Consider the following 61588-nt stretch of genomic DNA (forward strand, 5'->3'; position numbering starts at 1 on the left):
GTAAAACACTAGAAAATTCCAATAGGAAATAATCATGAAAAATTGAATTTGATAGTTCAATGTTCAATAAAACTAATAATAAAAATTACTTGGGGAAGAACTCTTTTTGACAAAAACTACTCAGATCATTGAAAAGTTATTTGTCAGATACTAGGATCAAACTTACATAGCATATTGAGGCAGAAAAAGCATTAGCTCTGGAATGTGAGAGATTTGATTTCAAATCAAGGCTCAGATATTTATTCAATTACCCTGGGCAAATTGTGTAATCTGTACATCAGTTTCCTTATGTATATGTTTCCATGTGCCAGGCATATGCTGAGATCTACTTAAATATCAGTTATTTTTATTAATCTTATTATTATGCTATATTCCATAATACATGCAAAATGAATTAATGATATAAATATAAAAAGGAATACCATCATATAAAATTTAAAGAGAATAAGATCACACATTTTCCATGGGATTATATGCTAATCAAACAATATATTTTTTCAAACACTAGATTACTATAGTCATTGACTATTTTGTCCTATGCACCTAATCTATTCCACTGATCTATTGAAATTTTTGACCTTTTGTTCTTCTAGATAAACTTTGTTATTATTTTTTTCTAGCTCTGTAAAACAATTTCTTAGTAGTTTGACTGATATGGCAATAAATAAGTATACCATCACATCATCTACAAAGAGTGATAATTTGGTTTCCTCATTTCCCACTCGAATTCTTTTAATCTCCTTTTCTTTTCTTATTGCCAAAGCTAACATTTCTATTACAGCATTAAATAGCAATGGTGATAGTGGGCAACCTTGTCCCACCCCTGATATTATTGGGAATTATTCTAGTTTATCCCCATTACATCTGATACTTGCTGATAGTTTTAAATAGATGCTACTCATCATTTTAAGGAAAACTCCATTTATTTCAGTACTCGCTAGTGTTTTTAATAAGAATAGGTGTTGGATTTTGTCAAATGCCTTTTATGCTTAATAAAACATTAATCTTCAAATACAGAACTCAAGAGAAGCATAAAAGGGCAAAAAGGAAAGAAAATGATAATTTTTTTTTAAGTTAAAAATCTTATACCCCAATTTGGGAAGATGATATGTTTAACTCTTGAGATCTGTATCTCTGGTAAGGATATACTTAGAGGGTGCAGATATAATTTGATTTTATTTGATGATTTAAAAGTCATTAAAGATATTGTTCTGTCATGTAACTTGATGTCAGAGAATTTCACAATTAATTAATTTTGAATAATGCAGTTACAATCAATTTCCTCTTGGTGACAGGATGTTGTTAAGGTATTATGTGATATGTTTATGTAAGTATATTATAATTTGTTAAGAAAGTTCTTATTCAAATTATCTTAGACTGCTCACCAAACTCATAATTGAGTATGGAAACAATACTCAAAGAAGGCTTCTTTCTTTTATTCTCAGATTATGTTCCTTGGATGGAAGAAATGATCAAATTAAATGAAACCTCTGGTAGCCAAGTGATTAAATATTTAAGGTATCACACACCATCTTTATTTGCAAGGTCTCTCTTTATGGTATTTTTCCTCAACTACATGACCACACTTGGACCTTATCATTCAACCAGTGTTGATTCCCACACACACATAACCATGCATTTCTTTCTTTAGTAACTGACATTATATCAATCTTGACTATTTCATAGTCTTCAATCCAAAAATGCTATCCAAGTTCAACATTGGAGAAAAATACAATTTCCTATGAGAAATGTACAGTGAAGGTAGTTTTGTGTGTGTGTGTGTGTGTGTGTGTGTGTGTGTGTGTGTATGCATGCATATGTGCAAGAATAAATCAGTTCACAAACATTTAGAAAATCTGGAGTTAAGCCCTATGCTACGCATTGGGCAGATACAAATTATTTTTTTAAATAGTTCTTGCCATCAAAATGCATACATTTCACAATGGTAAATGAGTCTCATTATTTGCAACAATTGCTATTCAACTTTCAAATGTCTCTAATTTATAAAAAGTCTATCCTTACCATAACTCATTTCCCTTCACTAATTTCCATCCATTGCTTCTGATCTCCTCTGTAATAAGGATTATTCTATTCTCTCTGAACCATCATTTCAATACATGAAGAAAGCTCTATCCCCTCTTCTACGTTCATATGCAATTCTTCCATTATGCTAAAATGGATAAAATATTCGATTTTACAAAGTGTCCCAAAAATGTTACTGAATTTTAAAGTTTTTAAAGCTTAAAATAAACTAAGACTTTTGGACACCTCAAATCCTGCACTTACATTCTTAGTAATTCTTAGTGGAATACATATTAGCCTTCCTCATTGATACCTAATATACTTGACTTGTTTCTGTTATTCAGTATTTTTTCAGTAATGTATGATTCTTTGCGACTCCATCTGGGCTTTTCTTGGCAAAGATATTGTAGTGATTTATCATTTCCTTTATCAGTTTATTTTCCGAGGAGGAAACTGTGGCAAAGACTGTCTTTGCCCATGGTCACACAGCTTATAAGAGTATGAGAACAGATTTGATTTTAGGAAGACAAGTCTTCCTGATGAAAGATGCAGCACATTATACACTGAACCAACTAGCTAAACCAGCAAAAATAAGTCTAGAGGTCAGTTAAATTCATTGGAATGTGAAATTCAATTAAAAGTAAGTGTTTTTCCCCCCCAGAGTAATGCCTTGTTGTTTGCGAAAATAGACTCAAAAATCTGAAATAAATTTAGAAGCAATTTATGTCATCATTTTGTAATAGAGAGTCAATAAAAAAGTGTGGTTCCCTTCCAGGCTCTGGAAGATTTGTATTATATAAGATTTAGACAAATTTGGCTTCCTATTGTTAGAAATGGACATTTACTTGATTTCCACAGTTATGAAAATTAAATTGGAGAAATGAAACAAATTAGAAAACTGAAACCCGCATGGACGTCAAAAAGTAATCAAGGTTATCTTCTACCAAAAGAATATAATCTCCTTGGAGACAGGAACAGACTTTTGTAATAAAGGGTGGTGGCCTGAGATTTGAAAATATTTTTTTGCTCTTTGCCTTTAATCTGCCTCTGTTATACTCCCTTTCTAGAATGTAAGGGGCAGGGACTGGCTATGTAATGGAAATTCATGTCCTGTAACTTCTGTAAGATCCAATTAATGGGAATCAGAGAAGGGACTTGTGCTCTAGGATAAAAAATAAAATGCTTTTAGAGTTTTAAAGTATGTCTATTCACCTAGGCACTCATTCTTGCAAGACTGTAAAATAAATATTTCCTGAATTATCAATGAGTCAGTGGAGTTTTGGGTAAGATATCTTGTTTCTTATCCTATGAACCACACTTTTGCTATAATGCAAGGGAATCTAAAAACATAAACTAGGGGGAGACCCATCAAAACAAGATATTTTTTAGTAGACTCAGGACAAGGGAGACCCCAAATATCTTGTAGCCAATATCAGAATTTCTAGAGTTACTAAGATCAGGTAACATTTTTGGTATGAACAATCTGTCATATTTTAAAGCTAAATTAAACATTGTACTTTTTTTCTGAACAATGTAATAAATTATCCTTTTCTACAACACTAAAAGTCCAAATTATTCCTAGTCTTTACTTAAGTTTATTTTTGTTTGTTCTGTTTTGTTTTTAATCAATTCAAATATAAGCTTTTGAATTCTCTCCATACTGACCTTCACCAGCTAGTTGGTTAAAAGTGATTTGTCCAATAATTCCTGTTTGCCTATTGCATTGGGCTTGAATCCTACATGATACATGAAATTCTGAAAGCCACAAGAAATTTTGTCCAGGTTTTAAGCATGTCCTAACTATGGATTTCCAATCATTCGGGGTTAAGATTTCATAAGACAAATTATCTGGTAACAGCTTAACATAAGAGAATGTAGCCTCATAAAGAATGCAACCCTTTTTCAAATCTTTAATTTTTTTCCAAATTAAAAGGAATGTATTTTCTCTCTTTTTGACCTGAAGAGTCAAGTTTTTCAATCATAGGATATGCTTTTATAAAATCAGATATATCTTCTCCTTCCTTTTTTGCCTTAATTAATGCTTTTTCTAATCTTGTCATATTCTGCTTCACAGGAGATTCAGAATGTGTTTTTGCCTCTCTCTCTCTCCCCCCTTTCTTCCTTCACTCATGAAGGGTTAATTGAATGGGGAGGGTCATGAGATGTGCAGTGATGTAATTTCTCCTGTTGTGAAGTATCACACTCAGAATTGTACTTAACTTATTCTTATCTGATTCTTCCTGCTTTTCACCTAGTTTAGTTGGCACCTCTCCTTCCTGCACTGTCATCTTTTTCTTCATTCTAACACTTAAATAATTTCTTATGGCCAGCTGTATTACATTGTATATATAAAGTATATTTTTGGAAATTGAGTTTGGATGAGAATTGTAGTATTCACTTAGTTGCTCTCCCACTAATTTCCACTTATTTGGATGCAATTCTTTTTTTCTGTAGAGAAGCAAGGAGATGTGTACTTAACAGTTTTTAAAAGATCAATGACATTCTCCCAGGTTATAATTAAACCTTGATTTTTTTATAAGTCTGACAATGGTCTCTGAAATTTTCCTTGAACAGAAATAGGAGGATGTTTTCTAAATATCTGTCCCATCTTAGCTGAAATTCTACTTTAACTCTTTTAACAAAATTTCTTTGTTGTACTCTGGATTCAGGATCTGAGATTTTCCCACTGAGATCAGGATTCTGTCAGTCCCATGTTTAGACGCCAAAATGTGGTGTTTTTCTTCTTTAAAATATAAGATGGTTCTCTCTTAGAGCAGGTTTCTTGGGGAAGTTTTCTGGAGGCAACCTTAATTTCGGTTAAAAGTAATAATTACTCCAAACGCAGCCAGGTGATAAAAGTTCAGATCTTTTATTGCTTCCTCCAAAATAGCCCGGTTAGTTTTTCTTACAGGCTTATCTTTCTGCTTGGTTCCAAGAGCACTTGCAATTGTCCTTGGCCTCTGCTTTCTTCAGCCTCCAGCCAGCACAAAGGTAGAAAATGGAATGAATGCTCCCTGGGACTGGGCAGCTTTCTGGAGATCCTTTCAGACCAGCCTTGGTCTCAATGGGGGAAGTGCAGGAGGCCAGCCACCATTCCAAATATCTCCAGCCAGCACCAAGGTAAAAGTTGGAATGAATCTGACTCCACTTCTGAGAGTGAGCTTGTGGGCTTCCTCCCAGAGTGCTCTGTGTCTGTCCCAGAGTGCTCTGTAGCCCTAAAAGCTTCTTTCTTATATGAGTTCTATAAAGGTGTAAACAAGCATTGTTTCTCAGTTGCACTTAGTACCTTGTTTCTTCTGGACCATAACATCTCCTTGTAATATCAGATCAATCATACTGAACCATGCTAAATTAGATAATTATTGTCTCTATCAACTCTAATGACTTAACAGTTTTTAAGGATTCCAACAGGAAAGGGACCTGTATGTACAAAAATGTTTGTGGCAGCCCTCTTTGTAGTGGCTAGAAACTGGAAATTGAATGGATGCCCATCAATTGGAGAATGGCTGAATAAATTGTGGTATATGAATGTTATGGAATATTATTGTTCTGTAAGAAATGACCTACAGGAGGATTTCAGAAAGGCCTGGAGAGATTTACATGAACTGATGCTGAGCAGGATCAGGAAATCATTATATACTTCAACAACAATACTATATGATGATCAATTATGATGAACATGGCGCTCTTTAACAATGAGATGAACCAACTCAATTCCATTTGTTCAATAATGAACCAGCTATACTCAGAGAAAGAACTCTAGGAAATGAGTGTGAACCATTACATAGTATTTCCAGTCCCTCTGTTTTTGTCTGCTTGCATTTTTTATTTCCTTTTCAGGTTAATTGTACATTATTTTAAAGTCCTATTCTTCTTGTGCAGCAAAATAATTGTATGGATATGTATACATATATTATATTTAACATATAATTTTATTGGTCTACCTGACATCTAGAGGAGGGGATGGGGGGGAAGGAGGGGAAAAGTTGGAACAGAAGTTTTTGCAAGAGTCGATGCTGAAAAATTACCCCTGCATATATCTTGTAAATAAAAAGCTATAATTTAAAAAAAAGGAATTTGTGTGGAACAGAAACAGGAAAGCAGAACAAGGAACACATTGTACACAGTAAGAGAAAGAATGTGTGATTACTATCTGTGATTAACTATAAAAGACTTGTTTTTTTTTTTTTTTTTTTTCAATGGTTCAGTGATCCAAAGTAATCCCAAATTGACTTTGGACAGAAAACACCATCTGCATCCAGAAAAAGATCTAAAGAGACTGAATGTAAATCAACAAATGCTATATTCACTTCTTTGTTTCCATTATTTAAATCTTTTCCATGTTTTTTTTTTTTTTCCCTTTTGCTTGGATATTTCTCTCCAAACATGGTTCATGAAGTAATGTGTATTAAAATAAATAAATTCATTAGAAAAAAAGAATTTTGCATGAATAATTGTTAACATTAAAATAGAATTCATGAACATCACCTCACTGAAGCTTCAAAGCAACCTCTGAGATGAGTAGAATATATATATATATGTGCATATATATTTAACTCTCTGTCTATATATATATATAATGTGTGTGTGTGTGTGTGTGTGTGAAAGATCAGAAAACTGAGGCCCAAACTGTTTAACTACTTTTCTGAAATTATCTATCCCATAAGTGTTGGATACAAAATTGGAACCAAGTATTGTTGATTACTTTATCCCTTACTCTAGACAACTCAACTCAGGAAAATCCAATTTTTTATTAACATCATCATAATCATTGTTATTTATCAGCATCAATAATGATCCTCATTATCTTCATCATCATTCTCATCATCAAATATACCTTTTTTTAAAATATTATTCCTATATGCATCTTCTGGAAAGAGCACTGTAGTATATAAACAAAATTTCAAACTCAGTGTGATACCACTTTTAAGTCATTTTTGGAAGTCATAACAAAAAATGTTCGGGAAGTGAATATACTTCCGCTGGGCAGTGTTGAATCTAAAATCATACAAAGAGACAACAAAGATCTTAATTTATGGGGAGTCTACATTAAGTCAACAAAAGATCAATAAACATGAATTAAGTGCCTACTAAATGCCAGGCACTCTATTAAATAGTGAAGATACATAAAAAAAATTGCAAGAAGGGATCTCTGTCCTAAAGGACCTTTCTGCTGAAGGTAGCATGAAAGCAAATATATACAAAGCTAGCTGCATCTAGAATAAAAAGGAAATAATTATTAAAGGGAAACGACTGGAATGAGGGGACAATGTTGGTGAGGCTTATTGGTGCAAGGTCACAATTGAGTTGAGACTTTAAAGTAGTCAAGAGGTTGAGTAACCAAACCAGATGAGGAAGAATGGATTAGGCATGAGGGAGTTGCCAAAAACAGTATCCAGAGATGAGAGATTAAGCATCATTTTGTGGATCATTAATCAATCCAGTGTAATTGGATCGAAACATATAGATCAGAGAGTGTTGTTGAAACAGATAAGAAAATTGCAGGGAAATAGTTTATAAAGAACTTCAGAGTTACTAGATTCAAAATATTCTGACAAAAAGGACTATCCAATAAAGAAGTAGAGATTGGGCCTCCAAAATCAATTTGAATGAATGAAAACATATTTTTAAATATTTACTCTATAGAATTTCCTAAGTTAATCAACTGGAACACAAACATAAAGTGAACATCAATCTATTCACTAAAAGAACTTACATATTAAAACGTGGAGATAATACATGAAGAATGTTATACACACACACACACACACACACACACACACACACACACACACACACACACATATATATATATGTCAAATAAAAAGAGATTGCTGAACTTAAAGAACAGAAGCATAGAATAATGAATCTCTTCCAATGTCATTTTCATATCTCTTTCTTTTGTTGAACCATATTTTTAAGAAGTATTGGTAGTAGATACATTTTACCTTTAGGTCAGTAGTTTTGACTAAAAAACATACAGGAGTTAATTCCAAGTTATATCACCATGTAGCTGTTTCTTAGGATTATGGCAAGGGTTGGTTTTAAACCATGAATGTTTCTTAAGTATGATTGCTATTACAAGAGACTTTCTCTTTTCCTAAATATTAGTGGAAAGTAGTTATCTGTGGATCTCCACAATGAATAATCTGTTCAAAGATGACTTAATGTAGTAGGCTTGAAGTTGAGTTGGTTGGTATATGACATAAGAAAATCAGTCTACACACACACACACACACACACACACACGGGCTAACTTAAATGATCTTCATAACCAATAGCCAGCCTCGATTTGTCACTGTAGTATAGGGTTGAATGTTTTCTGACCTTCTGACTCAGCCCTGATATGGAAGTTGAGACCTCAGACATGAAACTTCTAATTGACTTACTCATATGGCTTTAATCAATGCCCAAAGCCTTGGGCTTTTATTATGCCCAAGATGTATGTATCTATATGAGTTATCTACTCTATATTCATGATTTGAGGATCTTACACATTTTTTCTAACAAATTCAAAACTAGTAGTTGTCAAGTTCTGAGAGGTCATTCCATATTAAAATGCCTCCATCATGTTAAATACCAGAATAGGAGGTGCCTATGGATTGACAATAGTGTTCTGAATTGTCATATAAAATCTGAATAGTGAAATAGTGGAAAAAATATATTCTTCTGTCTATCTCTTTGAAAAATAACCATGACTAAACATTCAAAGACTGCCAAGAAGTATAATAATATTGGGCCCTCTTTGTAGAAGATACCCAAGTTCTTCAGAGTGGATATAAACATGTTCTTAAAATTCCATAAATAGTCAATTAGTTTAAGAATTCCGGTTATGGATTAAAAACAGGAATAAAATTACATGAGCAAATGAGAGTTTGAAAATCATGTTCATAGAGTAGGACATGTAAGATGATGATGGACACAGGTTATCATTTAAAATATTGAATTTGTACCATAGAAGAGGAGCAACTATCCTGATTAGAAGAGATGTAGCAGAAAAGATACTGGGAGGTATGTCCTTCATTGCAATGAGTTTACTCAAGATCATTATAATGATATGCCACTGTTTAATATTTGGGAGAAAAATATGAATGGTGTAGTATGAAATCTGTAATTCACCTGCAATTCTAGGCAAAAGAAGGCCAGAGTCATAGAAAATTCCATTAAGAACCTGAGAGGTCAATATCTGTTATGGGATGAGGTACACAAAAGAGATCATAATGAGTCATTTCTGTTAAAGTTTAAGTATACCAAGATGGAATCATATGCATAAGTCACACATAGGTCTCTGAAAAAAACCCGTGTTAGACACAAAAAATATCATAACTGTATATTAATAGAAGAATTGACAATTTAAAATCCAAATTCGTTGAGAAATGTATACTTGAACAATTAACTTCATAGTACTTTTGACATAACAAAATGGTGAAAAGTTTATACACAGTGATCCATTAAATCTGAATCAATTATAAATCCAATAAAAGTTTAGATAGCAGAAAAGATTCCTAGCCAGAGCCCACTTTGTTTGCTAAGATGGATACCAGTGATATCTTGGAGTCAAGTTGGCTTCAGAGGAAAATGACATCTTTCAAGAACCAAGGCTTCATGGATTAGACACTATTAAAATCTAGGACTCACTCCATTATGTGACTGTATTAACTCCTTCACTGATTGTATCTGTATATGAGTTTAGGGGAAGAAGTTAAAAATAATCAAGAATGCAAATTAGAAGAAGAGGAAGAAGTCCATGATTGATCATTACATATTCTAGAGAGTCAAAATCATAACAATGCTTATTGCAGAATATAAAATTAAAAATTTGACATAGGAAAGCATCATAAAGAATTTAATTTGATACTTCCGTGTACAATAAAGCTAATAATATAAATTATTTGGTGAAAATCATTCTTTAACATAAACTGCTGGAAGCATTGCAAAGTTGTTGGTAGAAATTAGAGATAAATAAATATATTCTCTCAAAGCAATTAAGTAACACAATAGATAAAGCACCAATCCTGAAATAAGGGAGATCTGAGTTCAAATCAAGCTTCAGAAATTTACTGTTATTCTGGGTAAGTCATTTAACATTTGCTTCAGTTTCTTTATGTGTAAAATTAGGATAGCTATGAGAATTCAGTGATAAACGTGTAGACCACTTTAGAAGAGTATCAAGAACATTGCGAGCTATATACAAATGTTATCAATAAAATAATCATATTTATGCTATATTGCATAATATCTACAAATTAAACTAATGACCTAAATATTAAAGGAGCACTATGAAACAAAATAGAAAAAAAATCAGGTTTTTACAATAGAATGTTTAACAACAAAGCAATCAATAAGCATTTACAAAGGAACAATTCTGTGATCTATAATGTGATAATCATTGGGCAGATAAAAACAATAACAAATAAATAATTAATGAAATACATACCTACCCCTCCATTTCTTGATTTTAAATATTCAAAAGTCTAAGGCCAGCCTTATATGAATGATGCAACACTCATTGCATATTGTTTTTCATTCCCACTCATAGGTGCCAAATAACTATTGTACACTAAGATTGCTTTTCTTTCCCCCAAGGAAGGTTCTTGCATAGTGATTCAAGGAGAATGGTTATACTAGACTTATTCATGGAGATGATAAAAATATTACTAGACATTATTTATTGAATCAAAAAGATTGTGTCACTTTCATGGGCACAATGCAAATACTTTCCTGACTCACCAAAAGAAATAAGATCATCCCCAAATGTAGTGGATACCCTCTAGAGTTGTGAGTTCAGTTCTTTTAACAGTATTGTGTTCCACGTTTCCAAGCCATATAATAGTATGTATAAAGAATCTTTTTTGAAAAAAAAGTTCAGAGGTATTAGGAAAGGAAAGAAACAAGTATTCATTAAATGTCTATAGCATATTAGTCTCTTCAGTAACCATATCATGCTTAGTTGATCTTCACATAATGTTAAAAGAAAATATTATTATGTCTATTTTAAAGTTAAGGAAATTGAGCCAATAAGAGATTAAGTAATTTTCCTAGGGTCACATCGATAGTATGTGTCTGAAATCATATTTCAGGATACTTTCCTACCTTCTAACTCAGTGAGAGATGTGTTCTCCCACTTAAATGCCTGATAAAAATTACATTTGTTTCTCAGAAAAATCCTGGCAGATAAGCACTATTATAAAGTCCTATTTGAAAAGAAAGGAAAAACAGCAGATAAAGGGTAGTATTTACACTAGGTCACTTAGTACCTTTTTGAGGATAGATTTGAAAATAGTTCTTGCGGACTGTATGATTAGTGTTCTAGACAAAGCATGACTTAACTCCTAAAACAACACTATAATATTCGAAGTGCAGCTAGATAATGCAATAAATTGAATACCAGGCCTGGAATCAGGAAGCCATCTCAATTCTGGCCTCAGAAACTTAGCTGGGTGACACTAAGTCACATAATCTTTTTTACTTTAGTATATTATTTGTAAAATGAGTTATAAAAAAAATAGCAAACTATTGCAATAGTTCTACCAAGAAAACCCAAAATGCCTTCACAAAGAGTAGATTATGACAGAAACCACTGAACAAATTATTGTAAAGGAAATATAGCTTATTTAAAAGCTCATACTAATTTATGAACCAAATACTGAGGCTAATGTACCATTTTTCTCAGATAGCCTTCAAAAAAGGTAGGCTCTTCATCTTGTCCATGCAACTTCAGGTTTTCTTCTGGGAACTAAATTCTCCTGCTCCCCTCCAGAAATTACATCCCCCCATTTTTCTGATGTTAAACTGGATAAAATAATGATTTGATGTTAAACTGGATAAAATAGACTATTCTGATTGGCTACAGACTCCTCTCAGAATTGTTTTTAATATCCTTAAGCTTGACTAAGCACAATATCAGCCACAATCACGAGTCTGACAATTATTGGTATTTAATAGATTTTTTTTTGGTATTAGTTAAAAACATACCTTTTGTTATATATTACAAAGATAAGATCTCAGCAATTTCTTTGAGATGATAATTATGAAATTCATTAAAGTTCTCTAGTGCTATAGGGATATAGCCTCAAAGGAACAGAAAAACACATAAATTCTCCCTCAAGCAGCTGGCAATAGTGAAAACATGAGCAAGTCAGAGAAGATTCTTTCTTCCAGGTGAGCAGGTAACATGCTTGTTGGTTTGTGATCTTACTGCAGCAAGTATCTAAATAGTTATGGGTGCAAGTATTTCAGTTCCAAATTGCTTTTAGTATGCCCACTATGTGGGTTAATCAAGAAATTTAAGGTGTATGTTGCAAATTCACTCAAATTAGAACTCCATGAAATGATTCTAGGAAAGCTACCAGAAAAGAAGGCATAATTCTGGACAATAAAGTACTTTTGTGCAATTAGAGAAATCAGATAAATTTTGTCAAATAGCATTAATCCAAAATAATACATAAGGTCAAATGTCCTTGAAAACTATATTGTGCAACTAGAAAGCAATTGCATAATAGCTTTAATAAGGAAAAAAAAAAGTTCAAGGATTCTCATGAGGCAGGCATTAAAACATTTCTTTTTTTTTTTCTTTTTTATCAAGGTAATAGTCATATTCCAGGAATCAAAATATTCTGTCTCAGTTAATGTGAAAGAGATGATGTCATAGAGAGTTTGGTTGTCTTCCTAGAGATCATATTCTTCATGTTTATAAGAGAGAGAAAAAGAAAGGGATATTGACCTATAATCGCAATGGTTTGGACCACTAAGGAGATTCCATTTCTGAAAATTGGACATCTGTTTTTTGGCAATATAATTGTATACAGTAGCCTAGATGTCTAGTACAGGGTCACACATAAATACATAGATAGATAGATAGATATACAAATACACATTGACATAAAACAATTAGTTTGGCTTTAAAGCCAAGTAAATCCCTATTGTAGCACAGTGCTTCCATTAAGGGTTCTCATATATATTTAGCTTCCTATAACATCTCATTACATTTCTTCTGTATACCAATGAATAAAATAAAGTTATTGATAATATTTGTCCTGTCATTAAAGATATCCTGACATTAAAGAACTTCAAAATTAACTCTAATTTACATAATAAAACTGGAAGCACTTTCTTCAAATTGAAAAGTTGTTGATAAGATATTATATGATATGAAAATATAAATGCATTGCAATTTGATGGGAAAGCTCTTCTTCCTATTATCTAAGATCTCTCTACCCATAACTTCCTAATTGATTATGCAAACATTGCTCAAAGAAGGCTTTCTCCCTTTCTTCTCAGATTATGTTTCTTGGATGGAAGAAATGATCAAGTTGAATGAAACTACATGGAGCCAGGTGACTGAATTCATTCTCATGGGCATCACAAGTCGTTCTGAACTACAGGGCCCCCTATTTGTTGTGTTTTTCTTCAACTACATGGCCACAGCTCTGGGGAATCTTGGTCTAATCATGTTAACCAGCATTGATTCCCATCTCCAAACTCCCATGTACTTTTTTCTCAGGCATCTAGCACTTGTTGATGTAGGTTATTCTACAGCTGTTGGTCCAAAAATGCTGATCAGTTTCATACTTGGGGAAAATACCATTTCCTTCATTGGATGTGCAGTGCAACTATTTTTCTTTGGAATATTTATTGCCTGTGAACTTTTTATCTTGTCAGCCATGGCCTATGACCGCTATGTTGCTATCTGTAAGCCCCTCCTCTATATGGTCATCATGTCAGAAAAGGTTTGTTGGATCTTGGTAGTTATTCCATACCTCTGCAGCACCATAGTATCACTATTGGTCACAATAAAACTTTTTAAATCATCCTTCTGTAAATCTAATATATTAAGACATTTCTATTGTGACAGTCTTGTTTTACTGTCCATTATATGTTCAGATACAAGTGAAATTGAATTAATCATCATGATCTTTGCTGCATTTAGTTTGGTTTCATCCCTCGTTATTATCCTTATCTCTTACATCTTCATTATTGTGGCTATTCTTAGCATGAAATCTTCTGAGGGCAGATACAAAACATTTTCTACCTGTGGTTCTCACCTCACAGGGGTGGTTGTATTCTATGGGACACTTGTTTTCATGTACCTGCAACCCCATTCTAGCCACTCTTTTGATATAGACAAGATGGCTTCTGTGTTTTATACCCTGGTCATTCCCATGCTCAATCCACTGATCTACAGTTTGAGGAACAAAGAGGTGAAGGGTGCATTGAAAAGAGTTTTGCAAAAAATGATGTAATCATTCTTTTTAATATCTAAATTAGAGTTTGATTCCACTGAATTATTAGAAGCCAGTAAATTTCTGCTTGATTTCTTAATTAATTTCTTCCCAATTCTCCTAAATCTTTTCTTAAAATAAAAATGTCTCTTCCAATATACAATCAGAATGATTTTTTTCTTGTTAGTTTGCTTTCAGTTGTAACTTCAGATACTTTTTAGTTTTGTGCATCTTTGGCTTGATTGGACCTAAAAAATACTAAAAATAAATTCTATATTTTACTTAACCCTAAATTAAAAAATTAATAAAATTAAGGAAAATGTAATTTTAAAGCATTTACTTCACTTAAGTCACTGAGATAATACAGCACAAATAGAAGTAGAAATCAATCAAAGCACTAAAGGACCTGACACCTTAACAAATAGAAAAAATGCATAGTGTTTCTGCTGTAAGTCAAATGAAAAGAGCTCCTTAAGAGACATCAACATAGGATAATACAATTTCAATATCATTTTGTCTCCTTCTTATGTTGAACCATATTTTCAAGAAAATTTATAGTTGATTCCTTTCATTTTTGTGCCAGTATTTGTGACTAGAAAACATACGAAAGATAATGCATGTTATGTTCCTTTGTATAAAGAAAAAAATCATTTTTAATTTTTGGAATAAAGCAAGCATTTCCACAACTTAATAAAATAAAATAAAAAGATGATTGTGTATGAAACTGCAAATCTACTATGAATAACTTACTATTCCTTTCAAATATACAACAGAATTATAATGTAATCCCCCCCCCATTTTTCTGCCCTCTACATACCCTAGAGATGACTATCACTAAACACAAATAAATACAAAAAATTGTACTCAAAATTGGAGGGGAATTGAATGAACAACAATACAAAAAATAGGGATATGTGTGTATTGTATGTATGTGTATGTATGTGTCTTGAGGACTACACTAAGTGTGGGAACCCAGAAAGCCTGTAAAAAGCTCAGAGATGACATAGCATTTAGGGTGGGTCAGTTCTCCAGCCCTACCACAGCTATGAATCATACCACATTAGAGAATTTAAAGGAGTGATTTATTATTATTATCTTTATCTGATAGCCCCAAGTAAAAACAGACATAATCCAAAAAAAAATTAGAAATATCTGTCTGAAAGTCATAAAACAAAATTAATGATGCAGATGTTGCTTAAGAAAAAAATGTATACTTTTCTTTAAAAAATAATAATCTTGCTGTACTTAGAAAATATATATTCTAGTAAAGATGAAATAATTCAGAGCTAAAGATAGAGGTAAAAGAATGCAATTGCTTCTCAGTCTCCTTGTATCATTATCATCCTCTCACATAATACGATCTATTCTACTACTCAGAATTAAACTCCAGGAGTCACTAGCAAATGGCTTCCATGACATGTGTGTATATAATGTGTGTATATATTTGATGTGACTTTAATCTCAAGAATACTATTTGAAGGAAGAAAATAATGTGAGTGTAATCTCAGGGATACTGTATTTATTGTCTTAAGTGTATACTCTTTAACTCCAAGATGTCTGTTTAGGAATACTGTATTAATTTATAATCATACTAACTTCAAAATATTGTGATAGTCTATAATAATAATGATGCCCTGCAAGGAAGATGCCTAAACCTAATCCCCTAAATAATAGCTTCAGGAATCAGGCTTGAAGTAGAGCTGAATGTCTCTGTGCTAAATTAGAATATGAAGTAAAAATAGGAAGAACATATGAATAAATGAAAGCTTGAAAAATCATTGTTCATATAGCAAGTCATGTTCTATATTGATGAAGGGCCCAAGTTATTATTTAAAATGTTGAAACTGAAGCATAAGAGAGGATCAATTATCCTGACTATAGATGTTGTAACAGCTTCAATACTATGTAGCATGCCCTTATTGAAGAGGTAGTTCAAAATTATTATCATGATATGCCACAAAGAGAAAAATGGAAAATATGAATAATGCAGTAACAAATATGAAATTCACCTGAGGTCCTGAGCATAAGTACTATCAGAAAGAAGCCAAGAGATATAGAAAATTTTTTTCAAACTCTAAGAGGCCAATAAAATAAAGAGGTACCTCACACAGATGGCAATGAGTCCTTTCTGCCCAGTGTCTAACCATACCAAGATGGAATCATGTGCATAATTCACACACAAGTCTATGAGGAAAACAAAATTTTAAACAAAAAGAAATCAAGGATAAGATTATAGTTGTATGTGTGAAGCAAAGAACTCATAATCTAAAATCAAAGTTCAATGAGAAATGCATACTTGAACAAATTAATACCTTCAGAATATCCTTGTGATAATAAAGACAAACCTTTATATACAACAATTAACTGAATCTTAATCAAATATAAAATGTAATAGAGGTTTATGTAGTAAAGAAGATTTCTAGTCGAAGGTCCTTATTTGCTTGCCAAGGGAATATAAGTGAGATCCTGAAGTTAGGTTTGTTTTAAAGAAATATGACATATTAGAGTAATTAAACCCAAGTAGATTAAACACAGGTACAATTGTTAGAATGGATAAAATTCATCAGTGACTATATTTGTATGTAGGATTAGGTATAGAACTGGAATATAAGCAATGTGAATTGGGAAGAAAAGGGAAAGTAGCATGTGACTGGTTCCTAATTGTTTCAGTGAGTCAAAGGCATCATATTGCTGATTCAATAATATAAAGTAGATCACTAAAAAATTCAACATAGGAAAGAATCTTGAAGAATTGAATTTGATAGTTCCTATTCAAACAAATTAATAATAACAATTATTTGATGAAGAGCTGTTGGGATTCTTACTAAGTCAGTTATCTAATATAGCATGGTACTTAACAATTCTCTAGTTCACTAATGTACTTAGTAATTATTAGAGTTCTACAAGATTAACACCTTTAAGAAAGCATATATAAGCTATGAGTCTCAACCCGGATTCAGTTTGGGACATTCAGAAGTCAGAAAGGGGAAGTCCACTCTTGGAGGAGGGGACAGATTCATTCCATTTATCACCTTTGTGCTGGCTAGAGACATTCGAAGGGGGCTAGAGGCTGAAGCTGGTGGAGGCAAAAGACTAGCAAAACCAAGGAGAGAGATAGGCCTCTAAGAAAGCTAACTGGGCCCAAGGAAGGAGATAATACTGGAAAGAGAAAATAAAAGATTTGGATTTTAATCTCTGTATGTATTTGGGGTGATTATACTGAACTGGAACTAAGGCTGCTCCCAGAAACCCCCAAGAAACCTGCTCCCAGAGAACCTTATAATTTAGAGAAGAGAATATTACAAATTGGTGCTCGAATTTTTGGACAAAAAACTTCTGAGAATCCTGCAAAGTTGTTTAATAGAAATTAGTGGTAAATAAATATATCATATTGGGGAAGTCAGCGATACAGTATATAGAGTATTGGTCTTGGAAACAAAAGGATCTGAGTTCAAATCAAACCTTATATATTGGTCTCTTACTTTGGGTAAGTCATTTATCTTCTGTTTCAGTTTCCTTACGTGAAAAATTGTGATAATTGCAGTGTTGTGTCCCAGCACTGTTGTGAAGATCAGTACAGAAGTTATTTTATACCAGGGCTTAAACTTTGTCACCTTGTGATACCATTTAGCCAAAGAAATTTTCACATAATCCTGGGTCTATAGATATATAAAATAGGTACACAAATCAAACATTTACTGATAATAAATCATGGTTTCATGATCTCCACATTCAGTTACATGATGCTGGATGGGATCATGACCTACAGTTTAATAAGCTTTGTTGTAGACCACTGTGTGCTAGGCACACAGTGAACTCTATTTGACTCTTGGTCATTATAATAATAATGATGATGTCATAATCTGTAATAAGTGTAAAATATATTTATGACCTAAATATAAGACACCAACAAATAAGAGAAGAGAACAAGATACGATTTTTATTGTTATTGTCACTGTTTTTGCCATAGGTATGCTCACCAACTAAGCCATCATTAAGTATTTATGAAGGAAGGACTCTGATCTACACTGTTGATGGACAGTAGGCATAGGAAGGCAGGAATGCACAAATGAATGAATGCACAAATGAATGAATGAAGTCCATATATGCCTGAGCCAGAACTTTATTCTATATTTTATGATTCAAAGGCCAGCTTTAGTCTATCATTAATCTATGATGCAGAACTCATTGCACGTAGGAGACAAATAACAGGCAAAAAAAGAGAAGGCTTTTTCTCCAAAGATAATACAAATTCCTTATTAAACAGCAATGGAAACACTGGATATATCCAATAAGTCGGTGTGGATGATGATGATATTACTACTTTAATGTTATATAAATTTTTAAAAATTGCATTAGTCATTAATACATGTCTTTCATGTGTAATATTTTGCAGACTCACTGAAAAAGAAATAGAACATGAGTTCAGTTCTAGGTTTTAGGAATATGCCATAAGACCTGTAGAAGAGGGAGTTTTTGTAAAATGACCTTTTTGGAAAAAACTTGGGAGTCATCAAAAAAAATTAGTTATTCATCAAATGCCAATTTTATATCAATCTCTGTTGTAACCAAGTTACATATAATATTTCTTTGATCTTCATAATAACCTTACCATGAAGTGTTATGGTCTCCACTTTAAAATTTATGAACTTGATCCAGACAGATTAAGTGATTTGCCCAGGATTTGAGGTCACATTTGACCCCAGGTTTTCTGATTCCAAACCCAAGGATAGATTTACTCTACCAATTAGGTTCCTGATATCAATCCCATTTAATTTACATAAAGATTCAGGCACATAGGTACTATTTTCATTTGTATTTTAAAAGAAAGAAAAAGAGGCAGAAAAACAATTTCTTTTTTTTTTTTAAATAGAAGCACAGATATGGATTTCATTTGATTTTCCAGAATAGTGCTTATGGAAAGAAACTAGCCTGTCTGTTTTACTCATAACAAGACAACAGCATCCATCAGATTTATTACAATTATCAATCTATTACCACACAAAAGAATTAAACAATGACCAACCAAATGACACATGAGAAACATCTTGAGAACATAAGAAATGAACTTAATTACAGAAATACTATAAGAGGCAATGAACAAAATACCTATAAACATGTTGTATAAAGTTATTTTGTCATATATATTTGGATTTGGTTTGATAATTATCATTTGGGTCTAATGTAGAAGAAGTAGTTGTTACAATTTTCAAGTTTCTCAAAATGGAAGTCATTATTTTATTTTTTAAAATTATTCCCATTTGTACACATGGACACATTGTACACATAGATAACTGTGATGTGATAAGTCTGGAACTTGGAATTCTCTTGTTGGCATCTGAACAGCCTAGATAGAATCAATTCTTCTCCTCAGTGGTGGTATGGATGTTAAGTGCTGTGGCTTCCTTTCTTTGAGGAAGTTTTAGAGTCTTTCTACAACCATAGCTGCTAAAGGCAATTTCTTCAGTGCTTTCTTTTTTTTTTTTTCCTCTCCAGCATGCCTTCTTTTCTATGTTCTAGTCCTTATTAACCCAATAGGCAGAATATGGCACATGGTTTGTTCACAGAAAACAATCTGAAAATATCCAAAAGTATACAGGACATTGGATCAAAGATGAGGCCATAGACCATCCTTCAAAAGCAATGTTACTAATTTGCTTAAGATTCAGCTCCAAGGGGTAGGTAGGTGCTATACTAGACAAAATATTGGCCCTAGAGTCAGGAGGATCCAGTTCAAATCCAACTTAAAACATTTCCTCTCTTGGAGACCCAGGGCAAATCTCTTAACCTAGATTGCTTAAAAACAAGGAAAAACAACTGAAAGGTCCAGGGGATGGGGGTGGGGAACATTTTGATTTAGCAAATATAAAGGCCTAGTTTCTTGCAATGGATCACACAACTACTCCAGGTAGGTGGATTTAAAAAATTATGATGAGCTGCTAAGTGCCCTCTCTATCACACTACTTACCTCTTCATCCTTTCCCTGGGTGCAAATCTTGCCTAAGACATTTTGTGGCTTTGCAGAAGTCACTTAAAGTTATTTTGTTCAATTTATCTTCTATGTAATGACCAGGAGAAGGAAATGGCAAATGATGCCAGTTTCTCTGCAAAGAAAACCCCGAATGGAATCACAAAGAGTACATGAAGACAGGAAAAAAAACTGAACAAAATATTTTCAAGGCAATCTAGCTTGTTCATATCACTCTGATTATTTCTGGGAACAACTGAGGATAATGTATCATCTTACTCAAACAGGTTTCCAAAAGACAGATTCTTCATTTTGCACATTTAATTTCAAGCCATCTTCTAGGCACTGGATTATTTTAATTGTCCAGGCCTTTGTTTTGTGAATGGAAAAAAAAATAATAATAAATTGTTTTATTGGCTACAGACCTCTCCCAGAGAACTCTGCAATGTCCTCAAGCTTGATTCAGCCAGCATAATATCATCCTTAGTAAGAAACCTAACAATAGTTGAAATATAATAAATATTTTGTGGAATTTTTACATAAACTTATGCATATTGCTTATTGTAGACACCCAAACCTCACAATTCAACTGGGATTATAATTATGAAATTCATAAACATTCTCTGGTACTTCTGGGACATGGCCTCATTGGGACAGAGAAATGCATAAATTCTCCCTCAAGCAACTGGCAGTAGTGAAAACATGAGCAAGTCACAGAAGATTTTACCTTCCAGGTGAGCAGGTAATATTATTCTTTGTTTATGATTTAAGTACAGTAAGTATCAAAACATCTGATGCATGCAAGTAATTCAGTTCCAAAATTCTATCAGTATGTCCACTGTGAAGGTTAATGAGGAAATTTAGCAACATGTATTCACTCAAACTTCTTGAAATGATTTTAGAAAAACTAACAGATGGTAACACCTAGTTCTAAACAATTTTCAAAAATGGTTTCCCCCCTCCCACCAGAGATATTAAATAGCTTTTGCCAAACAATGTGAATCACTAATAATATATGAGATCCTAAGAGTCCTTAAAAACTAGGCTGTGCAACTAGATAGCATGTGAAGCGCAAAAGTTTGAAAAATTCACTGATGTGAATTCTCTGAAGGAGGACATTAAAACACCCAAATCAAAAACTAGGTACTGCAGGCAGCAAAATCTTCTATCTTGACAAAAGAGAGATGATGCAATAGTTTGGATATACATGTTGTCTTCCTAAGTACTGCACCTTTAACCTCAATGCTTAAGATCACACTTATGAAGGAAATTTCATTTTTCAAAATTGGTCATCATTTTTTTTCATATAACATATAATTACAGAGAATAATCTAGATTAACAGAAGGTTACAAGACTGGCACAAGTTCACATGTAAATGTACTGGATATAGTTCTTAATGCCTTTTTGTCTTCAAAGCTTCTCAATCCCTGCTGTACTACAGTGCTATCCTTAGAGATTCTTATATATTGTACTGTCGTCTTTATGTTCCTTCTATAGGCTAATTAGTTAAAATATTTTCAAAGTGATTATTAATATTATTATCTCTTATTTTCACTTTGAAGAACTTTACAATAAACTCATAATTTTATGATAATCTACAATCTCTTTTCTCTTGGGGAGAAAATGTTGATGGATTCTGACATAAGGATATAAATGAATTGTAATTTAATTGGAAAGTTCTTGTTTATCTTATCTAAGATATTTCTGTTCACTGACTGCCTGATTATACAAGGTCTGTATTCATAGAAGGCTTCTTCCTTTTGTTTTCAGATTATGTTTTTTAGGCAGAAGAAATGATCCAGTTGAATGACACCACTGGGAGCCAGGTGACTGAATTCATTCTTATGGGCATCACAAACAGTCCTGAGCTTCAGGGCCCTCTTTTTGTTATATTTTTCCTCAATTATATGACCACAGTTGTGGGGAACCTGGGATTGATCATCTTAACCAGTGTTGATTCCCACCTACAAACCCCAATGTATTTTTTTCTTAGGCATCTAGCATTTGTTGATATTGGTTATTCCACAGCTGTTGGTCCCAAAACACTGATGAGTTTCATTGTTGAGAAAAACACTATTTCCTTCCATGGTTGTGCAGCACAGCTACTTTTCTTTGGAACGTTTGTTGCCAGTGAACTTTTCATCCTATCGGCCATGGCCTATGACCGCTATGTGGCTATCTGTAAGCCCCTCCTCTACATGGTTATCATGTCAAACAGGGTGTGTTGGATCTTGGTTGCAATATCTTACATCTATAGCATTACTGTATGCCTATTGGCCACAATTAAAATTTTTCATTTGTCCTTCTGTAAATCAAATATATTAAGACATTTCTTCTGTGACTCTCTTCCTTTATTATCCATTATATGTTCAAACACAAATGAGATTGAATTAATCATTTTGATCCTTTCTGCAATAAATTTGGTTTCTTCCCTCTTGATTATCCTTACCTCCTACATGTTCATCATTGTAGCCATTCTGAGGATAAACTCTTCAGAAGGCAGACATAAAGCCTTCTCCACCTGTGGGTCTCATCTCACAGGAGTTGCTATTTTCTATGGCACACTTCTATTCATGTACCTGCAGCCCCATTCTAGCCATTCCTTTGATACAGATAAGATGGCCTCTGTGTTTTACACCCTGGTCATTCCAATGCTGAATCCACTGATCTATAGTTTTAGGAACAAAGAAGTAAAAGATGCATTGAAAAGAGTTTTTAAGAAGTGATATAAACATTCTCTTTAACATTCAATCAGATACTTCTGATTCCATTTTGTTATCAAAAGCAATTAGAAATTCTCCTCAATTTCTTTTTCTTCTCTATTTTTAAAATAATTTTTTTTCTCCTAATATGCAATTAGAGAATTATTTTGTTTATTTTTGTCAACTTCCAATAAATTATAGTTTTGTGGATCTATCTTCTAGGGAGGTAGGTAGCTAAAAGAAGACAGGAAATACTACCTCTATATAATTCTATATTTCACTTACCCCCAAACTAAGCATCACACTTTTGGCTAAAGTTTTCTTGACATAATCAATACATTGAAAAGCATTTAGAAAATTCTGGTGCCAGGTGTTGGGCATTGTGCAGATAGAAATAAAGTACTTTTCGTCATCAAGGCATGTAAATTTTACTAATTTTAAATTTTACCTGTTACAGTAGCTGAACTTTCAAATTTCTCTAATTGTTAAGAAGTTTATTCTAACTATTATTACAATTTCTTTTCACCAACTGGTATCCATTGTCTCTGATCTTTTCCTTCATAAGCAACCAAAACAAGTCTATTCCTACATCTGTGTGACAATTATTCCAATACAAACTTATATCACTTCTGTTACCTTCAGACCCATTTCTTCCATTCTTGTCCAGGAATAGAAAGAAAAATGTGTTATGGAGAGTGTCCCAAATTTTTCAGTGAATTTTTAATTTTGTAAAACTTAAAATGAATTAGGACTTTTGGGACACTCCACTCTGAGAAGATCTGGAATCAATTCCAGGTCTGTTACCTGTGTCCTGTGACATTCTGGTCAGTAAATTCATTTTCTCTGGTTATCTCATACTTAAATTTCAGTCTATTTCATTTAAAAAAATCTATGATGTTAAGAGGCTATTCTTTATGGTAACAAAATAGTGTCTTCTAACCAGTCCTCAGAAAGTACATGTTTCTGTATCTTCATAATTCAGGTTTACTCCCTCTGTTCTCATTGTGGCTTGTCAATGTTTATTCTGAGCATTATGATGAAAATTTAGTGAAATGTTCCATCTATGATCTAGACAATGCAGAATATAACCAGACTCTTACATCCTGTACTTGGATTCCATGACTCTCTTAATGAAGTTTACATTAGCTTCCTTAGTTTGAATATATTAAATTCATATAAAAATTTTGTTATTGTTATTCATGTTATTTTTTTCTGCGTTATATTCACTCTCCATAGTTTATTCTAAAGATAAGGAAATTGAGGCAAACAGGTTTAAGTGACTTGCTCAGAGTCATATAACTCTTAAGTGTCTGAGACCAGATTTGAATTCTGGAAGATATCTTTCTAACTCCAAGTCTGGGAATCTTATTATTTAAAGTGTTGGATCTGGAAAATGGGAGAGGTCGGATGATATAGCAACCAAGATATTGTGCTAGCAAGTCTTTCTTGATGTGGGTTGACTCAAGATCATTAAGATGATGTGTCATGTGAGAGAAATGGAAAAATGTGAATGGTATAGTAATTAAATATGAGATTCATCTGAGATCCTAGGCAGAAGAAGGCCAAGACACAGAAAATTTTCTTCAGAACTTGAAAGGCCACTATCCGTCACGGGGATAAGATACATCACAGAGATGATAATGAATAATCTTTTCTCAAAATCTAACTGTATCAAAAGGATTATATATATAGTCTATGGCAAAACATAAAAAGGACCTAAAAATTCTGGTCTTAATAGAGTCACGTGAAATCATCATTCTGGAGAAGGAAAGGTACTGTGGAATCAATAATATGGAAGGAATACTGTGATTGGATGTGCAATGTATTACAAAATAACTGCTAAAAATCATCTCTTTCCAAATATTGTGCTTTTTCTCCAAGAAAAATGCAGTGCTCGCAACTTAGAACTTGTGATTTCTCTTGGTCTTATTGAAATGGGATCATTTTATTACTATAATATTTGGAAACAAGAATTTTACATAATTATTCAGAAAATGCTCCAGACATACCTTTATTTTCACTGAAAAAAAGTAGCTGATAATTCTTTAATATAATCTATTCCCCTGTGTTCTTTAGATCTATAAATAAAAATAGTTTCAGAGACTACTACCTTGGGAAAGTACTTGGGTAAGGTTTTGTTTTGTTTTGCTTGAATTCCTAAATGTTTCCTCTTGATAATAGTTCAGGCTGATGAAAACAACGTTGAATGCTTTCAGTATACACATTTTTGAGGTCTATGAAATTCAAGGGAGAAAATGTGAATCATAATTGAAATGAATACATTGAGTTCATAAACATTTCATTTAAGTTTTACCAAAGCCATAGGATACTTTTTAAAATTCATATCTTATTACAGATATACACTAAAAGATTAAATAACTTACTGAGGTCATTTGGGATATAATTGTTGGAAGCAAGTTTTGAATGATGTCTTTTTTATTAGTAGTACAGTACTCTACACTTTATAGTTTACACTAGGCTATCTCTAAATTCAAAATCATCCTATTGTCAATATAATCACTGTCATTAACATCAATATCATCATCATTAATTTCACAATTATTAAAGGATTAATAACTAGATCTTGTGTATTTTATGAGGATAGATACAAAGAAATATCAGGCTAAGAGAATTATCACATTTAAGGTGTTATGGTAGTCCTTATGAAAATGCATAAGACAGGAATATCCTGCTGGAAAATTGGCAAATAGAAATCAAGTAAGGCAAATAGAAACAGAGTTTTCATGAATTTGGAAGACTGCATTAAGACAACTAGAGAATCATTTCAGAATTATGACATAAAAAGTATTTTGCCAAATGGGAAAACTAGTAACAAGAATAAATATTGAGACTCAAAAATCCATTTGAATGAAGAGTGAAAAAAATAGTGAATGAATGAAAGAAAAACTAATCATATTCTCTGTACCAAATATTGTGCTAAAACCTGGGAACACAAATAGTAAGTAAACAAAACACAAGTAGAATGTTTCAGTTATTGGAAACGCTTTATTTTAGTTAGGATAAAGCTGCAAAATGTATACTAATAGAATCATTTAATGTAATTTCCATATATAAAATCATAGCTTTTCTAATGTTGAACAATAGTGTTAATAACATTGGGAATGGATAGACGTATTTCTGGATCAGGCTGTATGTGCAGAATTTGCAGAAAAATTGACCAGAGTATATTTCAACATGACTGACTTCTTAGAATGATGTATATACGCTCTAGATTAGAAATATGCCTATTTGTCTGAGATTACTAACACTCATATAATATTTGGGATCAACTGTTCATCAGTAGAAGATAGTTATTTGTGAGTGCTGGTGGTGTTGAGAATTGCTGACTTATTTTTAAGAATGATTGCTGCTCTCAATAATATCTTCAGGGATCAGGCTTGAAGGAGGTTGGATGTCTGTATACAGATAAGAAACTAAAGTTCAAAATATTTCAAAGGACTCCATAACTCATATCATCTTCTTGAATTATTTTTATTATTTTTTGTATTAGTTATTTCAACCTTTTTCCTAAGCCTTTATTTTTTTATTATAATTTTTTATTTACACACATATGCATAGGTAAATTTTCAGCATTGACAGTTGCAAATCCTTTTGTTCCTCCTTCACCTCACCCCTTCCCCCAGTTGGCAGGTTGAGCAATACATGTTAAATATGTTAAAGTATAAGTTAAATACAATATATGTATACATGTCCAAACAGTTATTTTGCTGTATAAAAAGAGTCAGACTTTTAAATAGTGTACAATTAGCCTGTGAAGGAAATAAAAAATGCAGGCAGACAAAAATAGAGGGATTGGGAATTCTATGTAATGGTTCATAGTCATCTCCCAGAGCTCTTTCCCTGGGTGTAGCTGGTTCAGTTCATTACTGCTCTATTGGAACTAATTTGGTTCATCTCATTATTGAAGTGGTCCAAGTCAATCAGAATTGATCATTATATAGTATTGTTGTTGAAGTAAATAATGATCTTCTGGTCCTGCTCCTTTCACTCAGCCTCAGTTCATGTAAGTCTCTCCAGGCCTTTCTGAAATCATCTTGCTGGTCATTTCTTACAAAATAATAATATTCCATAATATTCATATACCACAATTTATTCAGCCATTCTCCAATTGATGGACATCCACTCAGTTTCCAGTTTCTGGCCACTACAAAGAGGGCTGCCATGAACATTCTTGCACATACAGGTCCCTTTCCTTTTTAAAAATCTCTTTGGGATATGAGCTCAGTAGTAACACTACTGGTTCAAAGGATATATTCTTGAATTTTCAAGACAACATTTATATCCCCTATCATCAGTCACTATGGATCTGTTAGTGAGGAACTGGACTTAATATGCTTCCTTTTACTTCAACCATGCAATGAAATTGTGATCTCAGACATGATACCCTTACATAGACTGATGCTAGGGCATCAATAAAAGCATTTTACCATTTCTGGGACATGTACATGATTAGCCTTCTCCAATTTTATTTGCCTTGCTACACTCTTTATAATCTGCTACATATTGTAGGCATTACTATTACATCCATGTTCTGGGGATCCTATGTACAATATATTATTTCTGCCTATTCATATTCAGTGATTTTGATGAAAAAAATGAAATAATGTAATTCTAGGTTGAATGGAAAGGTGAAAGTGTGTATAGGGCAAGGAATGACATCTTAATATGGTGGGGCTTAACAGTTGAACAATGAAGACAATGTCTTCCAAACCTGTTCCGTTTTTTTTTTTCCAGTGGTAGGAAAGTTATATGAGAATAATAATAGTTGACAATTTAATGATTCTCTAGTAATATTAGTAGTGCTTATAACACTGCTTCAAGGTACATTACCAAGGCTCCTTATAAAGTATATTTCAACTTGTCAAACTCTCACAGAGTAAAAAAAATGTGGGGGATTGCAGGAGTAAAGTAAAATTGGGACAATATATGTAGCACTTAACATATAATGCCAGAATGCCTTTGTTCCTATTTTTCTGTTTCCCAAATTTGAGATTATATGCCATGCTGTGAGAACTCTATATTTAGAAAACATGGGTGGTGCAATATCAAAATCTGGCAGGGTGCTATTGAGATCAAGTATCAGAGCATAAGGGATGTGTCAGCAAAGTTGTAAGACTGAGTTGGTTTTAGAGGAGCATATTTGATTTAATAATTCTTAGGGTTAATAGGCAGAAGAGATAGAAGAAGAGCCATGGACACAGGAAAGAGAGGTCAGTATCAGTCATGGGTTGATATGTAACCCAGGAAAGGTAATGAATTATTTCTTATTATCTTGGAAAGGTGATGAATTTCTGTCTATTTTCTAGCACTATCAAGAAGGCTTCCTATACACAAGCAGCATATCTTTGTAGTAAGACAAAAAGATTACATACAAAGTGATCAATGACAAAATTGTAGTTGTCTATCTGTGTAGGTAAATTGTCATTCTAAAGTCAAAGCTCAATAGGAAGAACACATTTTTAGTTATTAATGCCTTCACCACATGGTAAAAAATTAATATATATGCCAAATTATATAATATTAATTAAAGGCAGGGTGCTATTGAGATCAAGTATCAGAGCATAAGGGATGTGTCAGCAAAGTTGTAAGACTGAGTTGGTTTTAGAGGAGCATATTTGATTTAATAATTCTTAGGCTAGTCACTCCAGATGTGCTATAGGACTCATTCTAATGTTGAATAGATATTTCTCCCCCAGTGTTTGTATCTGTGGGGAATGGAATATGAGGGCAGTGAATAGAAGAACTTTTCCTCATGGAATGGAGACACTAATACAATAGGAAATGAAGATAATGGAGCATGTTTCTAATCCCTGATTGTTCTGAAGAGTCAAAATCACATCAAAATCATTTGTTACTGGTTAAAGATCACAAAAGGAGGTCAGCAGAAAAAAGTAACTACATAAGAAACCTAAGAAATGAAACTCAATAGCAAACTGTTTAATAAAGCTGATCACTTGATATTTGGGGTAGAGCTCCTCATTGACAAAAACTGCTGGGAAGCTAAATTATAAACTAGAATAAATGCAAAGATGAAATAATTCGGTATGAAGGAAAACATGGACAGATTGAAGTGTTAACTGCTTGAGCAGAAATTGACATAGAAGATATCACAAATACATTGAAATATTGCAGATGAAATCAAACTCTTATATTCTGTCAAATAGTTGAATGTTCATATTTAATAAAAATCTATTAAATTATGTACTTGAAAATGACAAATTACCCTCAAAATAGTCATACCACAAGTAGACATACCTGAAGATTATTATTCACTTTAAAAAAATAACATTCTAGCACTGATGAAAATATTTAAATGCTTTCAGAAGTTCTTTAAATTAGAGATTCAAGAGTGAAACAAAATGTGCTCTTTATTTTGAAACTCAGAAAATGTTTCTTGAAAGTGATCAAATGTTCTACTTATCTAAGATTGAGGCCATTTCACAAGATGCAAGGATAAATCAAATATCTACTTTCTGATACAAATAAATAAAAATTTTTGCAAAAACAAATAATTATATGTTATTGTAATACATATATATTTTAGAGAAGTAACAGCATATTTATAATAGGTCTGGCTTTTCAATCAGAAGACCTGGGTTTATATCATGCCTCTGACATAGGCAAATCAAATGACATCGGCATATTACTTAACTTTTAATCTCTGTGGCCTTTCAGAAGTTTTTTTATTGTTTACTTAGTAATTTGAGATAGTGGGAAATTTTTTTTCAATTACCACATTATTAATTTCTTTACTGATAAAAGCTGACAGCAAACCTCTCCTTAACACATGTAAAAATATGTACACACACATATTCAAACACAAACATATACACATCTTTATTTACTCTATCAAATATGAGAAAACAAAACTAAATACAACTTAGAGCAAAATTTAAAGAAATAGAATTTTATGCTCTTTGATACAGATAAACTATATTTCTTGTCATCATTTTAGCTCTTTAAGACAAAGCCTACATGCAAATTTCTAACAGAATGACTTGATATATTACAATTTATACATTAAAGTTTGTTCTAAAATTGAGATGTAGATTGTAGGTATGTACTGATATAATTATGTATACACAGTTAATAATAAATACATATATGTACTTATATATATACATATATATACTTATATAAAATATAAATTATTGTTTAACACATAAAATCATTAGATGACAAATAACAGAGATCATCATTGCTAACCTTAGTATCTCTGCCTACGTAATGATTTACATAGTAAAATCATCATGGTGCTCCAAATGCATTCATAGGAATGAAAATAGAACCCTCAAAAAAAATAATTTCTCTGGCTTAAAAGTTTTTCAGAAACTCGGATAATCAGGTAAGTAGAAAAGTATCCAAGGGTTCTTAAGGTATGTTTAGTAATAATATTTGGACAGATAAAAAGAAGTCCTATCTTCTTGAAAATGAGATTCAGGATACAAAAAATTGTTAACATAAGAATATGGGATTTTGGTGAATGTGATTCCACTCATGGCTATGTAATTAAAAATAATTATATTACAGATAAGAATGTTGACATTGATAATGATTATAGAAACTACCTTCAAAAACGTTCCCTGAGGAGATAATATGAAATGTTGATTCCTTGGAAGATTTTCTGTTCTTTAGGGATTAAGTCTCATGAGCATCAAGAAAGCTATAATTTCTCCTCGGTGTAGACAGTAGGAGAGATTATATAAGTGAGATGCAGCAAATTTACTGTAGATGTGACTGTAATTTTTCCCCTTTATTCCCATTTATTATAGTTGGGCTCTAAATGATAAACACATTTAGTAATTCCTGGCTTTGGATCTAAATGTCTCCAACAGATTCCAGTGACTCCAGCTGAAAACCAGATGTCCAGGCAATTTCACTAAAGACGTTAAGAGGTGAGGCTTTTGAAGGTTGAATGAATAAAGCCACTTCTCGATTGCTAGGCTATCATTCAGGTACCTCTGTTTGGCAAGGAAGAGAAGTATTCTAATCATGAAAATTGTCAGAGCAAATTAGAGACTATACAGAACCACTTATATAGGTAGAATTTAGCTGGATAAACTCTCCACTCAGACATACTGGTTGAGGATCAACAAATGACATTCTAGGAAGCTTCGACTCAGAGTTACAATATTCTGGCACCTTGGTAAAAAAGAAGACTTATTAATACTGATACCAATGCTATTTGATTTAAACTGATCATGTCTGGATGACTGAACAAGTTGAGGAAGCTACATGGCAGAGTGCATAAAATCCTAGACTACAGTCTAGAACTATCTGAGTTCAAATTTATCCTCAAATATTAATTGAATGACACTGACCAAGTTACTTAACCAGTATCTGCCTCAGCTTACTTAAATGTAAAATGGAAAGAGCCGATACATCCTAGGATTGTTTTGGGAAAAAAAAGAGTAATATTTGTAAAGGCTTAGCACAATGGCTAGAATATAGTGTCATAGAATTCCCAGGTGATTGTTATTATCTTTATAATTATAATTAAATTAAGATTATATGTTTCACCTTGGAAGAGATGAAGTTTTATATATTTCACTCCCTAGAATTTTACCCAGGCATACTTATGCAACTGTAGATATTGGTAAAATTAACTTAATCTTTATATATCATACTGGGGAAAGAATAGCTGACTATAAAGTAGTTCAATAATCAAATCACATATGCCTATGAAACATATATAGTTAGGAATGAAATTTTGATGAGTCATTCTCCTAAGCTAGAATAGTTTTCACTATCAAATTCAGAGTCTACTCAAGGTTTATAAAAGAAACATTAAAAGCAATGTTCTGATAATTTTATTTATATCAGAAGACCATATCAATGTTCCCTTCTCCCTTCTATATTCAAGTTAGAGGTAATTATATATTGGATTACTTGCAGAATGGTACATGTTTGCATCATTTTGACTATTGATGATTTCAGAGTAAAAGTTTGTTGATTTCTTTGTCATTTTTGGTAAAGTTGTAATCTCGAAATATAGAAGAAATTCCGCATTCTCACAAGCTTAACTTTGGTCTCTTTTTTAAATAGAAAGTTGGTAGATAAAGATATGCATTGAATAGCTCCCAAACATTCAGAGTTTTCTGTTCCTTGTCATTCCATGGAATACAGAGGCATATATTATAGCATTATAATCTCCCTCAGTAACTCATCTTCTATCCAGAAAACTGTCAAAACCGGTTCTTTCCCTTATATCATCTACTTAATTAGCTATCTTCATGGATGTAGGAGTTCTTCCATGTCAATACTCTGAGATGTTAGGGAAAAGTCAATTTTTCCTTATTCATTGACTCTGCATATCCTAAGATTGTAATGGATGATGGAACTAAGAACTCTTATAGACTTTTTATTTTCTTTCCAGATTGTTGTTTTGATGGAATTCGCGGACAAACAGAATGAAACTTTAGGTACCTCAGTGACTGAATTCATTCTCATGGGAGTCACAGATAGACCAGAGCTAAAGGCCCCACTTTTTGGTGTGTTCCTCCTCATCTACATGGTCACAGTGATGGGGAATCTGGGCATGATCATCCTAACAAAGATTGATTCTCATCTACAAACCCCCATGTACTTTTTTCTCAGGCACCTGGCATTTACTGATCTTGGTTATTCCACTGTCATTGGTCCCAAAATGCTTGTCAATTTTGTAGCAGAGAAAAATATCATTTCCTACAATTGGTGTGCAATCCAACTAGCTTCCTTTGAGATTTTCATTATTAGTGAACTTTTCATTTTGTCAGCTATGGCTTATGATCGCTATGTGGCTATTTGTAAACCCCTCCTCTACACAGTCATCATGTCAGACAGGGTATGTTTGGTTCTAGTGGCCATCCCTTACCTCTATAGCACTTTTGTGTCATTGTTGGTCACAATTGAAATTTTTATCTTGTCCTTTTGCAGATCCAATGTCATCAGACATTTCTATTGTGATGGTCTTCCCTTGTTGTCCATTGTATGCTCTGACACAAGCGAAATAGAATTAATTTTTCTTATCTTTTCAGCTTTAAATTTGATTTCTTCCCTCCTAGTTGTCCTTGTTTCCTATATGCTCATTCTTGTGGCTGTCCTCAGGATGAACTCTGCTGAGGGCAGATACAAAGCCTTCTCCACCTGTGGCTCCCATCTCACTGTGGTGATTGTGTTCTATGGAACCCTTCTCTTCATGTACTTGCAGCCCAATTCTAGCCATTCCTTTGAGACAGATAAGATGGCTTCTGTGTTTTATACCTTGGTCATACCTATGCTCAACCCATTGATCTATAGTTTGAGGAACAAAGAGGTAAAAGGTGCCCTAAAAAGAGCCCTAGCAAATCAATGTAAACTTCATATTTAAACTACAATGTGCAATGGTTCCAATTGATTACCAGAAGTCAACAATTCTTTTTTTCTCCTTTGTCAATTTCTTCTGCATTCTTTTTTTTTTCTTTCTGAAAGTATCTTTCTGCTTATTCTTCCTTAAACAAAATGTACTGTTCCTTTTTGTTGTCAGTTAGAAATGTATCTTTTGGTGAGTTTAGGCACATTATTGGAAATCTAGAAAATCTGTTTGAAGATTAAGAATGGAAAGTTATGTGTATCACATTTTTAGGAAAATTTCTCTTGATCAAGTAGCAAACAGATTTCCTGATTGCTATTATTCATGTTCACTTTTATTATTTTAATTTTGTCATGTAGCCTCACACCCACAGAAGAACCCCAACCTCTGAAGTTGCAAATTTTCCAACTTAGAATGAATTTTCATTCTGCAAACATCAACATAGTACAAATTTAATTTCCATTATTTGAAAAGGCACAGCTTTGAAAAGAACAATCTGTTTTTTTTTTTGTTGTTGTTGTTGTTTTGTTTGTTTGTTTGTTTGTTTGTTTTTTACTTATTTTGTATTTCAGCTTTTGTATTTTGTATTTTGTATTCTGCTGGATTGGAAGTGGAAGGTGACTTTCTTTACAATTCATCAGATAGAGAAATCTCTGTATAAACTTTCAAATCATTAAGTTTTGTATTTTCCACAATTGCCTTTTTGTTATCACCATGTATGTTCTATCTTAAATTTGATATTTCTGCTTTAGTTTTTTTTTTTTTCTCATAAATCTGTTTTATGCTGCAGATACAGACAAGCATTTGGTTTCTTTTTGTTATCATCCCTCAATTACCTTTTTTATCATATTACTTAAGGTGGATTTCAAAGAGATCACTCAGTCACTATGTGAAGACTTCTAGCTGGGGGAGGGGGAACTCTAATATTTGTTGAATTATCTCATTCTTCATTCAAATAAAATCTTTGGTAGTTTTTCCTAGGTTGAAATCTGCTTCTTTTGAACTCCTACTCATTGCTCTTCTTAACATGAACTCAAAATCCTACAACATCCTAATTTGTCTTATCAATATATAACTGAAATTGGAAATAATTGGAATAATTATTTATATTACATGTATCTACTGAGTCCCATGCATGGTTAAGAGAGAGTTTCTTTTTCCATTTATACAAATATATTATGTCATCCTCACAATAGCCATATGAGGTAGATATTATGATCCCCACTCTACAGTGCCCATGTCACAGATGCTTTTCTACAAATAGAGAAATCAAAGAGTTTTATCAAGGGCATTGTTCAATAATAATATATGGATTATTTGAAGGATATTTGAAATTTGAAATCTAAGCCATACAACTCAAAATTCTCAAAAGAACAAGCTTTTTAAAAGTTGCTTCACATATCAGAAAAAGGCAAATATTTAAAAAAATAATTTTGATTCTATAATTTCAAGAACCTCATCATGATCTAGATAGAAAAGTATTCAGTCTTTGAAAAAGCTATAAAGAGATCAGGCTATATAGAATGAAGAGATCTATGATACCCTTTTGGAGGTCACAGATATAAAGCAATTAGAAAAAAGGGATAGGAATAGGGATCATATCTGTGATTTCAAGGATTTGGAAAAATTCTGCAATAAAAATTCCTTCAAACAACAGTGATTTGGGACTTTTCTGTCAGATTGTTTTTTGAACCCAGGTTTCATCTGAAAGGACAATTCTCTGGTACATCAAATTGCCATTCATACGTGTTTTAAAATATTCTACCTTTTCTCCATATCCCATTATGAATTTTCCAAACAATGATTATACAAAATATATTTTTAAATTATCCAGGTTAGTTTGGCCTATATCTTACTCATGAAAGATCTCTTAATTTACTTTGAAGTTTATAAAATAGAACAATAATATCATTTCAGTCACAAGATATTATTTAATGTGATATAATGTGATTTGATGTAATATGATTTGATATAATAAAAATAACTTAGATTTTAGTGGGAAAATTCCTACTCACCTTAGCCATTTCTATTCTACATCAGTTCAATTGACTAGGCAAACAATACTCAAAAAAGGCTTTTTTTTTTCAATATTATCTTCCTAAGATGGAAGAAATGATTGAACAGATTGAAACTACAGGAAGTAAGATGAGTGAATTCATGTTTATGGGCATATAATAAATTATCCTGAGCTTCATAATACCTTCATTGGGGCCTTTTTTTTCTCAGTGTTAAAGAACTTTGGAAAATATCATATTAATCAGTATTGATTGCTAGCTCTAAATTCACATGTATTTGTTTTTCTTAAGCTTGACCTTGCTTATTCCACTGTCATTGGCCCAAAAATTTTGATACGTTTCATAGTAGAAAAATATATAATTCCCTACCTTGGTTATACATCATATACATAGTTGTTTTTTGGTGGGGAAGCTTTTTATCAGTGGACTTTTCATCATGTCAGTTATGGCTTATTTTTTTTTATTACTATGTTGGTTTCTAAACTGTGTGTAGCTGGATCTGTAGAAAACAGACTAAGAGACAGGTTTTTTAGAGGTCAAGTAGCAGTTTAATCAATCACTTTCAGAGTGAGGAATACAGTTTTAAAACTGGAAGTTCTCCTGGGCATGAGACCTCTTCCTATTGCAGGAAATGTATAGAACTTTTATATACAAATATAAGTGTTAAGGGATGGGAAAGGCAGATTTCAATGCAATCATTTTCAGGACAAGATTTATATTAGGAATTTATGTATGGTTCAACATAAGGAAAACTATTAACTTAGTTGATCATATCACAAAGTAAAAAAATAATAATAATCTGATTATATCAATGAATTCAGAAAAGGCTTTTGACAAAATACAGGATTTGTCCTTATTAAAAGTATTTGAAAGCGTATGTGTGAATAGATTTTTCTTTAAAATGATAAGTGCATTTGTAAAAGCATCAGTAAGTGTTATTTGTAATGGAGATAAGATAGAAGTCTTCTCCACAAAATTAAAAATGAAACAAAGATGCCGATTATCACCAATCTTTTTCATTGTTGTATTAGAAATATTAATAATAGCAATAAAAGAAGCAAAAGAAATTGAAGGAATCAGAATAGGCAATGAAGTAATAAAACTCTTTTTGCAGATAATATGTTGACATATTTGGAAAGTCCTAGAAATTCAACTAAAAAGATAGTTTAAAAATTAATAACGTAATAGGGTATAAAATAAACCCACATAAATTATCAATATTTCTATATATCATTAACAAAATGTTTCAAGAAGAGACAATTAAAAAATTCCCATTTAAAATAACCATAAACAGCATAAAATACCAGAGAATATACTTGTAACACAAACTCAGAAATTATATGAAAATAATTATAAAATGCTTTTTGTACAAATGAAATCAGATTTAAATAGGGAAATATTAACTGTTCAAGTAGGGACAGAGGCAATATAATATAAATGAAAATTCTAACTAATATATATTTTATTAATGCCAATCCAAAAAAATTGTCAAAAATAATTATTCTTTTAGAAAAAAAAATTAGAAAATTCACATGGAAGATTTAAAAATACTAAAGAAATTAATGGAAAAAATTAAGAAAGTTTAGCAACACTAGATTTTAAACTATCAGATATTAATCATCAAAACAACATGGTACTAAGTGAAAAATAAAAAGGTAGAGCAGTGAGACAAAATAAACATACTACTTTCAAAAGTAAATTATGTGTAACAATTGTAAAGGTTAAACCTTCTCTAAGCCAGGGTGGGTGAGTGAGGGAGTGAAGGAGAGACATAGTTCAGAACTTAACCTGTATCCAAAAAAAAAAAAAATGAAGTGAGAAAAAAAAAAAGAGTAAAAATATCTATGATGCCATGAACCAATTCTTTCCACTGACTAACATTTTCAAGCTATCCTAAGATAGCCCTTATGTCTTTATTTTTTCCTATTTTTATTCTTTAGTTTTCTCCAAAGCTTATTGATATTTTTTTTTCCTGAAATGTATTCCACAAAATACAATCTTCCAAATGTGGACAGGTCAGGTCAAAAATGGCAATGTAATAACTACTTATACCAGGATACCATCTCAACTAAATACATGTCAGGTTTCTAACTTGCTATGGATATTTGTTGAGATATATGTGTAAACAAGACCTAGAGGCAAGAATTTCCTAGACGTTTTAATGATAAATTAGGAATCCAATATTTACCTTATAAATCTAATTTTTCTTGAATTTTCTCATTTTATTCTTCTAATTTCCACCCCAGTAAGAGGACACATTGTTCTACATTAGACTAGAAATTTTAATTCTGCATTAATAAGTATTACAGCCTCCACTTTTGTCTTCTACAATGAAAATGGGCTTATGGAAGAGTAGAGAACAGGTGATTTAAGTAGAAAAATGGAGACTCTGACTTAAATAGAATTACATGAAGTCATGAAAAGGGAAAAAATTGTGGAACAGACTAATGATTGGTTAAGGAATATCTTCAAACATAAAGTATTAACATTATTTTCCTAAGTATTGTGCCCCTTTCAGGAAGCATTGCACCCAAATTGTGCAACATATGATTTCTCTTGGCCTGAATAGAAAGCTGAATTATTTCATTATTAATAGTTTAATTGCTTCAGTATTAGAAACCAGTGATTTTCATAATGACTTGTTTTGTTCTCCAAACTTATCTTCATTTCAGCTACCTACCACTATAAGAATCAATCCATTTGCAGTTGCCCTCAGGCACAAGGGGTAAAAACATTCTCAGAGACCCAGCTTTCCTGAATGTATCCTTACAAGTGGCCCTAGGACAAGGCTTTTTAAAATTTTGTTTTGTTTAAATTTTGTAATGTTTCTATATGAATGGATTATTTTAGAGTAGGGAGAATAATAATAAATGCCTTCATTATATTTATTTTAAGAGGGGTCTAGTAATGTTAGTGGAAAATAATGAATAAAAGTAGTTTATTACCCAGTTTTAGGCAAGATTTGAAAGAAGTTTTTCCAAATATAAGTCCAGCTCTTTATACTCGATCCCCTACACTAACTTGCTTCTCCATTTGTGGTTATCCTATGATTCAATGTAACCATAATAATCATCTGCCAGGTGAATGATCAGCTCGTTAAGGAAATATCTGGTAAGAATCTATCAACAATGACTGAGAGATACTTCTATGATTGTCATAGAATATCTTATTTCCATTTTATTTATAGAGTTATACAATAGAATCATTCTTTGACTCATAGAGGATAACTTCCTCTCGGCATATAAAATGGAGATTTTAATCAGTTTTTTTCATGAGCAGTAAACCATCTGCATTGTTAAATTGAAAATAAAAGCAGGAATGGAATCATTATCAGGGATCTTGTGGGACTTCAAAAGTGGAAAGTAACACGTGGAAAAAATATGCAGGATATAGTGCCAGGATGCCTTCATTTTGGTGCATTGCTTTTCAGATTTGAGATGATATGCCATGATGTGAAAATTCTACACTTGGAAAAACTATGAATGATACAGTCCCAGAATCTGAGATATATTGGGAATCACAGGAAGGAGGGATATATTTTTTTTTTAAAATGGGTTGGAGGAAGAGAATAAAAAGCCCATAGACAAAGGATAATTTCATTGAAAAACATAAATGTTAATATCAGTCAAAGCCTGAGTTATCACACAGAAAAGGAAATGAATCATTTCTGTCCATTGTCTATTACTATACTACCCACAAGGTATCATATGCATAAGTAGCACCTATCTGTGGTAAGACAACAATATTAGGGTAAAAAAAAATCAGTTATAGAATTATACCTGTGTATTTGGAGAATTGAGTTGATATTCTAAATTTAAAATTCAATGGGAAGAATACATTTTTTTAGAAATCAATGCCTCCATAATTTCATGTGAAAGGAACAGTAATTTACACCCAAAAATTCATACAGTATTAAAAAAATATAGGGTTTCATTAAAATGTGGATAACAGAGATTATTAATAAGCATTGATTTACTTTAATATAAACAAAAGTGTTAGTACAATTCTGAAGCTGCGCTTGTTTAAGAGGATTACACACCTTAGGCTGGTCACCCTATGATATGATCTAGATCTGTGATCTACATCTCATTCCAATGTTGAGTAGATTTTCCCCCAACATTTATTTCTGTGAAGGATAGGGCATGAACAGGTAGCTCTATCACCTTGAATGGTGGCATTATTACAATAGGATATGAAGAGAAAGGAACACATGTCTGGTCCCACATTCTTCTGGAGAGCCAAAATCATCAAATCCATTCATCAGTGGTTAAAAAATACAAATACAAAAAGAGTTCAGCACAAAAGAGTAGTTATGCAAGAATCATAAGAAATTGAACTACTGGCTATTGAGATAGCTAATTCTTTGATAAAGCTGATAAGTTGATACTTGGGCAACAAATCTAGTGGAAGTACCACAAAGCATTTTGGCATATATTAGGTAGAAACTAACATTTTAAAATATGTACCATAATAAATGCAAAAGTAATACATATCTTGAATGTAAAATGGTAGTGCCATTAAAAAACAGAAAAGAAAGAACAAGTAAATGAATGAACAAAGTCATTTTTAAAATTAAACATATATATAGATAATTTTTTATCATTAATCCTTGCAAAATCTTGTGTTCTAATTCCCTCCTCTTCCCCCAACTCCTCCTCCAGATGGCAAGTAATCCAATATATGATAAACATAGTAAAAATATAGGTTAAATTTAATATATGCATATATATTATAAAATAACATGTTTGCAGAAGAAAATTTAAATAAAAAATGAGAAAGTAAAATGCAAGCAAACAACAAAAAAGTGAAAATGCTAGGTTGTGATCCACACTCTGTTCCCACAGTCCTATCTATGGGTATAGGCAGCACTCTTCATCACAAGATCATTGGAACTGGCCTGAATCATCTCATTATTGAAAAGAACCACTTCCATAAGAATTGATCATAATATAATCTGGTTGTTGTTATGTACAATGATCCCGTAGTTCTTCTCATTTCACTTAGCATCATTTCATGTAAATCTCTCCATGCCTCTCTGAAATCATCCTGCTGATTGTTTCTTACAAAACAGTAATATTTCATAACATTCGTGTACATTACTTATTCAGCCATTTCCCAACTGATGGGCACCTATTCAATTTCCAGTTTCTTGCCACCATGAAAAGCCCATGAAAAGGGCTGCCACAAACATTTTTGCACATGTGGGTCCTTTTCCCTCCTTTACGATATCTTTGGAATATAAGCCCAGTAGAAACACAATTGGATCAAAAGGTATGCACAGTTTGATAACTCTTTGGGGATAGTTTCTAATTGCTTTCCAGAATGGTTGGATCCATTCACAATTCCACTAACAATGTATTTGTGTTCCAATTTTCTCACACCCCCTCCACCATTCCTAACAATCTTTTTCCTGCCATCTAATCAATCTGAGAGGTGTGTAGTGGTATCTAGAGTTGTCTTAATTTGCATTTCTCTGATCAATAGTGATTTAGAACACCTTTTCATATGACTAGAAATGGTTTTAAGTTCTTTATTTGAAAATTTGTCATATTCTTTGACCATTTACAATTAGATTTGAGTCAATTCTCTATATATTTTAAAAATGAGGCCTTTATCAGAACCCTTGAAAATGTTTTCCCAGTTTATAGCTCCCCTTCTAATCTTGTCTGCATTAGTTTTGTTTGTATAAAAACTTTTTTAACTTAATAAATAACATTATCTATTTGGTATTCTATAATGATCTCCAGTTCTTTGTTCAAAAATTCCTTCCTCCTCCACAAACCTGAGAGATAAACTGTCTAATGTTCTTCTAATTTGTTTATAATATCATGAACAAAGTTTATAAAATTAATATTGCTAGATATAGATCTTTGGCCTATTTCTTCATGATTCTAAAACCAGGTTTCCATCATCTTTGCAACATTCATCACTTATTTTATACTTTCATTCATTCATAGGTATCAAATAACTGGCATAGAGACATGATACTCTTACAGCATTCTTTTAATACTTTTAGAACTTCTTTATTGGAGACCTCCAAGAGAACAAAATATGTTCTTTATTGTTAAATCCATAAAATATTTCAGAAAACTTTAAGAATTCTGATATTCAAATATCTGGTCATTTTACAAATCAGCATGAAAGAATCCAACAAAAAAGGAATAATGCAAATGATGATTATTCGCTTTCTTTTCTAAATAAATATTCAATAAATATACATGTTTTATATTTTGTTTTAATACTCAACATACTTTGGAGAAATAATTTCATTTATAACAGATCTGACTTTTAAATCCAAAGATCTCATCTCATATCATGCCTCTGACATTGACAAATCATTTGACATCTAGCCAGTCCTTAGAACTATTTTATGGGTTATTTGTTGATTAATATCGTTGAATAAATTTTCTAAATTTCCACAATATAAGTTTTCTATGCTAATAAAATTAAAGTCCTCTGTTATTGCCACTCTCAGCTAAACACATGTGAACATATGCACCCCTACATATACAAACATATATTTATTTATTCTATAAGATAAGGAAACAAATCTAAATCTATTTTGGAATATATATTTTTTTAAATAACACAATTTTATACCCTTTGGCATACCTATTGGGTCACATGTTTCTCATCATCATTATAATTCTCCAGAACAAATCCTGCTTCATAATTTCTTACACAATGATATAATAAAAAGAAATTAGTAGATAAAGATGTATTCTGAAATTGAAGAGATATAGGCTGTTTTGAAAATGACATTAGATACATTAAAATTATATACACATAGGTAACATTTGCATATAACCTTACATATAAATTAAATTAACACTTAATATTAAAAACATCAGTTATCAAATGGTAGAGCTCATTCCAATATGTGGTAATTGTGTGTGTGTGTGTGCATGCATGTGTGTGTAGCTCAATAATCATGTTGTCTCAAATGTGTCCATAGGAAGAATAATAGAAGTTAAGAGAATTTTTTTTTTGACTTAGAGCTTTTCAGAAACTTGTATAACCAGGTGGCCCAAAAAGGAAAAAAGAATGGGTATCCAAGGAGTCCTAAAGTATGTATAGTGTACTTGGTTTATTTGGATGGATAACAAGAAGTTGCATCTTGTGGAAAGTGAAATCATGTTACAATAATTTATCAATGTAATAATATAAGTTAGATGGTGCTGGTTGAGGTGATTACTGTCATGGTGATATAATTTTATTTACTTTTAGCAATTCTAGAACAACTAAAAATGTTCATATCAATACTTATTGTAGATACTAATCCAGAAATATTCCCTGAGGAAATGAAATGAAATGTTGATTTTTTTTGAAAGTTCTCCTGTTCTTTAGGGATTGTGTCTCATGGGCACCAAGAAAGCCTTAATTTCTCCCTAGTGCAGACAATATCAGGAACTATAGAGGTATAAGATAGCAAGTTTGCTACAGATCATAATTTTCCCCTTTGTTTTTATTCTCTATAATTTATCTCTAAAAGATGATCATATTCATCAATCCCCAACTTCAGATTTAGACCTCTCCAATACATTCCAGTGACTTCAAATGAAAACTAAGTATCCAGGCAACTGCACCACAAATATGAGAGGTAAGCTTATGAGAGTTTTAATTAATATAACCATTTCTGCCTTATCATTCTATCATTCAAATGTCCCACTTAGTAAGAGAAAGGATTTAATGATAAGAAATAACAGTGACAGTTGGATGGTATCTGGTGCCATTTTTTTCATGTGGAAATTAAATAGACAGATAAACTTCCTAGTCAGACATGTTGGTTGAGGATCAAGTCAATGATATTCTTTGAAAGCCTTGATTCAAAGTCAAAATATTCTTGTCACCTTAGTAAATGTGAAGGCTTATCTATATCGATATTAATGCCAATTTAATCCATTAGAACTAATCAGGTTTGGAGGCAACTATGACTTGGCTAATTAAGGAAGCTAGCTGGCACAGTGGATAAGAATTCCAGGTCACAGCTTAGTACCACCTAAGTTCAAATCTATCCCCAAATGCTAAGTGAATGACACTAAGCAAGTCATTTAAACAGTGTCAGCTATAATTTATTCAAATATAAAATTGAAAGAGCATCTATCTCCCAGAATTGTTTTGAAAGACAATGAGCAATATTTGTATAAGGCTTTGTCCAGTGGCTAGAACATGGTAAGTACTAAATAAGCCACAGTCAATTATTAGTATCCTTAGTAGTTTTAAATTGACACATACTTTCTCGCTCACACATACATACATACACATGTACACACACATTTGACTTGGGATGTTTTGCATGCCTCAGTCCATAGGACTTTGCCGAATTGTACTGTTGAAATTCCACATATTGGTTTATTAATTGATTGATTGATTGATTGACTTTTTTTTTGGTAAAACACACGATAGTTATAGGATAGCTAACGGTCATTAAATAGCAGCCAAACAATGAATGCTACACAACATATATAAAATTGAGAATAAAATTTTGCTATGGCATTGCCCTAAGCTGGGCTTGTTGGGTATCAAACTCAGACGTTACTCAAGGTATGTAAAAAGACCACTAAAATTACCAGAAGAATGTGTCAATGTACTTTTCTCTCTGCATTCCCTTAAGTTAGAGACAATTATAAAGAATGATCCATTTTTTGTTTCATTTTGGCTACTGACAATTTCAGAGTAGGAATATTTCTGATTTCTACTTTTTATGTAAACTTTATAATGTCTAAATAAGAAATGTCAGCCTCACAAGTTTAATTTTGCTAGTTTTTTTTAATGTTTTATAGAAAGTGGGAAATAGAGATAGAGGCATTAAATCCCCAGGTGCTAAAAATGGCTCATAATTCATTTTCTATTGCTTTGACATATTGCCTTCTTAAACCAGATGTAAAGATCAAATCTGAATTTCTTTACTCCTTTTTTAAAGTTTATTGTGTCTTCTCAGCATGATTTCTTTCTTAGTTTGAGATTAATTGAAGTTATAGGTATCCATGGCTGATGAGCTTTCATTGCACTGACATACCTGAAAGAGAGCTGTCTCCCCTATCTCAGCTCAATTTCACTCATTTGTAAATGTCCAGGCAGCCCACAAATGAATTTCTTGAAGTTTTCTCCCACTGTCTCACTCCCCCTCAATCAGATCTTATCATGAATAATAATGACTTTAAAAGTCCAAGAAGAGATCCAAAGCATAAATGCTTTTAAGTAACTGTTGAAACCCTGATCAGGAGTTGCTGATATTAACATTTAATGATTCTGACATATCCTTCATTTTATGCTTTAATAGAATTGGCAGAGTATTAGGAGCTAGCTTATACAAATATTTTAATAATTGGAGAATGTATTTTCCATGTACTAAGTCATTATACTACTTTCATCATCATACCCTTTTGTATCCAGAGGCATATAAATTCCAAAATTTTCATTTTGCAATACTCAACTTCTTTATTTTCTTTCCAGATTAGGTTGTTTTGATGGAATTCATGGACAAACAGAATGGAACTTTAGGCACCTTAGTGACTGAATTCATTCTCATGGGAGTTACAGACCGACCAGAACTAAAGGTCCCACTTTTTGGTGTGTTCCTCTTCATCTACATGGTCACAGTGGTAGGGAATCTGGGCATGATCATCCTAACAAAGATTGATTCTCACTTACAAATCCCCATGTACTTTTTCCTCAGGCACCTAGCATTTACTGATCTTGGTTATTCCACTGTCGTTGGTCCCAAAATGCTTGTCAATTTTGTAGCAGAGAAAAATATCATTTCCTACAATTGGTGTGCAACCCAACTAGCTTCCTTTGAGATTTTCATTATTAGTGAACTTTTCATTTTGTCAGCTATGGCTTATGATCGCTATGTGGCTATTTGTAAACCCCTCCTCTACACAGTCATCATGTCAGACAGGGTATGTTTGGTTCTAGTGGCCATCCCTTACCTCTATAGCACTTTTGTGTCATTGTTGGTCACAATTGAAATTTTTATTTTGTCCTTTTGCAGATCCAATGTCATCAGACATTTCTATTGTGATAGTCTTCCCTTGTTGTCCATTGTATGCTCTGACACACATGAAATAGAATTCATCATTCTCATCTTGTCTGCTTTAAATTTGCTTTCTTCCTTTCTAGTTGTCCTTGTTTCCTATATGTTTATTCTTGTGGCTATCCTCAGAATGAACTCTGCTGAAGGCAGATACAAAGCCTTCTCTACCTGTGGCTCTCATCTCACTGTAGTGATTGTGTTCTATGGAACCCTTCTCTTCATGTATTTGCAGCCCACCTCTAGCCATTCCTTTGAGACAGACAAGATGGCCTCTGTGTTTTATACTTTGGTCATCCCCATGCTCAACCCATTGATCTACAGTTTGAGGAACAAAGAGGTAAAAGGTGCCCTAAAAAGAGCCGTAGCAAATAAATGCAAACTTCATATTTAAACTACAATGTCCAATGGTTCCAATATAACTGGAGGTATAGAATTCTTTCATTTCTATCTTTTTTTAAAATTCTCTTTTCTTTATGGAAAACTCTTTTCCCTCTCTCATTCTTGGTTTAAGAAAATGCACTATTCCTTGTTATCAGTTAGCAGTGTTTCTACTGGTATGTTTAGGCAAGTTTTGGCAAGTTATAGGGAAACAGAGTTGAACTGGAAACTGAAAAGTTGGCTTTGACAGGTTTTTAAGAAAAGTTTTCTTTACTAAGTAGCAGAAAAATTCCTGGTTAATACTGTTTCTGTTTACTTTTATTTTTATTTCATTACTGAGATTCATACTCACAGAAGAATCCTAGACTTTAAAGTTGCAGACTTTACAGCCTATAATCAATCTTTGCTTAGATCAGCAGGAGATCAGCATTGTACAATGGGGAAAAAAAGTGCACTGATTATACTATAAGGATGCTTATCTGTTCCACTTTCTATCCATATCACCCTTTGCCAGTAATTCCATTTCTCTTGCCTTTAGTCTTATGAACAATTATATTGTTGTTATAGATACATTCTAAGACATATTTTATCCTTCTCATTTTAAAACTGTGATTTAACTCAAAGTATATCCAGCACGGATAGAAAGATAGAAATTAATTCAGAAGATAAGAAAGCTAATGAGTTTTAGATCCTATGAGAAGATTTTCACAGTGAAACTTTAATTTTCTTCAAATTCCTGAAACTTTACAATAGATTTAGATATAAATATTTTTAAGGTTACATTTCCCAGAGTAAAAGAAAAAAGAAATCAACCTTGCATTATCTTCGATTCTCTTCAATTCACACCACGTTTCTAGTAATATAGATAATGTAAATTAATTATATTTTAATCTATCTCTATAATGAATCTTTGCACTGTAATATCCCAAGAATATATGTGACCATGTCTTCCCTTGACCTTATACTGGAATATTGCTCTTTATTTTGTGAATGATCATTTTTTGTAATTTTAATGAACAGTAGCAAAATCATTTCCCACTTCTTCAAAGGATCACATACAGAGTTTTCTATTTAAAAATTATATCCCTTCTAAGACCACCATGGAATCCTTGAGTAAAATAACTGCATTGTTTCTGTTGTGTTTTATAGAATAGCTAAATGTTTTACATGAAAGAAGTGCATAATAAATAGTAATTGAATTAGAATCATGTGCTCTGAATCAATTGAATATTCATTCATACCTATCTTCCAATATTTGGTTTTATTGTTGTCAATTTAGTTTCAGGGATAACTAAAGATTGATAATATTTTTCTTCTTTCAAGACTATTTGTAGAGATAGCAAATTTATTTCTACTTTTAAAAAGGTAAGGCTTTAAAAAGAGCGAAATGACTTTTGTCTACTTTGCATTCTGTTGGGTTGGATGTAGGAGTTGCTTTCTTCAAGTAGAAACCTCTCTGAACAGCCTCACAAATTGTTAAACTATGTATTTCCCACAAGTTTTTTTGTTTGTTTGTTTCCATCACATATATATCCTAAATTTGATATTTCTGCTTAAGGTTATTTATCAGAAATCTAGCTTTTTTCCCCAGATGCAGGAATGGCATGCACTACTTTATCTTACATGCTAATTAATCCCTTTGTATCACATTTGTTAGGATGAAAGAACTCTATTTGAATTGTCTCTAGTTGTTGTTAAGATTTAACATTCTTTTTTTGGATGAAATATTTTGTAGTTTTTCCTAACCTTAAATCTGCCTCTTTTCAACTTCTATTTATTTCTCCTCAAGACATGACTTCAAAGCCCATCATCTACATTGTTTTGCTCATCAATAAGCTTCCTCAAATGTGGTAAACTGAGTGGTAAGGAAAAGGAACACACATTTATATAGCACCCACTCTGTGCTAGGCACTGTGCTAAAAACTTTTAAAAAAATGTTTTTACAAGTCTCACTTGATCCTTACCACAATCTTATAAAGTAGGTCTTTTTATTAATGCATTTATAATTGATTAAAAGAAGCTCAGGGAAATTAAATATCATGTCCAGAGTCACACAGCTAACTAAGTATCACAGGCAGGATTTGAACTTAGATCAGTGGTTCTCAAACTTTTGTTTTCAGTATCTTCATCCTATTAAAAATTATTGAGGATCTCTCCAAAGTGTTTTTGTTCATCTGGATCATATTTATAGACATTTACCATATTGGAAATAAAAACTATATTTGAATTTGTAGACCCTCTAAAAGGGTTTCAGAGATCCCCAGGATTCTCTAGACCATACTTTGAGAACCACTGACTTAGATCTTTTGTATTCTTAGGCCAACATTTTACCTACTACAACACCAGCTGCTTATAAATGGAAGATATTTCAATAGTTTTTGTATGACCATATAAGAGTACATCAGGAAATAGAGTACTTTTTGATCAAAATCTTGGTGAGTCAGTACCCTTGTATCTTGATTTTCTTGTGGTGTGCATTGGAGTAATTTAATAGTCAGTGTTAGTCTTTCCTTTAATACATTCCTCATCAATTTTATCTTTCTGACTTAGTTTATCTTTAATGTCTGGCTCTGGTTGAGAAAAGACTCTTTGGGCTATTGCTTGACTCATACTATTGCTTTAGATCCACAATTTGCTTTACTTCACTTCATAGCTGTAATTCTCTTCTGTAGTCATTTATTTCATCTTTTAATTAGATGTTTAATTTAAAGCCATAGAAACCACACTTACCAAGAAGCTCATCATCATATATTGAAATTGTGAAAGAATGCTAAAATACTCTTCATATATCCAATATGATATTGATCAATCATTTTCTTAAAATAGGTACTCCCCTCACCAATGCAGATTATAGCCCCTCTACAATTATGAATTGGCCATAATCTTTGAGAGACTCTGGTTATCTTTAAAACTATATGACACATTGCAGGAAGACTTCAAAAGATATTTAATGACCATACTGGGAACCAAATAAATCTTCATGGAATATAAAGGAATTGGATTCTGAACAGGCTTATACAAGTGTAATAAGAAAGATTTTTTTTCCCCAATGGTTTAGGAATAATCTGTTTTCCTAAACATTTTGTTTATTACTTGTATAACAAGAACTTAACATGAGCCCAGATCACTAAAAATGGAGGCAATCATATGGGAAGTGTTAAGGACCTGTCTCTGACAGAAGACTTTCGGGGTTCCCTTACCACATAGGTGGTGATAGCCTCTTTATGTTAACAGTATAGAAGGAACTGGATGAGCCTTTAAAAATAACTTACTAAAACAGTTCTGGCATTCAGAGACAAAAACTTATTTACCCATAATAGGGGCAGCTTTTACCAAGCTGAGGAAAGAAAGAATGCCTTTCTTTTTGTTTTGCAAGCTGTGGACCCTTATGATTTCTTAGACATGTCAATGGGATCTTTAATCAAGGTAAAAATAAGAGATCCCTCATCCAATTAAGAGATCCCTCATCCAACCAAGAGTATCATGCAGTAAAGGATAAAGTTAACTTACTGAGCCTTCAGGTAGTAGAAACTAGAGCATTTCCTGTGACACTTGCAAAGTGTATCTCCAAATGCAGACAAAAAAATTTCTTTGATACAGATTAGAGAATAGTTTTACCAATAATTTTATAAATGTTTGTTGGATCACACTGAACTAGATTGGATTGAAAAAGTGCTCACAAGAACAACCAGAACTTTCAGTTCTATAGAAAACTAGTTTATCCAATAGATCTTTGTTTAATGGAAATGAACACAGTTAACAATTCCAATAAAATCTCTGTCTGGATTATCTTGCTGCATTATACGGACATTTTAGATTAAACGCCAGATGTTCCTTCTATTCATTATGTGGATTTATTCCACATAAAGAACATATACCTAGGGATTTTGAGGTTCACCTTGATAGTTGAGGGCATCTTCCCTACTGGAATAAGGGACAAAAAATATTCAAATATTGATGATTCTCAGAGAGTAGGCAAACTTTTACCCTCTAATTATGTCTCTATTCACAGTTTCATTTCTAACTCTGATGTGTGTATGTATGCTATTTCCCATTTACTCAGCCAATATCAGCTTTTAATTTCATGTCTCAGACAATATTTGCCTCAACCCTTAGTATACTATGACTAATCAAATCCTATTCATCTTGAGAAAATGATCCTACTTCACACATAAACAATTCCAACCCATTTACTTGGATAAAATATTTGTTAGATAAAATAAAGAATAACACTAATTAGTGTTTTTGTATAATATTTAACAGTTGACAAAATGATATATATAAATTATCTGATCTTCATAGAAACTATGTAAAAGAGATACTATTATTGTCTCTATATATATGATATATATATGCATATATATATATATATATATATATTTTTTTGCTAAGGCAATTGGGGTTAAGTGACTTGCCCAGGGTCACATAGCTAGGAAGTTTGAACTCAGGTCCTCCTGCTTCAGGGCTGGTGTTCTATTCACTGTCCATAATTTTTAAATGGGAAAATTGAAGCTGAAAAAAAAAGTTGTGTCTTTCTCAGATTCTAACATTTTAATTGTCTTGAGCCAAGATTTGAAATCAAGTATTTGATATATAAAGGCCATAAATACATCATTCACTACCATCTTGATGGTCCCTAAAATAAAAATAAATTAAAGGGTTAAAAAAATACTGTATTGTTTAAGCTCATAACTTCTACCAGATGCAAACAGAGAAAGCAATAGATCAATCTGTTTAATATAAATTGTGGATTTAATAAATAATACAGATGCCTGTACCTCCAGAAAAAAAGCAGTAAGATTAATGACTAGTAATTCTTAAAATGAAGAGCTAAGATCTTCAGTGGCAGGGTAGAACCAAGATGGTGAAGAGCATATGAGTGTCTTTGTGACCTTCTCTGAGCTTTCCCTCAAATCAACAGCAGCTTAAGCCTCTGAACTGGTTTTGAAATGATAGAATCCACAAATATTTGAAGTACAACAAACTTTTAGAAGAGACTATGGAAGAACTTTAGAATAGATCTGTTTAAATTGGGCAAGGGGAAAGGCTGCTAAGCCCAATCTGCAACATAAAGAGCCCAGGACAGGAACCTAAGATGGGGAGCCAAGATGTTACTGTGGCTATGCACCAAACTCTTAGGCTCCTCTGTCCTGGTTGCAAGCAGGTGAATAAGCAGATTTGCTCTAAAACATCCAAAAGCAAATACAAAAGGCAAATTATGACCCTCTGAGGCCCAGAAAAATGTGGGACTTGACTGTGTTCCAAGCTGGAAGTCAGTCAGCAGAACTGTCCTACAATAAACTAAAGCTGCTATTGCCTCTTTTCTTTAAGAGCAGACCTCAACTTTTTCTAAAAAATGAGCAAAAAAGCAAAAAGAACTTGAACCATAGGAATCATAGGCAGCTTCTCTGGAGAAAGAAAAAAAAAAAAAACAGACTTCATACCCTGAGGATCCTAAAATCAAATTAACATCAGATGAAACCTCAAAGGGTGATATGAGTTGGTCCCTATTTCACAAGGCTCTCTTGGGAGAATTCAAAAAGTATCTTAAAAGAGAGTTAGATGAAAAATGGGGAAAGGAAATGAGATCTTTGCAAAAGGTTACAGAAAAGGAAAACCAGAAATTAACTAAAGAAAACTCCTTAAAAATAGACTTGATGAAATGAAAAAGCATATAACTCCTTACAAAATAGATATGAAAAAGAAACCAATTCATTGAAAAAGAAAATCTGTGAAATGGGAAAAAATACAATAAACAAAACACTTCATATACAAGTTCAATTGGCCAAATGCAAAAGGAAATTAAAAAGCTAACTGAAGAAAATAATTCACTAAAAATTAGAATTGAGCAAATGGAAGGAAATGAATCAATGAGATCTCAAGAATCAGTCAAATAACTTCCGGTTAAGATGGCGGAGAGGAGGCTCACAGTTGCATAAGCTCTGCGCTTTCTCTCACTATCCACTTCATTACAAGCCTCTGAATCAATGTTTGACTGAAAAAAACCCACATATAGTTACCAAGAGAAGCCATCCTTGAGATTCGCCAAGAAAGGTCTGTCTTTACTGGAGGGCTGGGACGGTTTTAGATCGGGCGCAGGCTGAGGGCAGCGGCAGTGAGAGCACGGGAGCAGACTGGAGAGGGGGTGGGGAGTGATTGCAGCTGTCTCTGCGGGGAGAGCTTCACTACAGGTTTGGATACTTTGCTCCGGCAGCAAGCCAGCAGCCCAGCAGAGAAGCTAAAAACACCGGGGCTGAAGAATACAACCCCAAACAGCTGGAGTCTCCCGGGACCTGGCCACCCCCCCCTTCCCCCCCCACAGTGACTCAGCACGCTCTGGGATCTCAGAGCGCACGTGCAACACAGTCCTGCTAGTGCCTCACTGCTTTCCCCTGCAGTCTGGAGAGGAAGCTCGGTAACATACAAATAAAGTCAGACTTAAATAATTGGAAAAATATTAAGTGCTCTTGGATCGGCCTAGCGAACATAATAAAGATGACAATACTCCCTAAACTAATCTATTTATTTAGTGCTATACCAATCAGACTTCCAAGAAAATATTTTAATGATCTAGAAAAAATAACAACAAAATTCATATGGAACAATAAAAAGTCGAGAATCTCAAGGAATTAATGAAAAAAAAATCAAATGAAGGTGGCCTAGCTGTACCTGATCTAAAATTATATTATAAAGCAGCAGTCACCAAAACCATTTGGTATTGGCTAAAAAATAGATTAGTGGATCAGTGGAAAAGGTTAGGTTCACAAGACAGAATAGTCAACTATAGCAATCTAGTGTTTGACAAACCCAAAGCCCCTAACTTCTGGGAAAAGAATTCATTATTTGATAAAAACTGCTGGATAATTGGAAATTAGTATGGCAGAAATTAGGCATGGACCCACACCTAACACCATATACCAAGATAAGATCAAAATGCGTCCATGACCTAGGCATAAAGAACGAGATTATAAATAAATTAGAGGAACATAGAATAGTTTATCTCTCAGACTTGTGGAGGAGAAAGAAATTTGTGACCAAAGATGAACTAGAGACCATTACTGATCACAAAATAGAAAATTTTGATTACATCAAATTAAAAAGCCTTTGTACAAACAAAACTAATGCAAACAAGATTAGAAGGGAAGCAACAAACTGGGAAAACATCTTCACAGTTAAAGGTTCTGATAAAGGCCTCATTTCTAAAATATATAGAGAACTGACTCAAATTTATAAGAAATCAAGTCATTCTCCAATTGATAAATGGTCAAAGGATATGAACAGACAATTTTCAGAGGATGAAATTGAAACTATTACCACTCATATGAAAGAGTGTTCCAAATCATTATTGATCAGAGAAATGCAAATTAAGACAACTCTGAGATACCACTACACACCTGTCAGATTGGCTAAGATGACAGGAAAAAATAATGATGAATGTTGGAGGGGATGCGGGAAAACTGGGACACTAATGCATTGTTGGTGGAGTTGTGAACGAATCCAACCATTCTGGAGAGCAATCTGGAATTATGCCCAAAAAATTATCAAATTGTGCACACCCTTTGATCCAGCAGTGTTTCTATTGGGCTTATATCCCAAAGAAATACTAAAGAATGGAAAGGGACCTGTATGTGCCAAAATGTTTGTAGCAGCCCTATTTGTAGTGGCTAGAAACTGGAAAATGAATGGATGCCCATCAATTGGAGAATGGCTGGGTAAATTGTGGTATATGAATGTTATGGAATATTATTGTTCTGTAAGAAATGACCAGCAGGATGAATACAGAGAGGACTGGCGAGACTTACATGAACTGATGCTAAGTGAAATGAGCAGGACCAGGAGATCATTATACACTTCTACAACGATATTGTATGAGGACATATTTTGATGGAAGTGTATTTCTTTGACAAAGAGACCTAACTAAGTTTCAATTGATAAATGACGGACATAAGCAGCTACACCCAAAGAATGAACACTGCGAAACAAATGTGAACTATCTGCATTTTAGTTTTTCTTCCCGGGTTATTTATACCTTCTGAATCCAATTCTCCCTATGCAACAAGAGAACTGTTCGGTTCTGCAAACATATATTGTATCTAGGATATACTGCAACATATCCAACATATAAAGCACTGCTTGCCATCTAGGGGAGGGGGTGGAGGGAGGGAGGGGGAAAAAAATCGGAAAAGAAACGAGTGCAAGGAATAATGTTGTCTTTATAAAGTAATCATTAAATAAAAATAAATTAAAAAAAAAAAAAAGAATCAGTCAAATAAAACCCAAAAATGAAAAAAATAGCAGAAAATATAAAATACCTCATTGGAAAAACAATTGACCTGTAAAATAAATCTAGAAGACACAATCTGAGAATTAGTGGATTTCCGAAACCATGATGAAAAAAAGAGCCCAGACATCATCTTTCAGGAAATCATCAAGGAAAACTTCCCAGAAGTCCTAGATCTAGAGGGTAAAATAGTCATTGAAAGAATTCACTATTTACCTCCTGAAAGAGACTCCCAAATGAAAACTCCAAGGAACATTGTAGCTAAAGTTTAAAATTATCAAATCAAGGAGAAAATATTGCCAGTGGCCAGAAGAAAATAATTCCAATATCAAGGAACCACAATCAAAATTACCCAGACTCTAGTAGCTTCCACTTTAAAAGACGAAGGGCATGATATTCTAAAAGGCAAAGAATTATATATAATGCGTTGATAAAGGCCAATTCTAAGAGACTTGTGATGGATAGAGCCATCTTCATTCAGAACGAGGACTTTGGAAACTGAATTTGGATTTCAACATAGTATTTTCTCTTTTGTTGCTATTGTTTGTTTACTTTTTTCTCTCATTTTTTCCCTTTCTGATCTGATTTTTTTCTTGTGCAACAAGATAAATGTGGAATTATATTTAGAAGAATTGAACATGTTTAGTCTATATTAGATTATTTGCTATCTAGGAGAGGTAGGAAGGGAGGAAGAAAAATATGGAACAAAAGATTTCCCAAGAGTGTATGTTGAAAATTATCTTTGCATGCATTTTTTTAAAACTATTATAAAACATAATTATAGCAATAAGGCAGCATGGTATGCAATACATTTATCTGAATTATAGGTCAGTAACAATCAGGTACAAATCCTTCCTTCCACATACTAGGTGTTCAACTCTAGTCATTTTAATACTGACTCCAAGTAATATACTAACTGAGTCAATGCCACCAAGCATCATTAAAGCTAGATCACAGAGGAAATGTTAGTTGATATTGATAATAGTGGTTTCCACACAAAGATTTCCCAACTATGATGTTATCACAGATCCAAATAAAGAGAGCCATATAAGATAGAAGTAAAGATAACTGCAGTGGAAATTCAAACTGTGCCATAAAGTTTAATGATGGACTTTTTTTTTTCTCCCAATAACTCTACAGTATTAGAGATTAGATATGATAGTCTCTTTGTCTAAGCAGTCTTTATAGCTTTGTGAGGAGCAACAATGAATAAAGAGCTGGATCTGATGTCAGAAAATGCTGAAGCCAAATACAATCTCAAACATTTACCTCTGTGACCCTGCATAAATCAATTTACCTCTCTAAATCTCAAATTTCCCATTTGTAAAATGAAAGGGTTGAGCCCAATGACTTCTAAGTCCCTTGAATTTTAAATCGTTGTAAATCTCTGTGTTGTCTTGTGAATTGAGAAGCTGAACAAAGAGAGATGAAGAGCAGTACTCTCCCCATTCCTCTCTTCTCCAAAAAGCTTCCAGTTTAATGTATCATTTGGTGTAGAGGGTCAGTGGAGCTCAAGTTTAAAGAGTCATGTACTAAATTAATCTCTGGGGTATGACTTAGATGAATAGAAAAATACCTCTTTAAAAATTGACTGAAACTAGTTGTAATCTTTTAATTGGGGAAAGAACTACAGATTTAGAATCAAAACATATGAATTCAAATTCTTGTTCTAACAGATATTTACCCTTCATCTATTAGTTTTATGACATACATAATTAGGAGATTAAACTAGAAGATTGGTGATTTGTCTTCTAACACTAGATGTGATAATCTAGTATCAAGTTGTACCATTTCACAACTCCATCAACAATGCAACAGTGTCACAGTTTTCCTATATCCCCTCCAACATATATCATTATTTTTTTCCTGTCATCTTAACCAAATTGAGAGGTGTGAGTTGCTTTAATTTGTATTTCTTTAATCAAGAGTGACTTAGAGCATTTTTTTCAAATAACTATAGATGGCTTTAATTTTGTCACCTGAAAATTATATGTTCATATCCTTTGACCATTTATCAAATGGGGAATGAATGATATTCTCAAATTTGACACAGTTCTTTATATATTTTACAAATGAGATCTTTATCAGAAACACTGGCTTTAATTTTTTTCCAGCTTCCCTTTTAAACATTTCTTTTGGCTTTGTTTGTGAAAACCTTTTTAATTTAATATAATCAAAATTGTCAGTTTTACCTTTTATAATGTTCTCTAGTTCTTCTTTGTTAATGAATTCTTGACTTCTCCAAAGATCTGATAGCTAAATTACCCCTTACTCTCCAAAACTGTTTATAGCATTGTCTTTTTTGCCCAAATCATATACCTATTTTGACTTTATTTTGGTATGGGGTATGAGAAGTATGACATACTGTTTTCTAGTTTTCCTGGCAAGTTTTATCAAAAAGTGAATTCTTATTCCTGAAATTTGAGTTTGGGGTTTTATCAAATACTAGATTCCTATAGGTTTTGATTATTGTGGGGTCTTTATCTCATCTATTTCACTGATCCACCACTCTATTACTTTGTCAATACCAAATGGTTTTAATGACTACTGCTTTATAATACAGTTTTAGTTTTGGTACTGCTAAGATGCTATCTTTTGTATTTTTTTCCACTAATACGTTGATATTGTTAGTTTGATTAGTATGGCACTGAACAAATAGGGTGATTTAGGCAGAATTCTCATTGTTATTGGTAATTAGCCTTAAAACTACAATCTCATGTAAAAAAAAAAAATACGGCAAGCTGCCAGACAAAAGCAATTCAAATATCAAAGAGCAACAGTCAAGATCACCAGAATCTGGTATTTCTACCTGCCAAGGCAAACCCAAGAACTATATGAAAATAATTACAAAACATATCTCACACAAATGCTCAGACTTAATAGGAAAAATATCATTTGCTCATGTGTAGACCAAGCTAACAGAATAAAAATGAGAATTCTGCCCAAATCAGCCTACTCAGTGCATGAACTCAAGAATTTCAGCCTTTTACAGATACTGGGCCCTAAGACCTAGGTGTACATAATAAACAATGAGGCTTCTCAAGAGTAAAGTGTTACCCAATTATGAATTGATGCAAAATAGTCAACCCCTATTTTGCAGGTTTCCCCTGATAATGTTGTATATAAACTTCAGGCCTTTTTCACAAGTTGGAAATCCCATTTAAAAAAAAAAAAAACCTCATTTCCTATTTGTAATCCAGTATCACTTGTCCCAGTTCTGGCTCCTGACTTTTCCTGACACAAAAATTCATGTCCAAAGTATTTTGGGATGCAATCTACATCCAGGGCATTATTGACTTGGAACAAAGTTTACGAATAGAAGCCTAAAGAAGGTCTTTTAATGTGTAATTTGCCTACTTATCTTTGGTTAAACAAGAGTCTCAGCCATTTCATAAATCTTTCAAGCCTTTGCCTATGGATCCTATGATTTAAGGTTCCATTCAGTTCCAAGGACCCACCCAATTCTGACATTCTTTTTATAATTCTCTGAGGTAAACTGAAAGTATTTGTCCTTAAATAAAATAGTTCCTACTCAGTGTATACTCTCAGGACACACATACTTAACAACATTTTGAACTAGAAAGAACGATTTAAAATCTTTTAAATTGCATTTAAAAACAAAGCAAACAACTATGACTTGAGTGATAATTATTTCCCCCAGGATGACTCCACAATAGATATCTTAATTGCATTTCCTATATATCTGGGAGGAATACTTCAGGGAGAAGTATTAAACAATTCCTTCCTCATTCTTCATTTATAAATACTTTCAAATCCCTTATTTATCACTTATTGATCACTTGCATGAAGCAATTGAAAATATCACTGTTTACCCACAGGTAAGTTTGAAAGTTCTGACTTAGAAATCTAATATCAGACTTGTATCTCTTCCTTTCTTTCTCTACATGGAAAATGATTCATTCAAAAATTATTTATTTAGTTCTTTGTCAACTTCATAGATTTGGCAGTCTTAATTTGAAAGATATTTTAGAGATTACTAAATTCTACCTTTCCTTGTGCTGCTGAAAAAGTGAAGGCAAAGAATAATAAGCTAAAGAGAAAAGAGTTCTGATATGGATAAAAGAACATATGTTTTTGCCCTAGTTCTAGAAAAAGAGAAAAACTCGCTATATTTTTTCTTATCACTTGTTCCTCACTAAAGATTATTCTTTACACTCTTATTTCTTTCTCTTGTGGATGTCTTACAGTGATCTAGCTTGCCAGTTGCCTGTTTTGGGCCTTCTGAATGAAGACTTATGAATCTGTTTCCTTATATTTTTGCTATGGCTTACTGGACCATTATTTTTTTCACTCCCATCTTTTTTAAACCAAAATTCTGTCCCCATAGCAGATTACTATGACTAATACATCCTCTGGATTCCTTGCATCTGAAGGCAGCAGACACTTCTTTACTAAAACACTGGAGGATATATATTGAGATTGAAAAGAGGCATATTTAGAAAATGAAGGAAATTCTTCTTAACATTTGTTCTCTCCCAAGTGAAGTGGGCTGCTACAGAAACTAATAGCTTTGATCTCCTTGAATGTCTTCACAATGAAACTAGAAAGTCATTTCTTGGATATGTTGTACTGGACATGACTTGTAGGTATGATTTTCATTAGAAAGACTGTGAAGTTCTTTCAAATCCTAAAATACCAACATTTTTCTGGTGATTGTGTATGTGTATGTATGTGTGTGTGTGTTTAACCTGGAGGAATAAAACTTCAGTCATTTTTGGAATCCATAACTTGATATTTCTATATGTATATGAATATTATATATATGCACATATATGTGTTTTTTGTGTGTGCACATATCTGTGAATGCTTATACATGTAGAAATATAGACAGACATAAGGAGATTGAATTAGGCAAAATTAGTTTTATGTGTGTTTTTATATCTATATATGAATAACTGAATTATTCTAGCTCTACTCACATGGATTTTGTGTGTAGGAATATGCATATATTTGTCTAAGTGTGTGTGTATATGCAGCTATATTAAATTATGTGGACTTTGAAACAATAAAAGCATGTTGTGTACATATGTATCTGTGTATGTGGACATACAAATATGTCCAGCCAAACCCATATTTTTAGGAATCCCTTCAACCAAAAAGTTATATTTTACTCTCTGATTGAAGACATACAAAGAAACTGAAAAATAAGAACCAAATGCTTCTTGAGGCAAGTCTTCCCTCTTTTTGTTGCTATAACTAATTTTTCTGTGGTGATTATTCTGTGTGACCCCATTTGAAGTTTTCTGTGCAAACCTATTGAAGTAGTCTGAAAAGGTGTACTTGAATCTAAGACAGCAGAGTGCTTAAGGCTAAATACCTACTCAATGTGAGATAATGGTTCTATAAACATATACTTAGATGATATGGTGATGTGATGGCTCTGGCTGAATGTGTTATGGTGAGGTAATGGGAGGAAAGGATTGGAGGGCTGAAGGAAAAAATAAGAGTTTCTCTGCCACAGCACTCTCAGCAGGGAAGACTCCAGACTTCAGACTCCAGCGTCTGGGTTCCATCTTTGACAAGCACATGACAGCTTGCCTGCCTCCTTTACTTCTCCTCCTAAACACTAAGGACTTTGCTAGCCTGTACATTATAGTTTACCATTTCTTTCTCCATTAAAGAAAAGCAAATTGAAGTTAATGGTTTGCTCAGTCACATAGCTAGTAAATGTCTGAGGCTTGATTACAACTTCCCACTATATACACTCATGCCTTGAGCTTTGGGGGAAATTAATTCCTCTCTATTCAAAGCTATATGATCTCCTTTGAAGTAGAAAGAGACAGATTCTTGCTCAGTTTTGCTTTCCTATAAAAAAAAAATAGCCCATAAACCAAGAGATTTGCACTCAGTACAAATATCCCATTCAAGGATATTTGAAGGAGAAGGAAGAAGATACTCTATTGTATCCTTGTCCTTGATCTTGCTTTCAGATGAAATATGAGGAGAATAAGGCAGGAAGCAGCCAGTTAAAGAATTAATTTTGGAGCTTTCATATAAAATTATTTTAAAATTATCTTCATCAGATAGAGAGAGAGATAGAGATACATAGATATATAGATAGACATAGACATAGGTGTAGCTAGGTAGCTATAGATATATATCATAGATATAGATATATATGAAGGAGATTATACATACATACATTTGTATGTGTGTGTGATGGTAAAAAGAGCAATTTGCTTAGATACATGCATGTGTTTTTTTAGTTCCTATTATGCCTTTTAATGGACTTTGGTCAAGTTAATTACCTTCTGTGGATTTTAGCTTCCTCCTTTGTTTAACCAGAGTGATGTATATGTTGGTATCTAAACACTGAGAATGTCTTCTATTTTAAGTTGTGTGATGAATTGAAACATTGTGCCCACTATGAACTTAAGGACTATTTCATGGTCTCATTTTTTTAAAAAGCCATAAAAATGGATTACTCAAGAATCACCTCCAATTATAAAGATAGAGTAATTGAATTATGAGCTTTGGCCATGAAGTCTTACAGAGATATGATCAGTTATGAAATGGCCTACATCCAAGAAAAAAAAATTATGATCTTAGCATAGAGTGGACAAAAGAAAACTACCTTAATAAATTTCTTCAGTGGAAAAAGAAAAAAAGGAAGACCATGCCCATATCACATATACATACATCCTACATATATATATATATATATATATATATATATATATATACATATATATATATATATACACAGAGAGAGAGAGAGAGAGAGATACATATAGAGATATATACACACTTTAAATGTGTGCATATGTAAATATATATGAATATAGAAATGTGTGTATCATTTTGAATATATCAATCAAATTTCTTCTGATGTTTCTTTTTACTTCATTTTACCTAGGTAGTGTACTATTTTTTTGTTTTTATATCTCCATCTACATTAAAATATCTATTCATTAATCTAACTATAGTTCATTCATTGATTCTTCTATAAAAGGGCTGACCTGTGGTTGTAGAAAATATGAACATTTAATGATTAATTTCTATATAAATGGAAAAAAAAAAAAAACAGATCACTAGGAAAGCAAGGGCATTCATCCTGTAGTGCATGACAGTGTGTGAATGTCAAAGGCCAATAGAATGTATATGAACCTAAGACTTTTTCCTAGTACTAGTTAGGGAGGCTATCCCCCCCTTTTTATTGACTTTATGCTCCATCCTCCAAAAGCATGGGATTTGCCATATCCAAAAAGTCAGTATAATAGCCTATATGTTGTGTCCTGTTTCATATTCTGTTAATCCATATCATTCAGCTCAGTGCTACATTAAGGATAAAATGGGAAAAGAAGACACCTTTTAGTAACTAAATGAATTACACATTCCTTTTGGGAGATAAAAAAACAAACAAAAGGAACAACAACTTTTAACTGGACTTGGAATTCTAAAAATTGAATACATCTTCTAAAAGTTGGTGTCCTGGAACAAAAGATTTTTATGGATTACCTTAACTATTGTCCTAAATGTTTACTTGAAAATAAATGCATATGTTTTGAACTCAGTTTAAATCTCTGTACTCATGAAGGTGTTTGTTTTTTGTTTTTGTTTTTGTAAATCCCCATTCATTATTTTCTTTC

The 61588-nt window shown here is 32.7% G+C and overlaps 4 protein-coding genes across 5 annotated transcripts; all 4 read left to right on the forward strand.

Annotated features, from left to right (window-relative positions):
- The first annotated feature begins 10516 nt into the window (after positions 1-10516).
- Positions 10517-14648, forward strand: LOC127540455 (olfactory receptor 8K1-like). Of its 2 annotated transcripts, XM_051965148.1 has the most exons (2): positions 10517-10540; positions 13359-14648. In XM_051965148.1, the coding sequence occupies exons 1-2, from the start codon at positions 10517-10519 to the stop codon at positions 14262-14264; spliced, it is 930 nt and encodes a 309-aa protein (XP_051821108.1). In that variant the 3' UTR covers positions 14265-14648. The 2 variants fall into 2 exon arrangements, with proteins under 2 accessions (XP_051821108.1, XP_051821107.1); XM_051965147.1 differs by lacking the exon at positions 10517-10540 and having other exon boundaries at positions 13317-14648.
- A 7357-nt stretch (positions 14649-22005) lies between these two features.
- LOC127540372 (olfactory receptor 8K3-like) lies at positions 22006-22938 on the forward strand. Its single transcript, XM_051965030.1, has one exon. The coding sequence runs from the start codon at positions 22006-22008 to the stop codon at positions 22936-22938; it is 933 nt and encodes a 310-aa protein (XP_051820990.1).
- A 9385-nt stretch (positions 22939-32323) lies between these two features.
- Positions 32324-33283, forward strand: LOC127540448 (olfactory receptor 8K1-like). Its single transcript, XM_051965142.1, has one exon. The coding sequence runs from the start codon at positions 32324-32326 to the stop codon at positions 33281-33283; it is 960 nt and encodes a 319-aa protein (XP_051821102.1).
- An 11467-nt stretch (positions 33284-44750) lies between these two features.
- LOC127540444 (olfactory receptor 8K1-like) lies at positions 44751-45710 on the forward strand. The gene has a single exon (XM_051965139.1). The coding sequence runs from the start codon at positions 44751-44753 to the stop codon at positions 45708-45710; it is 960 nt and encodes a 319-aa protein (XP_051821099.1).
- The last annotated feature ends 15878 nt before the right edge of the window (positions 45711-61588 follow it).

This window comes from Antechinus flavipes, chromosome 6, assembly GCF_016432865.1.
Source record: "Antechinus flavipes isolate AdamAnt ecotype Samford, QLD, Australia chromosome 6, AdamAnt_v2, whole genome shotgun sequence".
In the NCBI taxonomy this organism is placed as follows: domain Eukaryota; kingdom Metazoa; phylum Chordata; class Mammalia; order Dasyuromorphia; family Dasyuridae; genus Antechinus; species Antechinus flavipes.

Coding starts and splice junctions, on each gene's coding strand:
- LOC127540372 (XM_051965030.1), top strand. CDS start 22,006: ATGATCCAGTTGAATGACACCACTGGGAGCCAGGTGACTGAATTCATT.
- LOC127540444 (XM_051965139.1), top strand. CDS start 44,751: ATGGAATTCATGGACAAACAGAATGGAACTTTAGGCACCTTAGTGACT.
- LOC127540455 (XM_051965147.1), top strand. CDS start 13,317: ATGGAAGAAATGATCAAGTTGAATGAAACTACATGGAGCCAGGTGACT.
- LOC127540448 (XM_051965142.1), top strand. CDS start 32,324: ATGGAATTCGCGGACAAACAGAATGAAACTTTAGGTACCTCAGTGACT.